At 36.5% G+C, this 72,089-nt stretch overlaps 1 pseudogene across 1 annotated transcript; it reads right to left on the minus strand.

Annotated features, from left to right (window-relative positions):
• Positions 1–37,369: 37,369 nt before the first annotated feature.
• LOC306665543 (transcriptional repressor protein YY1-like) lies at positions 37,370–39,553 on the minus strand (annotated as a pseudogene). The gene is made up of 2 exons (XR_013766703.1): positions 38,579–39,553; positions 37,370–37,777 (listed from the first exon to the last, which is right to left on the minus strand). The product of XR_013766703.1 is annotated as a transcriptional repressor protein YY1-like (transcript).
• Between the last annotated feature and the right edge of the window lie 32,536 nt (positions 39,554–72,089).

Genomic DNA, 72,089 nt, shown 5'->3' on the forward strand with positions numbered 1-72,089 from the left:
CTCCCCAGGCGGTCCTGCCCACTCCGACGGTGGGCTCCTCCCACAGGACCAGATTCTCCAGCATCTCCGAACAGGCCCCCCAGTGAGAGCCTTTCTGCACAGAACCAAGCTTCAAGTCCCTGAACCAGGGCAGCGAGTTCCTGCCCACAGGTTGCTTCAGGGACCAGGACAGGGCAGCCAGGGATTTCCCCAAGCAGCCCGCAGCTCAGCCCCCTCCGGCGGTAAGCGCCTTTCCAGGCTACTTTCTCAGAGCAGACCCCCGAGTGAGAGCCTTTCCACACAGAGCCAGCTCCAAGCCCTGGAACCAGTAGAGGACTAAGGGCAGCATTCCTTGGAAGCACTGCATTATCAAGTTACTCCAAGATTTCAGGCTACTGAAGGCAGGAAGGTGATACACTGGAAATCTACAGGGACACTATAAAACAGTAGAAGAATCCTGAAATATCACAAAGTCCCACTGACATCTGACCAATATGAGAAAACAAGGAAAGAAAATGTCCGAAACAAACCTAGATACTATATCAATAAAACCCAATAACAGCACAGCAGAAGAAATGTCAGAAAGGAAGTTCAGAATGTACATAATTAAAACAATCAGGGAACCAAACTAGGAGATGAAAGAGCAAATGCAGGCATTAAATGATCGCACCAATCAACAGTTAAAGGAGCAAATACGGGAAGCAAGAGATCATTTCAATAAAGAGTTAGAGATATTGAAAAAAAAAACCAAACAGAAATCCTTGAAATGAAGGAAACAATAAACCAAGTTAAAAACTCCATAGAAAGCTTAACCAATAAGATAGAACACCTGGAAGACAGAACCTCAGATATTGAAGACAAAATATATAATCTTGAAAACAAAGTTGAACATACAGAAAAGATGGTAACAAATCATGAACAGAATCTACAAGAACTATGGGATATCATGAAAAGGCCAAATTTAAGAATTATTGGGATTGAGGAAGGCTTAGAGAAACAAACCAAAGGAATGAACAATCTATTCAATGAAATAATATCAGAAAATTTCCCAAATCTGAAGAATGAAATGGAAAACCAAGTACAAGAGGCTTATAGGACTCCAAATATACAAAATTACAACAGACCCACACCAAGGCACATTATAATGAAAATACGTAACATACAAAATAAAGACAGAATTTTAAAGGCCGCGAGAGAAAAGAATCAAATTACATTCAGGGGGAAACCAATAAGAAGATCAGCAGATTTTTCAATCCAGACCCTAAAAGCTAGAACGGTCTGGAACAAAATTTACCAAGCCCTAAAAGAAAATGGATGCCAACCAAGAATCTTATACCCAGCAAAACTTACTTTCAGATTTGATGATGAAATAAGATCCTTCCACGATAAACAAAAGCTAAAGGAATTTACAAAAAGAAAGCCAGCATTGCAGAACATTCTCAGCAAACTATTCATGAGGAAGAGATGAAAAACAACGATGCAAATCAGCAACGGGAGGAACTAGCCTAAAGGAAGAGCCACATAAAGGGGAAACCAAATCATGTCAAAAAACAAAAATGAGTCAAATGACTGGGAATACAAATCATATCACAATAATGACCTTGAATGTTAATGGCCTGAACTCATCAATCAAAAGACATAGACTAGCAGAATGAATTAAAAAGAAAAATTCAACAATATGCTGCCGGCAAGAGACTCATCTCATAGAAAGAGATACCCATAGACTAAAGATGAAAGGATGGGAGAAAACATACCATGCACAGGTACACAGCAAAAAAGCTGGAGTATCCATCCTCATTTCAGATACTGTGGCCTTCAAGCCAAAACTAGTCAGAAGGGATAAAGAAGGACATTAAATACTGATTAAGGGAAGCATAAATCAGCAAGACATAACAATCATAAACATCTATGCCCTGAACATTGGCTCATCCATGTACGTCAAACAAATCCTTCTCAATTCCAGAAATCAAATAGACCACAACACAATAATACTAGGCAATTTTAACACACCTCTCTCACCACTGGATAGATTGTCCAAACAAAAAATGAATAAAGAAACCACAGATCTCAATAACACAATCAACAATTTAGACTTAACCGACGTATATAGAATATACCATCCAACAAAGAACGAATACACCTTCTTCTCAGCAGCACATGGATCCTTCTCTAAAATAGACCATGTCTTATGCCACAAAGCTACTATTAGCAATTACAAGAAGATAGAGATACTACCTTATACTCTATCAGATCATAATGGATTGAAATTAAAAATAAATGACAGAATAAAAACAGAAAGATCTCCAATACCTAGAGATTAAATAATACGCTATTATATGATGAATGGATAACAGGAGACATCAGGAGGGAAATAAAAAAATTCTTAGAAGTAAACGAGAACAAAGACACATCATATCAAAATCTCTGGGACACTATGAAAGCAGTACTTAGAGGAAGATTATTTCATGGGGTGCATTCAACAAAAGAAGTAGAAATCAACAAATAAACGACTTAACACTACAGCTCAAAGCTCTAGAAAAAGAAGAGCAGACCAACACCAAAAGTAGTAAAGACAGGAAACAGTTAAAATCAGAGCCGAAATCAACAAAATTGAAACAAAAGAAACAATCGGAAAAATTAACAAAATAAATAGTTGGTTCCTTGAAAAAATAATTAAAATTGATAGACCCTTAGCCACACTAACCAAGAGGTAGAGGGAGAAAACTCAAATTACTAAAATTCGGAATGAACAAGGAAATATCACAACAGACACGAGTGAAATACAAAACATAATTAGAAGCTATTTTGAAAATCTATACTCCAACAAAACAGAAAACCTCAAAGACATCAACAAGTTTCTAGAGACATATGAATTACCTAAACTGAACGAGGAGGACATACACAACTTAAATAAATCAATTTCAAGCAATGAAATAGAAGAGGTCATCAAAAGCCTACCAACAAAGAAAAGACCAGGACCAGATGGGTTCTCAGCCGAGTTCTACAAAACCTTTAATGAAGAGCTCATTCCCATACTTCTCAAAGTATTCCATAAAATAGAAGAGGAGGGAACCCTCCCAAACTCATTCTATGAATCCAATATCACCCTGATACCTAAACCAGACAGAGACACATCAAGGAAAGAAAATTTCAGACCAATATCCTTAATGAACATCGATGCAAAAATTCTCAACAAAATTTTAGCAAATCACCTACAAAAATATATTGAAAAGATAATGCACCACGATCAAGTGGGTTTTATCCCAGGGATGCAAGGTTCGTTCAACATCCGGAAATCAACAAATGTCATTCACCATATCAACAGACTAAAAGTTAAGAATCACATGATTATTTCAATAGATGCAGAAAAAGCATTTGATAAAATACAGCATCCCTTCATGCTCAAAACACTAGAGAAAATTGGAGTAGTGGGAACATTCCTTAACATTGTAAAGGCCATCTACGCTAAGCCCATGGCCAATATCATTCTAAATGGTGAAAAACTGAAAGCATTCCCCTAAAAACTGGAACATGGCAGGGATGCCCTCTTTCACCACTTCTATTCAATATCGTTCTTGAGACTCTAGCCAGAGCAATTAGACAAACCAAAGAAATTAAAGGGATATGAATGGGAAAAGAGGAACTCAAACTATCCCTGTTTGCTGATGACATGATTATATATTTAGAGGAACCTGGAAATTCCACCAGAAAACTCTTAGAACTCATAAGTGATTTCAGTAAAGTAGCAGGTTACAAGATCAATGCTCATAAATCCAATGCATTTTTATACATAAGTGATGAATCTTCAGAAAGAGAAATTAGGAAAACTACCCCATTCACAATAGCATCGAAAAAAATAAAATACTTGGGAATCAATCTCACAAAAGAGGTGAAAGACCTCTACAATGAGAACTACAGAACACTAAAGAAAGAAATTAAAGAAAACCTTAGAAGATGGAAAGATCTCCCATGTTCTTGGATAGGCAGAATTAATATTGTCAAAATGGCCATACTACCAAAAGTGCTATACAGATTCAATGCAATTCCAATTAAAATCCCAATGGGGTACCTTACAGAAATAGAGCAAGCAATTATGAAATTCATCTGGAAGAATAAGAAACCCAGAATAGCTAAAGCAATCCTCAGTAGAAAGAGCAAAGCAGGGGGTATCGCAATACCAGATCTTCAAGTATACTACAAAGCAATAGTAACAAAAACGGCATGGTATTGGTACCAAAATAGACAGGTAGATCAATGGTACAGAATAGAGGACATGGACACAAACCCAAATAAATACAATTTTCTATACTAGACAAAGGTGCCAAAAATATGCAATGGAGAAAAAATAGCCTCTTCAACAAATGGTGCTGGGAAAACTGGAAATCCATATGCAACAGAATGAAACTAAATCCCTATCTCTCACCCTGCACAAAACTCAACTCAAAATGGATCAAGGACCTCGGAATCAGACCAGAGACGCTACTTTTTTCTAGAAGAAAACGTTCAACTTGTTGGCTTAGGACAGACTTCCTTAACAGGACTCCCATAGCACAAGAAATAAAAGCAAGAATCAATAACTGGGATAGATTCAAACTAAATAGCTTTCTCTCAGCAAAGGAAACTATCAGTAATGTGAAAAGAGAGCCTACAGAGTGGGAGAATATCTTTGCCACTCATACTTCAGATAGAGCGCTAATTTCCAGAATCTATAAAGAACTCAAAAAACTCTACACCAAGAATACAAATAATCCAATCGACAAATGGGCTAAGGAAATGAACAGACACTTCACAGAAGAAGATGTACAAGCAATCATCAGATATATGAAAAAATGTTCAACATCTGTAGTAATAAGAGAAATGCAAATCAAAACTACCCTAAGATTTCATCTCACCCCAATTAGAATGGCGATTATCAAGAACACAAGGAACAATAGGTGTTGGCGAGGATGTGGGGAAAAGGTACACTCATACATTGCTGGTGGGGTTGCAAATTAGTGCAGCCACTCTGGAAAGCAGTATGGAAATTCCTCAGAAAGCTTGGAATGGAACTACCATTTGACCCAGCTATCCCACTCCTTGGCCTATACCCAAAGGACTTAAAATCAGCATACTACAGAGATACAGCCACATCAATGTTCATAGCTGCTCAATTCACTATAGCCAGATTGTGGAACTAACCTAGATGCCCTTCAATTGATGAATGGATAAAGAAACTGTGGCATATATATACAATGGAATATTACTCCACCATGAAGAATGATAAAATTATGGCATTTGCAGGCACATGGATGAAATTGGAGGATATCTTGCTAAGTGAGATAAGCCAATCTCAAAAAACTAAAGGATGAATGATCTCGCTGATAAGCGGATGAGGACATGTAAGGGGGTATAGGAGGGGTTAGTGTTAGGGTTAGGATTAGGTTTAGGGTTAGGGATAAGAAGGGTGGTAAGAATGGTGGAAGGAAGGACTGTATAGAGGGAGAAGAGGGGTGGGAGGGGTGGAGGGGTGTGGGGGAAGGGGAAAAAAATAACAGAATGAATCAAACAACATTGCCCTATGTAAAAATAACAGAATGAATCAAACAACATTGCCCTATGTAAATTTATGATTTTTAATTAAAATAAATTTTAAAAAAGATACTATCAGTGAGGTTAAAAGGCAACCCTTAGAATGGGAGGAAATATTTTCAAATCATATATCTCAAAAGGGATTAATATTCATAATATTAATATCCAGAATATTCAGAGAATATTACCGCTAAAACTCAATAACAACAAAATCAAATTTTGCTTCTGCGTCTTCCCAAACACCCATCAGTTGCCTGAAAGCAGATGGGAAAATACAAAATGCATGATTATAAAAAGTTGATTTGTGTTCTCTTCATCTTTTCTGCCTCTTCACAAACATCTCAATATCTCCACAGACCTTATGAGCCAGAGAAATCACTAGCAATGACTGTATTAGGGTTGATACCATGAAAAGAAATAAATTCCACCAAATTTCCATTAGACAATAATCAGTTTAACTGTGTAATGTCATTTAGCATAATATTTCTAGTACAATGGTCTGCTTAATCATTTAACCGAAGCATAATTTAGGTTGAGTTGCCCCCTAGAGGTGACCAGGAAAAAAAGAACTGTCAACAAATGATAAAAGTTTAAATGAAATGCTGGTAAATAGAAAATGCAGAAATAGATAAGAGAATCCTTACTCTTTGCATATACTCTTCCCATTTTCCCAAACCAAGAATGAAGATATAATTAAATCTACCCAAATTGCTAACATCGATTTCTTTTTTGCTCCTGTCCAAAAAAATTTTACTTCCTAGAAACTTAAACTACTTAGTAATTCAGCTAGAAACAAGATAATAAAGCATAAATAAAGACAACAGTATTGTTAAGAGCAATATATTTTCCAGGAAATAAATAACAATTTCTAAATGCACATTTGATTTAAATCCTGTTGTACATGTTTGATTTTTTGATGTTTTTGTTATAGTTTTTAAAGTTCTGTTTTTATTTCATCAAGAAATCTTTTGGGTATCACTTAACTATACACACTAATCTCATTTAAAAATAGCTTTTAATCAAGGAAAACAGGGATGATCCAGAAGAGGGGTCGATGCTCCGCTTTATGTAGCATGTATGATGCAGCTGGAATTTTCCGTTCCCATAAAAGAATCCAGCATTATCCTCACAGCCCCGTGAACATTCTAAGGAAAAGAAAAGGATGTTTAATGATCACTGAAGGCAGTGGACCTATGGTGACACTGACAATTTAGAGCAGAAAGTAGTCTGCAGAACAAAATGGGTTTAGCTCAATTTCAATCATGGAGATTTTCAATCAAACATTTTCATGAAAATAATGCCAGGTATGAGAGAGGAGATCCAAAATACAAACTGAAATAAATGATTTGGAGAAAGTGACATAAAACTGAGTTAAACTTGATGAACATTTCAAATCTGGAGAAAAAAAAAACCATAATAGGTCTCAGAATTAATGAGCTGGGAGAAGGGACAGGGCTGATAAATGACCATTTGGGGGATAATGGTTAATATATAAAAATGTGACAAACTAAGTGGGAAACATTCATGCCATATATACCATACTGGTTTACGTTCAAAAAGGGGAGCTCTAAAAGTAAGTATTTAGGAATAACATTTCCTCAAACATAAAAAAAAAAAAAAATTCTGCACATTGTTTCGTACTGGATTGTGTTTACATTAAGTATGTCAGACATCTCAATACATTTGTAAGATCACTTGACTACCTGCAGTCCACATCTGTCAGTTGGTGTCACAAGACAAAAGTATGTCATTTAGAGCAACTGGTAAGAGACTTGCATGCAAAACAACCATGGATATTTTTAGTACATTATGGAAATAATTGTTCAGTTAGATGACTTCAAATTACAAAGAACATAAATTAATACACTTTGTTCTACATTCTTAAAACCAGAGCAAAGTTTCTAAGATTCACATTTTTTCTAAGTTTTGAATAATTAATAACATAATTATGAATTATTTTAAAGGGTATCTGGAAAATCTATCCTAATCAAAGATTTCTTTCCAACTTTCTGCCATAATTCTTGAAAACTATGCATCAGAAAGGGGCCATTTTGAGTTCATAAAGAATTATGGGCTTTTAAGAAGCATATTATTCTGATGTTGTTCAAATTGAATGAGGATATAAGAAGAAAGTTTCTTTTTTTATTTTTGCATAATCAGGTAATACTGATCTCAATCTGAAAAAGTTTGAAAAATATGAATTAATTTCATTACTAAATGTTGATAACTAGATTGTGGAAACTAGATGCCCTTCAACAGATGAATGGATAAAGAAACTGTGATATATGTACACAATGGAATATTATTCAGTCATAAAGAAGAATAATATTACAGCATTTGCAAATAAATGGATGGAATTGGAGAATATCATGCTAAGTGGAATAAGCCAATCCCAAAAAACCAAAGGAATATTTTCCCTGATAAGTGAATGATGATATATAATAGGGGTGGGGAGGTGGGAGTGAGAGAAGAATGGAGAAACTTTAGATTACGTAGAGGGAAATGAGAGGGAGAGGGGTATGAAAAATGGTGGACTAAGACAGACATCATTACCCTATGTACATGTATGATTACATGAATGGTATGAATCTACATCATGCACAACCATAGAAATGAAATGATGTACCCCATTTGTATACAATGAATCAAAATGCAGTCTGTAAAAATAATAAATAAAGAAAAAAAGAAAAAAGTTCCAAATAAAATATCAAATTTAAAAAAAAAGAGTTAAGGGGCTTCACTGTGGTGTCAAAATCTTCATGACTGTTGAAAACAAAAGATAATTTTACACTCACGGTACAAGCCAGCTTACATTTGGCTAGGTGTCATATTATTTCCTACTTGACCCAGGCTGATGAAGCAGTTCCCATCTTACTGTTGTGAAGAAAAAAGCTTGAGATCCCCCACACTGGTGGTTCAAGTGCCCTGGTTTTGAAGCAATACATATTATGTCTGTTCACAACTCATCACATAGCCCTACACAATCATAAGGGAGGCAAGAAAAGCAATCTAGGGGTAGTAAAGGTAAATATTTGAGGGATAACACTTATGACTCCTAAGAAAGTACATTTTATTTGGAGTTTGGGTGTTTATTTTATTTTATTTTATTTTGTTTTGTTTTACTAGTATAAGCAGTTTTACAAAGAATAACTTTGTATATCATCCTGAAAGTTTATCTATCAAATAAATTTCTAGAAAAGGGATTGCTGGACCAAAGTTTGTATACATTTGTAATTTTGATAGATGCTGCTGGAATTGCTTTATATAGCCATTTCTCAATTTATTTAAAATTTGACTTGTAAAATTTCAAAGTATGCATGAAATTTTTATACCTCTATTGAATAAATTCAAATGGATTTATGAACTAAGTGAACAAATAACTGTATTATTTGGTCACTTATGGTAAATGTCACAGGAGTATTAGAATTGACACCATGAGGTAGCAGGTTCATAGTAGGGAGGGATTACATTCAGCTAATGCCATTTAGCAAGGATTCATGGAAGAAGTGGACCTCAATGAATCCATCGTTCTCTATGGTACCTCCCCTGGCATTCCTTCTCTCAGATCCCTGTAACTATAAAGAGCAAGAACTCTGAAATCAGATCATCCGAATTTAAATCACAGCTTCACCACTTATGAGGTTTACCTTCAGAAAGTTAAAGCCTTGGTTGCCACCATATTTTCTCATAAATCCTCAAAAGTTTTTTAGTAACCTTAAATCTTTGCTTTCTGTGCCATCTGTAATTGCAACTAATGTTGTTAATGATAGTAGCCAATCCCTGACTTTCTCAGCTACCTGAATTTTAACGAATAGCTGACTTCATGGCCACTCCCTGCTTGCTTATGATTAAAAGAGCAATCATTTCACGGACTTGGACCAATAAATAAATGACAAGTAGTCATTTTAAGTGAGACTTCAGTATAGCATAAAAAAAAACTGTAAAACTGACTTTCTATCTTTCTCCCAAAGATAAAGTATATAAATGTTAAGGTCTAGGACATCAGCCTCTAAACACCATTTTGTCCATATGCAGGGATATATGCTTGAGTTATCAATAACTACACTTGATATCAAAAAAGATGGTTGTTGCCAGGTGCTATGGTGCACACCTGTAATCCCAGCAAGTTGGGAAGCTGAGGTAGGAGGATCACAAATTCAAAGCCAGCCTCAGCAACTTAGTGAGGCCGTATGCAACCAAATAAAATATAAAATATAAATAAAATATTAAAATATAAATATTTAAATAATATAAAATATGAAAAATTCCATCTCTAAATGAAATATAAAAAACAGGGCCTGGGGATGTGGCTCAGTGGTTAAGCGCCCCTGAGTTAAATTCCTGGTACAAAAAAAAAAAAAAAAAAGATGGTTGTAAACCAGATTCTGTGGTGCATGCCTATAATCCCAGCAACTCAGGAGACTGAGGCAGAAGGATACATGTTTGAAACCAGACTCAGCAACTTAGTGAGGGCCTAAGCAACTTAACAAGACCCTGTCTCAAAATTTTAAAAAGAGACCTGGGGATGTGGCTCAGTGGTAAAGGGCTCCTGGGTTAAACACCCAGTAGCAAAACAAAATATGGATATATACAATATTGACCGTCTACTAAACTAGCAAGCTGATAGATGTCATATCAGCCAGGCAATTTATTTTATTTAAGAACAATACATGTCCTTCTATTTAAATGACTGCTGGGTTTGTTACCTCCTTTATTTTTTGTGTGTATATTTGCATATATGTATATTATATATATATATGTACAAGTGATGTCTTTTAAAATATGCATATAATTTCCCCATACTTTTATCAGTGCATTATATTTATACATACTGATGGAATTTGTTGTTACATGTTAGAAAATACACACATAATATAACCATGTGATTTGGCCAATATCATTCCCTGCACTTCCTCTTTCCTCCCCATCTTCCATCCCTTAGACCATTTCCTCTACTGATCTTCCTTTGATTTTCATGAGATTCAGCCCCACCTTTCTTTTCCTTTTGCTCTCTAGCTTCTGTATATGAGAGAAAACATACTACCCTTAACTTTCTTGTTTGACTTATTCACTTAATATAATTGTCTCTAGTTCCAATCATTTCACTTCAAATGACATGATTTCAGTTTTCTTTATGGCTGAATAAAACTCCACTGTGTATACATGCCATGTTTACTTTATCCATTCATCCACTGATGGGCAGTTAGGCTGGTTCCATAGTTGGGCTATTGTGAACTGTGCTGCTATAAACATGGGTATGGATGTATCTCAGTAACATGATGACTTTAATTGTTCAGGATAAATGCCAAGGAGTGGTATAGCTGGGTCATATGATGGCTCCATGCATAGACATTTGAGGAACTTCCATACTGATGTCCAAAGTGGTTGCACTAATTTACAATCCCACCAACAGTGTAAAAGTATTCCTATTCCCCCACATTCTCTCCAGCATTTATTATCATTTGTATTCTTTTTGTTGTTGTTGTTGTTGTAATTAGTTATACATGAAAGTAGAATGCATTTTGACACATCATACATAAATGGAGTATAACTTTCTCATTCTTCTGGTTATACATGATGTAGAATTAGACTGATAATGTAATCATATACTCACATAGGGTAATAATATCCAATCTATTCTAGTATCCTTTCTACCCCTGTACCCCCTCCCCTCCTTTCACACCCTTCTGACTAATCCAAAGTACTTCTATTCTTCCCCAGCACCCCTCCCATTTGTAAATTGCATCCACATATCAGAGGTCCCTGTGACAAAGATTTTTTTCCCATTCTGTAGGCTCTCTCTTCATGTTCTTGGTTGTTTCCTTGCTGTGAAGAAGCTTTTTAGTCTTAATTTGTTCCATTTATTGATTCTTGATTATACTTCTTGCTCGTTAGGAGTCCTGTTAAGGAAGTCAGATCCTAAGCCAACATGGTGGAGATTTGGGTCTACTTTTCATTCTAACAGCCGAAGTCTCTGGTCTGATTCCTAAGTCCTTGATCCACTTTGAGTTGAGTTTTAGTAGTGAGAGACAGAGATTTAATTTCATTTTGTTACATATGGATTTCCAGTTTTCCCAGCACCATTTGTTGAATAGACTACCTTTTTCCAATGTATGTTCTTGGCACCTTTGTCTAATATGAGATAACTGTGTTTACGTGGGTTTGTCTCTGTGTCTTCTATTCATTGGTCTACATGTCTGTTTTGGTGCCATACCATGCCATTTTTGTTACTATTGCTCTGTATTATAGTTTAAGTTCTGGTATTGTGATTCCTCCTGCTTCTCTTTTCTTGCTAGGAATTGCTTTGGCTATTCTGGGTCTCCTATTTCTCTAAATGAATTTCATGATTGCTTTTTCTAGTTCAATGAAGAATATCATTGGGATTTTTATAGGAATTGCCTTAAATCTGCATAATGCTTTTGGTAGTATGACCATTTTGACCATGTTGATTCTGCCTATCCAAGAACATGGGAGATCTTTCCATCTTCTAATGAATCCTTCAATTTCTTTCTTTTGTGTTCTGTGGTTTTCATTGTAGAGATCTTTCATCTCTTTTGTTAGATTGAGTCCCAAAATTTTTTTTGAGGCTATTGTGAATAGGGTAGTTTTCTAATTTCTCTTGCAATGGATTCATCACTGATGTATAGGAATCCATTTGATTTATGAATGTTAATTTTATATTCTGCTACTTTGCTGAATTCATTTATGAGTTCTAGAAGCTTTCCAGTGGAATTTTTTTGGGTCTTCCAAATATAGAATCATGTCATTGGCAAATAGTGATAGAGTTCTTCTTTTCCTATTCATATCTATTTAATTTCTTTCTTCTGTTTATTTGCTCTGGGTAGAGTTTCAAGGACAATGTTGAATAAAAGTAGTGAAAGAGGGCATCCTTGTTTTGTAGATGCTTTCAATTTTTTTTTTTTCCATTTAGAATGATGTTGGCCTAGGGTTTAGCATATATAGCTTCTACAATGTTGAGGTATGTTTCTACTATCCCTAATTTTCCTAGTGTTTTGAACACGAAGGTGTGCTGCATTTTCTCAAATCCTATTTCTGCATCTGTTGAGATAATCATGTAATTCTTGTCTTTAAATCTATTGATGTGATGAATTACATTTATTGATTTCCTTATGTTGAACCAAACTTGGATCCCTGGAATGAACTCCACTTGATCCTGGTGCACTATCTTTCTAATATGTTTTTGTAAGCTATTTGCCAAAATTTTACTCAGAATTTTTGTGTCTATGTTCATCAGGGATATTGGTCTGAAGTTTTCTTTCCTTGATGTGTCTTTGGTGTTGGTGTCAGGGTGATACTGGCTTCATAGAATGAGTTTGGAAGGGTCCCCTCCTTTTCTATTTCATGGAATTTGAGGAGTATTGGTGTTAATTCTTCCTTGAAGTTCTTGTAAAACTCGACTGAGAATCCGTCTGGTCCTGGGCTTTTCATTGGTAGGCTTCTAAAGGCATCTTCTATTTTTTTGGTTGAAATTGATCTGTTTGAATTTTGTATGTCCTCCTGCATCAGTTTGGGTAGGTCATATGTCTCTAGAAATTTGTCAATGTCTTCAAGTTTTTCTATTTTATTAGAGTTTAAATTTTCAACTAATTTCCAGTAGTTTCTGATTATCTTTAGTATTTCAGTAGCGTCTGTTGTGATGTTTCCTTTTCCAAAACGAATTTTAGTAATTTGAGTTTTCTCTCTCTCTTTATTAGCATGGCTAAGGATTTATCAATTTTATTTATTTTTTCAAAGAACAAACTTTTTGTTTTGTCAATTTTTGAATTGTTTGTTTTGTTTCGATTTCATTGATTTCATCTCTGATTTTAATTACTTCCTGTCTCCTAATAATTTTGTTGTTGATTTCTTCTTATTTTTCTATGACTTTGAGATGTAATGTTAGGTTATTTATTTGTTGGCTTTTTATTCTTTTAAGGAATGAACTCAATTCAATAACTTTCTTCTTAGCACTCCTTTCATAGTGCCCCAGAGATTCTGACATGTTATATCTCTATTCTCATTTACTTCTAAGTATTTTTTATTTCAACCCTGATTTCTTCTGCTATCCATTGGTCTTTCAATAGCATATTAGTCTACAGGTGTTAGAGTAGCTTCTACTTTTTATTCTATCATTGATTTCCAATTTCATTCCATTTTGATATGATAGAATTCAGGTTATTACCACTATTTTTTTATTTGTTAAATTTCTTTTTTTGGCATAAATATAATCTATTTTTAGAGAAGGATCCACCCACTGCAGAGAAAAAACTATTTCACTCAATGATGGATTAAATACTCTAAGTCTGTTTAGTCTAAATTGTCGATTTTGTTATTTAGTTTTATTCTTTGTTTAATTTTTTTTTTTTTAGTGATATAGGTGTGTTAAAGTCACCCATTAAAATTGTATTGTTGTTTATTTGATTCCTGAAATTGAAAAGGATTTTTTTATGTATGTAGGTGCTCCATTATTTGGGGCATAAATATTTATGATTATTATGTCTTTTTATTGTTATGTCTTGTTGATGTAAAATTGCTTTAAGAAGTATAAAATGCCCTTCTTTGTCCCTTCTTATTAACTTTGTCTTAAAGTCAACTTTATCTGTGATGAGAATAGAAACCCCTGCTTGTTTACATGACCCATGTGAGTGATATTTCTTTCCATCCTTTCACTTTCAGTCTGTGGATGTCTTTGCCTATGAGGTGAGTCTCTTGGAGACAGCATATTGTTACGTCTTTTTTTTTTTTTTTTTAATCCAATCTGCCAGTCTTTCTTTTGATTGATAAATTTAGGTCATTAGTGTTCAAGTTTATTATTGAGATATGATTTGTATTCCCATTCATTTGGGTTTATTTCTAGCTTTTAATTTGAATTAGTTTCTCCTTTGATTTTCTATTCCCTTAGTGTAGTTTCTCTCTGTTGGTTTACACTTTTTTTCCTTCTTTATTGAATATTTTGTTGAGAATGTTCTGTAGTGCAGTTTTCTAGTTGTGAATTCTTTTAACTTTTGTTTATCATGAAAGGATTTTATTTCATCTTCAAATCTGAAGCTTAATTTTGCTGGATATAGAATTGTTGATTGGCATCCATTTTCTTCCACAGTTGTTATATGTTATTCCAGGACTTCTTAGCTTTGAGGGTCTGGTTTGAGAAGTCAGCTGAGACCTGTATTGGTTTCCCTCTAAATGCATTCTGACATTTTTGGGGGGCAGCCTTTAATATCTATTCTTATTCTGTATGTTAGGTATTTTCATAATATTGTGACTTCATGTGGTTCTGTCCTACTTTCGTACATTCAGTATCCTGTAAGCCACTTGTATTTGATTTTCCATTTCTTTCTTGAGATTTGGGGAAATTTCTGATATTATTTCATTGAAGGATTGTGCATTCCTTTGGTTTGTATCTCCATGCCTTCCACTATCCAGATTAATCTTAAATTTGGTCTTTTCATATTATCCCAAAGTTCTTGGAAATACTGTTCATGGTTTCTTAACATCTTCTCTGCATGGCCAACTTTATTTTCAATATTATATATTTTATCTTTATTGCTTAAGATTCTGTCTTCTAAGTAGTCTGGTCTGTTGGTGATGCTTACCATTTAATTTTTTTCATTTTTTACCCATAGCTTTGTTGGGGTAAAACTGAGTATAATAAAATGCATGTATTTGAAGTATGGCGTTTGATTAGTTTTCACATGTATATAACCAACACAATCAATATAAAAAGAATTTCCATTACTTTTTTTAATTTGAAATCATGCAAACTGTTTCCTCCAAAGCACAAGAAATCAAAGCAAGAATCAATAAATGGGATGGACTCAATCTAAAAAGTCTTTTCTCAGCAAAGGATACAATCAATAATGTGAAAAGAGAGCCTAGAGAGTGGGAGAAAATCCTTTCCACACACACTTCAGACAGAGTACTCATCTCCAAAATTTATAAAGAACTTATAAAACTTTCCACCAAAAATACAAAGAATTCAATCAATAAATGGGCCAAGGAACTGGACACTTTACAGAAGAAGATATATAGGTGATTAATAAACATATGAAAATGTGTTCAACATCTCTAGTAATTAGAGAAATGCAAATTAAAACAATTCTAAGGTTTCATCTTACTCCAATTAGAATGGCTATTATCAAGAACACAAATAATAATAGATGTTGGTGCGGATGTGGGGAAAAAGGCACACTCATACATTGCTGGTGGAGTTGCAAATTGGTGCAGCCACTTTGGAAAGCAGTATGGAGATTCCTCAGAAAACTTGGACCCACCTTTTGACCCAGTTATCCCACTCCTCAGCTTATACCCAAAGGACTTAAAATTAGCATGCTACAGTAACGCAACCACATCAATGTTTATAGCAGCTCAACTCATAATAGCTAGATTGTGGAACCAACCTAGATGCCCTTCAACAGATGAATGGATAAAGAAACTGGTATATATACACAATGGAATATTATTCAGCCATAAAGAAGAATAATATAATGGCATTTGCAAATAAATGGATGGAATTGGAGAATATCATGCTAAGTGAAATAAGGCAATCCCAAAAAACCAAAGGCTGAATATTTTTCCTAATAATTGGAGAATGATATATAATGGGGGTGGAGGTGGTGGGGAGTGAGAGAAGAATGCAGGGACTTTAGATTATGTAGAAGGAAATGAGAGGGAGGGGGGTTATGAAAAATGGTGGAATGAGACAGACATCATTACCCTATGTACATGTATGATTACACAAATGGGATGAATCTACATTGTGCATGATAGAAATGAAATCATGTACCCCATTTGTGTACAATGAATCAAAATGCAGTCTGTAAAAAATCTTAAAAATAAATAAATAATGTTTAAAAAAACTGCTTTGAACTAAGTGGTAATAAAAGTTTAAAATATCAGGATTTCTGTGACAAAACAATACTCAGATGAATATTTATAACTTAAAAAACTCATATCAAAATAAAAACTAAAATAACAATCAATTTTTTTCAAATTATGTAGTAGAAAGAAAAATGAGTAGGAGCAGAAATATGTGAAATAAAGAACTAATACAGCTAATATTTGATGAAAAAATAAACAAACCTAATTGAGAAAAAAAGCAGGAACACAAAATTAATATTAATGGAAAGGAAGCTATCAAAATAGCCCTACAGATATATATTAAGGTAATATTACAACTGTATGCCAACCTATGTGATAACTTATATAACATGGTCTATATTAGAGAAGATCTGTGTGCTGCTGAGAAGAAATTATATTCTGTCATTGATGGATGAAATATTCTATATATGTCTGTTAAGTCAAAATTAACAATTGTGTCTTTACTTCTATAACTTCTTATTTAGTTTTTGCTTGGAGGATTTATACAGTGTTGACAGAGGCATATTAAAGCTACCCACTATCATTGTGTTATGGTCTATTTTAACTCTAAAAATAGAGAAGGGTTTTTTTGATGTACATAGATGCTCCATTTTTTGGAGCATAAATATTTATGATTGTTATGTCTTCTTGATGTATAATTCCTTTAAGCAATATGAAATGTCCTTCTTTGTCCGTTCTGATTAACTTTGACCTAAAGTTCACTATATCTGATATGAGAATAGAAAGCCCTGCTTGTTTATGATATCTATGTGAGTGATATGTTGTTCCCCATCCTTTTATGTTCAGTCTGTGGGTGTCTTTGCCTATGTGGTGAGACTCTTGGAGATAGCATATTGTTGAGTCTCATTTTTTAATCCAATCAACCATTATGTGTCTTTTTTTTTTTTTTTTTTTTTTTTTTTTTTGATACTTGGGATTGAACTCAGGGCACACTGAGCTACATCCCCAGCCCAATTTTGTATTTTATTTAGAGACAGAGTCTCACTGAGTTGCTTAGTGCTTTACTTAGTGCCCTTTCCTGGAGCTCACTTGAAACTCATGATCCTTTGATGAGTTTAAGCCATTAATGTTCAAGATTATTATTGACATATGATTTGTATTCCCATTCACTTGGGTTTATTTCTAGTTTTTAATTTGAATTGGTTTCTTCTTTGATTGACTATTTCATTAGTGTACTTCCTCCCTTTGCTGGTTTTCATGTTTGTTTGTTTTTTCATTTCATCTTCATGGAATATTTTGCCTGTAGTGCAGGCTTTCTAGTTGAAAATTCTTTTTAAATTCTGTTTATCATGGAAGGTTTGTATTTCATCTTCAAACCTGAAGCTTAATTTTGCCAGATATAGGATTCTTGGTTGGCATCCATTTTCTTTCAGAGCTTGGTATATATTATTCCAGAACCTCCTGGTTTTGAGGGTCTGGGTTGAGAAATCAGTTGAGATCCAAATTGGTTTCCCCCATATGTACTATGATATTTTTCTCTCACACTCTTTAAAATTCTATCCTTATTCTGTGTGTTAGGCATCTTCATTGCAGTGCACCTTGTGGGTCTTTTGTAATTTTGTACGTTAGGGATTCTGTAAGCCTCTTATAGTTGATTTTCCATTTCATTCTCTAGGTTTGGAAGATTTTCTGGTATTATTTTATTTAAAATATTGTGCATTCCTTTGGTTTTTGTCTCTGCAACTTCATCCACTCTGATAAATTTTAAATTTGGTCTTTTCATGTTATCCCATAATTGTTTGAAAGTTCTGTTCATGGTTTCTTAACATCTTCTCTCTGTGGGCAACTGTCTTTTCAAGATTATATATTTTGTCTTCATTGCCTGAGGTTCTGTCTTCCAAGTGCTCTAGTCTGTTGGTGATGCTTTCTATTGAATTTTTTATTTTGTTTATTGTTCCTTCATTTTCAGGATTTCTGTTTGGCTTCTTTTCAGAGTCTCTGCCTCTTTATTGAAGTGATCTTTCACTTCCTGTATTTTCTCTCTGATTTCATTTCTTCTACTGTCCTTTACTTCACAGATCATTTTGTAACTATGTACATTCTAAACTCCTTCTCTGACATTCCTTCCACTGTGATGATGATGAATTTGTTATTGGAGTATCTTGGTTTGTTTGGGGTGATTTGTTCCCTTGCTCTTTCATGATTTTTGTGTGTCTACCCATCAAACCAAATGGATCTGAGGCAGGAGAATTTCTACCTTGTGGACTTAGAGTGTGCCAGAAGGTTTCCAGTACCTCACTGTTCAGGGGAAGACAAATTATTAAAATAACAAATGCAAACAATATACAGCATTAAACCAAATAGTTCCTACTATGACATCTACAATGTTAATTCTCACAATAAACAGAAATGATATGATCAGTTATTGCCTACAATAAAAACAGCAAGTTTGCAAAAGGGTTTATAATTTCAAATGATGGATGGGGAGAGGGCAGAAGTAATATAATATGTGATGATTATGAAGGAGAGGAGAGAAGAAAAAGTAAAAAATTAAAGGAAGAGTGAAAGAGAAATAATAGAGATTGGCTGTCAGCAGAAATAAAGAGATAATCTAGGGGAACAGGTAGGAGAAAAAAGTATATCTAACATAAAAATTTTTTTAAATTAAAAATGAAAGTAAAAGAATACGAAACAAAACTAAAATATACTAATTGAACATCATAGTTCACAATAAAAACTAATCCAGAAAAATTAACTGACTTCAAAAATGCTAGAAATGAGAAAAAACAACTATGAATATGTATACATGTCCCTGTACCATTAAGGTCACAATTAAAAAGAGAAAAAGAATTTAAAAATGAAGATCTTCATGAAAAATTAAGGAATTATTTCCATTGGAGTTCAAAAGATTCTCAGTTTCTCTTCTCAGCAGTTTTAGGTGGAATCATTTAAAGCATGAAGTTCCACCCTCTGGTTTGATGGAGTGAGAAAGGTAAACTGTAGATGAAATTCCTGGAGGCAGAGTTTAGTCTTAGGTGAACTCCAGACTCTTCACCGAATGCCAATTGGTATGGAGATTTTAAATCCGTGCACTTCCAGCACAAGTACTTGCTACTCCCTGCTGGAAAACTATCCCAGGGATCTCCCCTGGGTTACAAATGTGTGTTGGGGGAGCCAATTCTTAGTCCCTTAATCACCTTCAGACCCCACATATCTGGTGTCAGGTTCAGTCTCCAAACATTCTCCAGCACCCTTTTCCTTTGAGTTCCAAACCAGATGTGTCTCTTCCCAGCTGGATCTGCAAGCAACCAGATTGGAGAGGGAAGGGTAGAGCTAGGTGAGTTTACACAACCAGATTCCCTTGCATAAACCTCTCTCCAAGATTGATTTTTCTCCTGATCACTTAAGCACACTTTATGTCATGCAGTGTGTTTTTACTGGGCCTGTATTTTGGTCCAAACTCAGGTTTTCCAGGAATCAGCCCCCTCCACTTCTGGTCCCCCTGCAATGGCTGTAAAATGTTTCTTTTTTTTTTTCCTGTGCACACCTAGAGAGATGGTGGCTTCTTTCTGCACACACTGATATTATGCAGTGCATCTTTCAGGTTTGCCAGACAATGTCCTTGACCTCTAATGTCTCCATATCCACACACACCTCAGGCCTCCCAAAAATGTGGGTTTCTTTAATATCCTTGTCCTTCTACCATGCTTACAGAGGGACTGCTCTAGCAGAGGCTGGGGATTTATTCCTTATTTTATTATATCCAACCTCCTGAGTCCCCAATCTGCCCTGAATGTCCATTCCATGTATTAACTCTTGGCATTGTGTCCTGAGCTTTCAGAGTCCTCTTGAGAAAGTCATTGCCTATGCCTGTATTCTGTAGTATTGATCCTTAGTTTTCTTTTAGAAGTTGCACAGTTTCTGGTCTAATTCCAAGGTCTTTGATCCATTTTAAGTTGCTTTTTGTGCATGGTAAAAGATAAGGGTCCAGTTTCATTATTCTACAGATAGATAACCAGTTTTTCCCTAGCACCATTTGTTAAAAATGCTCTTCTCCCCAATGTATGTTTTTGGCATCTTTGTCAAGTATTAGATGCCTGTATCTGTGTGGGTTTCTCTCTATGTCTTCTATTATATACCATTAGTCTATGTGTCTGTTTTTATGCCAGTAACATGCAGTTTTTGTTACAATAGCTCTGTAGTGTAATTTGAAGTCAGGTATTGTGGTGCCTCCAGTATTGCTTTCCTGGCTTAGAATTGCTTTGGCTATTCTGTGTCTTTTATTCTCCTAATGATTTTTTTTTTCTTTTATTTGTTCTAATTATTTATACATGACAGTAGAATGTACATTGACACATCATACATACATGGAGTATAATTTCTCATTCTTCTGGTTGTACATGATGCAGAATCACACCAGTCATGTATTCATATATGTACATAGGATAGTAATGTCTGATTCATTCTACTATCTTTCCTTCCTCTATACCCCTACCCTCTTTTGCTCCCCTCTACCTAATCTAAAGCAATTCTAGTCTTTCTTGCACTTCCATTGTGAATTAGCATCCACATATCAGAGAAAATATTCATCCTTTGGCTTTTTGAGATTAACTTAGTTCACTTGGAATTTTAGGACCGTTTTTTCTAGTTCTGTGAAGAACGTCATTGGTATTTTGATGGGGATTGCATTAAATCTCTATATTGCTTTTGGTAGCACAGCCATTTTAAAAATATTAATTATGCCTATTCATGAACATGGGAGGCCTTTTCATTTTCTAAAGTATTCTTCAATTTCTTTCTTCAGTGTTCTCTAGTTTTCATTGTAGAGGACTTTGACCTCCTTGGTTAGATTTATTCCTGGTTGTGTGTGTGTTTGCATGTGTGTGTGTGTGTGTGTGTGTGTGTGTGTGTGTGTGTGTTGAGGCTACTGCGAATGGAGTAGCTTTCCTGATTTCTTTCTCAATGAATTTGTTGTTGGTATATAGGAAAGCTATTGATTTTTGTACATTGATTTTGTAATCTGCTACTTTGTCATATTTGTTTATTAGCTCTTTTTGTGGAGTTCTTTGGATCTTCAAGGTATAGGATTAAACCATCTGCAAACAGTGATAATTTGACTTCTTCCTTTTCTATTTTTAACCCTTTTATCTCCTTCTCTGACTAATTACTCTGGCTAGAATTTCTAGCATTATATTAGACAGGAGTGGTGAGAGTAGACATCTTTGTGTTCTCCCAGATTTTAAAGGAAATACTTTCAGTTTTCCCCATTTACTATGAGGTTGGTTTTGAATATATGAGGTAGGTTCCTTCTCTCCCTAGTTTCTTTGGTGTTTGTGTGCTAAATTTTGTCAAAGGCCCTCTATGCATCTATTGGAGGTGACTAAGTAATTTTTGTCTTTACTTCCATTTGTATGATAAATTACATTCATTGATATGTGTATATTAAACCTTCCTTGCACCTCTGAAATAAAACCAACTTGGTCATGGTGTACAATCATCTTACTATCTATTGGAGGTGACTAAGTAATTTTTGTCTTTACTTCCATTTGTATGATAAATTACATTCATTGATATGTGTATATTAAACCTTCCTTGCACCTCTGAAATAAAACCAACTTGGTCATGGTGTACAATCATCTTACTATGTTGTTGAATGCAATTTGCTATTATTTTATTAAGTGTTTTTGCTTCTAAGTTCACCAGCAATATTGGTCTATATTCTTCTTTATTCAGTGTGTCCTTATCTACCTTTGGAATTAATGTTACACTGGCTTCATAGAATGAATTTGGAGTGTTCCATCCCTTTTCAATTCATGAAATAATTTGAGGGATAATGGAATAACTAGTTCTTCTTTAAAAGTTTGGTAGAATACAGCTGAGAATTCTTCTGTTACTGGAATTGTCTTTATTGGCAGGTTTTTTGTTACTGCTTCTATTTAATTGTTAGTTATTGGTCTGTTTAGGTTTTCTATGTCCTCTTGATTCCATTTTGGCAGATTGCATTTGTCTGGAAATGTATCCATTTCATCTAGGTTTTTAAATTTATTGGAATGTAAATATCAAAATAGTCCCTAATGATTCACTGAGTTTCTATGATGTCTACGGTGACTTCTCTTTTTGCATTTCTAATTCTATTAATTTGAATTTTCTCCCTTTTTCTTTTGGTTAGTTTGTCTAAGGGACTATCAATTTTGTTTATTTTTTCAAAGAAACAACTCTTTGTTTCATCAATCTTTTGTATTAATTTTTTATTCTCAATTTCATTAATTTGGGCTCTGATTTTAATATTTTTTCCTTCTACTGGTTTTTAATTTGGTTTATTCTTATTTTTAAGGGCCTTGAGATGCATCATTAGGTTGTTTACTTGCGATCTTTCTGAGTTTCTTATGTATGTACTCATAGCTATAAACATTCCTCTTAATGTATCAGAAGTTCTGATATATTGTATCATTATTCTCATTTAAGACATAGAGTGTTTTAATTTCTCCCTTTATTTCATTGTCTATCACCCATTCATCATTCAAAAGTGTATTGCTCAATCTCCATGTGCATATATATTTTCTGTAGGGCTTTATCATGTTGATTTCTAATTTCATACCATTGTGATCTGATAAGATGCAAGAAATTATATTACCATTTTGTATTGATTAGAGTTGTTTTGTGACCTAAAATATGGTTTTGTTTGGAGAAGTTTCCAAGAGTTAATGAGAAGAAAGTGGATTCAGCTCTTGCTAGATGAAATGTTCTATAGATATTTATTAAATCTACTTGATTTGTAACATTTTTCAGATCCAAAGAGTCTTTATCAAATTTATGTCTGGATGACCTATCTAATGGTGACAGAAGTGTGTTGAAGTCACCTAGGATCATAGTACTGGGGTCTATCTGAGGATTCGATTTGAGTAGAGTCTCTTTTACATAATTAGTGACACCCAAGTTTGGGGCATACATATTTATTATTGTGTTATCTTCTTGTTGGATTGTTCCCTTTAACAGTACGAAGTGACTTTCTTTGTCTCTTCTGATTAATTTTGGTTTGAAGTCTGCTTTGTCAGCTATCAGAGCAGCACTCCTGCTTGTTTTCAGGTTCCATTCACATGGTATATCAATTTCCATTCTTTCACTTTTAGCCTATGGCTGTCTTTGCCAATAAGTTTCATCTCTTGAAAACAACATAAAGTTGGGTCTTGTTTTTTAATCCATTCTGCCAGCCTACGTCTTCTAATCAAAGAGTTGAGACCATTTACATTCAATATCATTACAGAGAGATGTTTATTAATTCCTGCATTTTGATTTATTTATGGTGTTTGATTTTGTCCTATCACTTGCTTAGTTACTTTTCAAATGAGATTTGTTCATTTGTTAACTTCAGTTTGTTTTTATTTCTTCTGTGTGGGGTTTTATTTCTTCTGTGTGTTAAGTTCTGTAGTGCTGGATTAGTAATCTTGAATTCTTTTAGTTTCTGCTTATCTTGAAAGATTTGATTTCTTCTTCAAATTTAAAGGATAGTTTTGCTGTATATAGTCTTGGTTGACAAATATTTTCTTTCAGGAGTTAGAGCATCACTTCAAGCCCTTCTGGATTTTAGTTTGTGCTGAGAAATTGGAAGCGATTCTGATAGACTTGCCTCTAAATGTGATCTGATATTTTTCTCCTGAGGCTTTTAAAATTCTATCCATATTCTGTATGTTAAGATTTTAATTATAATTTGTTATGAAGAGGTTCTTTTAGGATCTTGTCTATTTGGAGTTCTGAATGTCCCCTTTATCTGGATATCCATTTCATTCTGAACATTTGGAAATTTTTCTGTTAATATTTTCCTGAAGATATTATCGATCCCCTTAGCCTGAATGTCACAACTCTCCTCAATTCCAATGATTCTTAAATTTGGTCTCTTAATGTTGTCCCATAGTTCTTGTATATTGCGGGGGGGGGGAGGGGGGTACCAGGGATTGAACTCAGGGGCACTTGACCACTGAGCCACATCCACACATCCCTGTTTTGTATTTTATTTAGAGTCAGATTCTCACTGAGTTGCTTAGTGCCTCACTTTTGCTGAGACTGGCTTTGAACTCACAATCCTCCTGCCTCAGCCTCCAGAGCTACTGGGATTACAGGTGTGCACCATGACACCCAACCAGTTCTTGTATATTCTGATCATAGTTACTTGTTTTCTTTTCGTTAATGCTGTCTGAATGTTAAAGACTGGCCACTTTGTCTTCCAGTTCTGAGATTGTCTTTAGCATGCTCTTCTCTATTAGAGAAACTTTCAACTGAATATTTAATTTAACTTATTATGTATTTTATTTGCAAGATTTCTATTTGGTTCTCTTTTTGTATTTCTATCTCTGTATTGAATTTCTCATTCATATCCTGTACAGACTTTCTTAATTCATTCAGTTGTTTTTCTGTGTTGTCTTGGAAATTATTGATCATTTTTACAATGATTCTTTTGATTTATTTGTCATCCACTTTGATTTTTTTTGGTAAGTTGCTGGTGAATTACAAACTTTAGGTGTTGTGTTACCTTGTTTTTTAAACTTCTTTTATTTCTGTGTTAGGTTCCATGTATCTCTTGGGAGGTATTTCTCTTCCACTTTTATGTATGAGCCTTTTTAAGGTAGTCTTCACTTGCCAAAGTATCCTAGAGTCATCTGGGTTGAGACCCCCTTGTAGATGTGGTATCTACACTCTTTGTGTTAATTCTGCTTTGGTGTAGCAGTGGATGCCCATAGGTGGGATTTGAGGCCCTCCCCTATCTGTTGACTACTTGGAGGACCATGAGGAGTCTGAGGCCATCATTTCCTGTTCCCATCATTTCTCGTCCCGCTGGCTGCAAGCAGCCTCCCTACCCAGTCTCAAAAAAAGAAAAAAAGAAAAAACAAGGGAAAAAAGTGCCTCAAATAAACCAAAATGTTTCAACAATAGAAGCCATAAACAACACACTAGAGGAAATGTCAGAGAAGGAGTTTAGAAAATAGTTAGATTGATCTTCAAAATAAAGGATGGTATTGGAGAGAAAACATAGGAAGTGAAAGATCACTTCAATAAAGAGGCAAAGATTATATAAAGGAATCAAGCAGAAATTCTTGAAATAAAGAAGACAATAAACCAAACTAAATATTCAATGAAATTAAAACAAAAGAAACAATTGAAAAAATTGATAAAACAAAAAATTGGTTCTTTGAAAAAATAAAATTGAAAAACCTTAGCACACTAACAGAGAGAGAAAAATGAAATTACTAAAATCCGTGATGAAAAAGGAAATATCATCACAGACACTACTAAAATAAGAAGATAATTAGAAACTATTTTGAAAATTTATACTCCAATAAAATAGAAAAATTTGAAGATATCAACAAATATTTAGAGACATACAAGCGACCCAAACTGATGCTGGAGGACATACACAATTTAAGCAGATCAATTTCAAGCAATGAAATGAAAGATACCATCTAAAGCCTATCAACCAAGAAAAGCCCAGGACCAGATGGATTCTCAGACAAGGTCTACAAGACCTTCAAAGAAGAATTAACACCAATACTCCTCAACGTATTCCATGAAATAGAAAAGGAGGGAACACTTCCAAACTCATTCTATGAAGCTAATATCACTCTGATATCAAAACCAGACAAAGACACATAAAGGAAAGAAAACTTCAGGCCAATATCCTGATGAACAAAGACACAAAAATTCTCAGTAAGATTGTGGCAAATAGCTTACAAAAACATATTTAAAAGATAGTGCACCACGATCAAGTGGAGTTCATTCCAGGAATCCAAGTTTGGTTCAACATACAGAAATCAATAAATGTAATACATCACATCAATAGACTTAAAGACAAGAATCATATGATTATCTCAATAGATGAAGAAAAAGCATTTGACAAAATACAGCACATCTTCATTTTCAAAACACTAGGAAAACTAGGAATAGTAGGAACACACCACAACTTTGTGAAAGCTTTCTATGCTAAGCCCAAGGTCAGCATCATTCTAAATGGAGAAAAATTAAAAGTATTCCCTCTAACAACTGAAACAAGAGAGGGATGCCCTCTTTCACCACTTCTGTTCAACATCATCCTTGAAACTCTTGTAGCCAGAGCGATTAGACAGACCAAAGAAATTAAATGAATATGAATAGGAAAAGAACTAAAATGATCACTATTTGCAGAGGACATGATTCTATGTTTCAAGGAGTCAAAAAATTCCACCAGAAAACTTCTAGAACTCATAAATGAATTCAGCAAAGTAGCAGGATATAAAATAACCATCCATAATCTAATGCATTTCTCTATATCAGTGATAAATCCTCTGAAAGATAAATTAGGAAAACTACCCCATTCACAATGGTCTCAAAAAAATAAATAAATAAAATACTTGGGAATCAATCTGACAAAAGATATGAAAGACCTTTACAATGAAACTACAGAACACTAAAGAAAGAAATTGAAGAAGACCTTAAAAGATGGAAAAATCTCCCATGCTTTTGGATAGGCAGAATTAATGTTGTCAAAATGACCATACTACAAAGATTGTTAAACAGATTCAATGCAATTCCTATTAAAATCCCAATGACATTCTTCAATGAACTAGAAAAAGCAATCATGAAATTCATTTGGAAAAATAGGAGACCCAGAATAGCCTAGCCAATCCTTAGCAAGAAGAGTGAAGCAGGAGGTATTACAATATCAGACATTCAACTATACTACAGAGCAATAGTGACAAAAATGGCATGGTATTGGCACCAAAATAGGCATGTAGACCAATGGTTCAAAATAGAAGACAAAGAGACAAACCCCCATGAATACATTTATCTCATATTAGACAAACGTGCCAAAAATATACATTGGATAAAAGATAGCCTATTCAACAAATGGTGCTAGGAAAACTGGAGATTCATATGTAGCAAAATGAAACGAAACTTCTCTCACCCTGCACAAAATCAACTCAAAGTGAATCAAAGTCTTAGGCACTAGAACAGAGACCCTGTACCTAATAAAAAAAAAAAAAGTATGCCCAAATATTTATTATGTCAGTTTAGGACCTGACTTCCTTAACAAGACTCCTAAAGCAAAAGAAGTAAAATTAAGAATCAATAAATGGGATGGATTCAAACTAAAAAGCTTCTCAGCAAAGGAAACAATCAACAACATGAAGAGAGAGCCTACAGAGTGGGAAAAAATCTTTACCTCATGCACCTCAGATAGAGCACTAATCTTCAGGATATATAAAGAACTCAAAAAACTTAACACCAAAAAAACAAATATCCCAATCAATAAATGGGCTAGGGAACTGTGCAGACACTTCACAGAAGAAGATATAGAAGAAATCAACAAAAATATGAAAAAAGTTTCAACATCTCTAGAAATTAGAGGAATTCAAATCAAAACTACCCTAAGATATTGTCTCACTCTAATTAGAATGACTGTTATCAAGAATACTAACAATAATAGGTGTTGACAAGGATGTGGGGGAAAATGTCCACTCATACATTGCTGGTGGGAGTGCATATTGGTGCAACCACCCTGAAAAGCAGTACAAAGATTCCTCAGAACACTGGGAATGGAACCACCATTTGACCCAGCTACCCCACTCCTTGGTTTATACCCAAAGGACTTAAAATCAGTATACTACAGTGACTCAGCCACATCAATGTTTATAGCAGCTCAATTCACAATAGCTTAACTATGGAACCAACCTAGATACCCTTGAACAGAAAAATGGATAAATAAAATATGGTACATATACACAATGGAATATTACCTTAAAGAAGAATGAAATTATGGCATTTGCAGGTAAATAGATAGAAGTAGAAAATAACAAGCTAAGTGAAATAAGCCAATCCCAATAAACCAGAGGCCAAAGGTTTTCTCTGAAAAGTGGATGCTGATCCATAGTGGAGGGTGGGTAGGGGAGAATGAAGGAATTTTGGACTATGTAAAGGGGAGTGATGGAAGGAGTGAGGCAGAGAGGGAAGGTAGAATGAGACAGATATTATTACCAAATATACATGTACGAAAAAGATTAAAAAAATTTTTTTTTTTTTAAAGAATGAATGGTCACAGTCTATGCCCAACTGAGCTATGTACTAAGAACAAGAGCCAGGGGTGGGGATTGTCAGTCCCTTCCTCTTTATATGCTGTTCTCTGAGCTATAGTTGGAGTTGCCTGATCCTGAAGTTGTTGAAATAATTCCCAGCTTCCCTTTTCACCAGTATGAAGTAAAATGGAGTGGAATGCACTGTCATTTGGAATTTCGTCCTCGCAGACCAGATTGGTGCACTCCCAGGATGCAACGGCTGCAGAGTTCTACGAAAGGAGTTCCAGTGGGTGGGGCTTAGATCTAATCAGGCTTCAGGGTCTTTGTTGAGCAGTGTCTGCTCTGGAGAAATTAGATCAGTACATCCCTAGGGCCTGGCAGTTGTCGACCTTCGTTTGGAGTTTGGAGCTCAGAAGCCTCCCAAGAATTCTACTAGTGGTGCAGGGAAGCCAGTTCTCCCAGACTCCACTGCCCAGGAACACAGCCTTCCCAGACTTAGTCCCCAACTGTATTCACACCCACCTGTTCAGATTCAGGACCCACTTCAACTGGTCACATGAGTCACCAGACTCAGAGGAGAAGCCAGTTGGGCTCCGCTGTACTTTTCCCTGTTTCACTGGCATTCTGCTAGGTGTACCCGAGGCCACACAGCAGGAACTTACTTGCCTAGCAGCTTGGCGGTATTTGCTCTGATCTCCCAGTTCCACAGCAGCTGCTGTAGCATGGTCACCTCAAAATGACTGCCTCAGCTCTCCAAGGTCAGTTGGAACAGAGAGCACTTTTCAAGCCCTGGTGCACAGTGAAGCCTCTAGATCAGCTAAACTCTGGCCTCTTCTCTGATCTCAGGCTTTTCCATCCCACATCTGTTTCTTTGTCCGCTCTCCCTCTCTCTGTGGTGAATCAGCCCTGCTACAGCTGCTGCTGCTGTAACTGGCTTGGCCTCAGTGCACTCTTTATTCTTTGTTTACTGTACCCAAATTTCTGAATCCCTAAGACACTCTGGCTGTCCAATATTGAGTTTTAGTGAAATTCATCTCACCCACCTCAATGAGGCACAGTAGTCCTGCTGCTTGAATCTTGAACCACAAAGCAACTAGCAGTATTCCCCTAAACCACCTTCTTAAATGTCCTAAATGTCTTTTCAATGCTTTTTTGTGATTCTAAAAAAAACTCACGGAAGTGACTTAAATACATTTTAATGATATACAGAAATATCTATTTATCAAGTTTTATAAACACAGAACACAAAATCACACATAAATACATTTATACATCATAACAATAACTTTGGTTTTGCCATTATTTCTTCTGGAATTATAAATAATATCAATATTCCAACTTGAGGTAATTTGGAAATTTTCCCCAGTAAAAATTATTATTCTTTTAGAATTCTGTTTTGTTTACTTTCATGTTTGTATCAATTAGAAAACAGAAAGCACACCAACAATTTGATCAGGACAATAAAATACAAAGAATTGTTAATTAATATGTATTAGTTATCTGTTGCTCTGCAACAAATCATTCCAAAATTTAGCAGCCTACAACAACGAACATTTTTTAATTTCATACTTCCTATCAGAATCTAAGAGCTATTTAGTTGGGTGGTTCTGCCTCAGAGTCTCTTCTGAGTTTCTTACTTTTGTTAAATTGGTTCAAGAAAATGCAAACCCACATAATCTAAAGAAGAGACAAGTGATCCGTGGTTTCTACCTAGTTCCACTATAGCCAGGCGAAACGCATAACAGCCATCTTAGGCCCTAGTTCCCCAAATGGACTTTCTTGCTGTAGACAGTCCTGAACTCAGGACTCCTCCTATCACTCAACTCCTATCACTTTTTCCTCAGAGAGCAACTCATCCAGGTGCTGTGCCTTTCTAGGCTCCAGTGGATTCTAAAAAGCACACTGATGTCCGCAAAAGAAAACAAGAATTTTGTGAAAGGGAGGACACCAACTGAAACTAATAGTATCTTTTAACTTCCAAAGTGACTATCATAAAGCAATATAGGAATTTATGAGCAGTGTCAAGGATTCAGTGCATGGGTGATCAACTATAATGGCTGTGTAGCAAGGCCCTGCTGGTTTACTGCTTGGATTAAAAAGTATTGTTTAACCAGAGGGTTAAAATCAGCAGTATACTTTTGTATTACCTGTGAGGAATACTAGCAGCCTGAATGAACATCTAAAGAAAGCACAGAGGGAAAGTTATCATTCCAGATTTTAAGGGTGGAGGATCTAGTTTTTAATTCCAGGTCTAATCCAGGGTCCCAGACCAAGTGGCAGGACTGAAGAGAAGATGACTTCAATTATATGAGAAACAAAAGGAGTTGAAAGGGATGAATTACACTTGGCAAGTCATTTCTGTTAGTGTTTTTTGGAAGAACCCATACTCTCGAGGAAGGACTTTGCCAAAGAAAAGACCATGCCAGAGAGTCATTCATGAGTTTCACTCTTGTTTTGTATTCATGGTACTAGTGATTTCAAATAAAACTTCTCCAATTATGTGCAGGTTCATATGGCAGAGAACCAAAGTAATACATTAAAGATCGACTCAGTCAACCTTTTGTGCCAATTACCAAAGACTACTTAAATTTTAAAAAGCATTGTTAACCCTCAGTAATGTTCTGGTAGTCCAGGCTTCTGTGAAGATATGAATTCTGACATCAGAGAGGTAAAGAGAATGAGTTTGTAAGAGAAAGGAAAAAAGTAAGTGTGAACTACATGCTAGACATTAATGAGGAAAGATAGAGAATGAGGATACAGCCACGAATCTGGGGAGTTAGCTAACATGGTCATTTTTGTTGTGTGTTCATGAAGCACAGAATAAGGATGAAAACAAGGTGTAAATATGTGTTCATTTTGAGGTGTCCTCAATGTGTTCAGGATGCATAAACCCCTCATTTAAGGAATATCCCACCCTAGGGGAAAAAAACTTCAAAGTGTCTGGGAAATGGAGTATTTTCACAGGATAAGGGGCATGTGTGCTTCTTCTTCTCTTTTTTCTTTTTTAAGATATAGGGGAATATAGTTGAAAGAAAAAAAGAAATATTTTTTCTTGATATTCTATATTTTGAGAAGGACAAATATTGGTAAATTGAGGATTAATCATTTTAATCATGATAAAAATCTGTTTAATTAAATCTTTCAAGTTACAATTGCTAATAGTAGTTAGCAACAAAGTAGTATCACAAACAAAAATTCAGTGTGTACCATTATTTACCTATTGGTATTCATTTGCCTATTGCATTTATTACATTAAACATTCAGGGGTAGTTAAACAGTTGCATAATTTATACTTATACTCTATAATTAGGAAAAGATATCCACATAGTACATATAGAGATATAATGGCCTTCAAGGCAAAAATACTATGGTAAGATTTAAAAAAGAACTCTCACCCCAACCTAGCACTACCATTTTACATATACATGAATCACTGAATTATAATTTAGTAGTTACATATTTAAATTTAACTTCAATAGCAATGCACATTGTATATTTAAGATCAGTAACAATAGCAAATATCTATTAAGTGTTCACTATGTGTTAACCTTTCACAAATTAATTCATTTAACTCCTCATAATAATCCTGATAGGTAGGGACAATTATCATTTACATTTTACAGATGAGAAAAATTAAAGCACAGAGAGGTCAAGTATATCACCTAAGGTGCACAGCTACAGAATGTTGAAGCTAGGGAGTGTTGAAAACTGCATGGAATCCAGGCAATCTAGTCCCAGACACTGCACTAGTAACCATAAATGTCTAAAATGCAAATCTTAAATGAAAATAATGATTTTCACTTACCCAAACACAACTGTGTACACTCCCAGGCATTGAGATTTTCACATTAGCATGTATGACCAAGTAACTAGGACGTAAGAATTAGTATACGTCTTAATTGAAGATACATTGAAGTTACAGTTTTTTTAATATACTTGTTATTCATTAACTCTTTTATTCCACATGATGACAATTCAGATAACTTTTATCCATAATGATGGCAAGAAGAGTTGCAAAGGAATAGAACTTTCTTATAATAAAACTTATTAAAACATGTTTTTAATTATACTGCAAATTAAACTACATCTTTTAAGGTCTAGCAATGATATACTGTACATCATTACATACAGTATGGGTGCTATTTCTCTCCATTGCTGACAATAAACACATCAGCATATCCAAATACACACACACACACACACACACACACACACACACACACAGATCTATGATCTTGCATAATATGATTATCTAAATATATTTCTCATGGAAAAAGTAGAATGTACATGGGAAGTCTTCTAGTGTGTTTGATGGGATTTAAATTCTGCCAATTGACAGACATTCACAGTTCAGTAGACTCGTGCACTCAGCCTGAGGATAGAATTTGGCTCTATGTATTTAAATAGCATCCTGAGGGATTATTGCCCTCATAAATGTACAGAATGAGAGCAATTTTAACTTCATAATTGTATCTAGCATGTGGTGATCCATTATCATCCTCCAAAAGCAGGCATCTGGTAACCTAATAGCTTTTAAGAGTTATGACAAAACTGATTACAAAATTGTGAACATTAATATAATAGCATTTATCATACATTCAAATAATTGCAATTACTAAGATTAATGCCACAGCTAATAGCAATTAGCAGTGAAATAAATACTAAAACAGAAAGCTTGGAGGAAATGTCACAGTTTGTCAGACCAATTAGTTGCCACGTCCTATTGATTCTTCCTTCACCATCTTTATCACACTCCTGCCTTCCTCTCAATCCCCTCTGCCATCTCTCTCATCTGGGGTTCAGGGCCTCAAAACTTCCCCTTTGGAAAAGTGCACTGGTCTCATACCTAACTCCTCCAGTATGCCACCTACATCACACCTCTCTCCTGCTGCACTCCATTCATGGATGATTCCCAGAAATCTTCCAGAACCACACTGCTCTAATTATATCACTCTCCTACACAAAACCTATTGCTTACAGAATGAACGTTGTGTTCCCCAGTCTATCATACAAGTACTCCACAGACTGGCCCTAACAGAAAGCCCAATCTTGCTTTTTCTACACTTGCTTTTCCCTGATCCTTCAATTAAAACAACTTCCTCTTCTCCATATGCACAATAAGTGTTCCTTTTCTAGATCTTTACTTAGAATATCTCATTACTTAGATACCTTTTCCTCTCCATGTGTTAAGCCTTTCCTGTGTATAAACCCATCTGAAGATTTGACATTCTTGTTTAGGACTTACTTTATCTCACCTTATAGTACTAATTTCTAATCTTGTAGCATTTTACGTCAACATTTCCTATGAAATTGTACCACTTTCTGTCTTGTATTACAGTTATTTAGATACACACACACACACACACACACACACACACACACAAAATCTATCCCAAAGAAAAGAGAAGAGATTTCACCTGATTCATACATTCACTTCACAGGTATTTCTTGAGAACCAACCATCTGTCAAACACAGTTACTGGTGCTGAGGACATATCACAAGACAGACATGATTCCTGGTTATTAGGGAGCTTAGTGATAAGCACTGTGGAAAAATAAAAATGGGATAATGAAAGAGTTGTCTTGGTAATTTTGTGTCTAATTTGAATAGAAGGACAGAAAGTGGATAACTGAAAAATGCAGTTTCCAAAGATTTGAGGTACAGAGAATCACAAGTGTGAAGTCTCTGAGACAGAATTAAGTTTGGCCTGTTTGAGAAATCAAGAGAGTCAATGTGGCTGGACCACAGTAAGGAACAATGGTGTGGATAAAGACAGAGGGGGACAGGGGCCAAGTTATGAAGGTCACGGAGATTTGGGATTCTATTCAAAGGGTAATCAGAAGCGGTGAAGGATTTAAGCTGAGGAGTGATAGGATCTGGTTTATATATTTTAATAAACACTTCCAATTCATCTGGAGTGCAAGACTGTACAGGCAAGAATGAAACAGGAAAATGCACTCTCTGCATTAAAGTTGCTAAATATAGAAGAGGAAAGAAATGGTCAGTTTCAAAAATGTACTTTAAAGACACAGCTGAGAACCTACCAACAATTAAATGCAGAGAGTGAGAGAAAGAGGAGATTCAAGGACACTTCCAAGGTTTTTGACCTGATCAATGTGACAGATTAAAAGTAACTTAATGAAGATTACACCGACTCTTCCTTCTTTCTCAATTTACTAGAAGTATCTTCCCAACAGCCATAAGATGATTACATCTCCTTTATTCTCTATCCTGCCTCCTCAGGGATAAGGAAGAAGTGATGGATTGTTTTCTGTTTCTCTCCTCTACTATATCTCCTATCTCTCCCTGGCTCTGTTCCTTCAGCATATGAATATGTTCAAGTTCTTCACCTTCTCCCAACTGACTCAGGTATTCATCTCACCTCCAATAGGGAAAGAAAAAATTCCTCTACCCTAGATTTAGTAGACTCAAGTCCTTGGTCTTCAGAAACTTGTGGAAATTGTATTTAAAGTTGTGTTATCATATATATGCACTTTATAGAAAAAAAAGACTCATGATTTTCCTCAGTCTCAAATAAGCTGTTAAACCAAAAATGGCAATGAGCTGCTACAGATCTCTCTAAAATGCAAATCTGTTGGTATCATTCCCCCAATTAAAATAATCCAGCCCTACCCCATTAGCTTTAAATTATAATCTAAACACTTGATCTGACACCTACCAGCTTTTCTCAAACATTTATGATATTCTTAAGTTTCATTTCTAGTAAATGGCAAAACCAGAATTCAAACATCTCTCCCAATTCAAAGCTCATGTCTGAAGTAAAGTAACTTATAAAAAGTTTGACTTATGTTTGTTTGAAATCATCCCCTTAATAGAGTCAATTCTTCAGAAATGAATGGAAGACATTTCATCAGCCTCATTAAGGATCAGGAATCAAAGCTCTGACTCTGAAGTCAGGCACTTTCTATCCCCAGGAAAGATAGGCAGGCTGATTTGTGTTTCTAAGTATAGGTCTTTTTAAATGGATTTTCAAGTGCTTTTGATGAACCCTCAAACTACATTACAGAAGATGGGTAATGAACATTGAGCACTTTGAGTTATTAAAAAAGAAAAATTCTTACATAGAACTAAATACACAGAGAGAAAGACAGACAGACAGACACACACACACACACACACACACACACACACACACGAGTATTTCCCAAAGGTTCATGGTTTGAAGGCTTGGTCTTCAGTGCAGCAATGTGCACAGGTGAGGATTTGGGGAAGTGATTGGATCATGAGGGTTCTGACCTCATTGGTAGATTAATCTATTGATAGCTATACTGGTATAAATTGTACGTAATGGGGCATGATTGGGGGGAGTAGGTCACTGGGGACATGCCCAGGAAGGAGTATAAGAATATTTCTTATCTCAGTTGCCTTCTCCTCCTCCTCCTCTTCTTCCTCATCCTCCTGCATTTATTTACTACTACTACTCCTCCTCCTTCTTTTCTCTAACTTTATATCTCTATCTCTTGGTTGCCATGATCTGAGCCCTTTCCTCCACCATGAAGCTCTCCTTCCTCAATATTCTGCCTCACCTCAGGTCCAAAGCACTAGAGCCTATCAACCAGACCAAAACCTCTGAAAACATGAGGCAAAATATCTTTCTTCCTCTGGGTTGTTTTTCTCAGATATTTGTCACAATGATGTAAAGCTGACTAACACAATGGGTGAATTATATCAATGTCCATTTTGTGGTTATGATATTATACTATAGCTGGACAAGAAGTTGCCTTTGGGGTCAACTGGGGAACAGGTACACAATATTTTCCTCTACCATATATTTCAACTGCATGTAAATCTACAATTCTCTCAAAATAGCAAGTTTAATCTAAACAATAAACAAATAAGAGCAGTTTTCCCAATACCAACATCCAGGGCAGATCCAAGGAAATAAGAATGAGAATAGTGTTTTCAAATTCTTCACAAAGCAAAGGCAGGAAGCTGTTGTACCATCACATCTCGGATGTACTGGGACCTCAGAGAGAAACTGCTCTGTGAGGTACCTAAAATGACTGAACATCAAGAGATGTAACCTGGGCATAGGCAACTGCAGCATGGAGATTTAATTGGTCTGCCTAGTTTGAGAAGATTCCACTTCAGATTAAAAGCTTATGTGAAGGCAAAGAGTATACAGGGATTCCCTCTATTCTTTGCAAAATTGCGGATTAGTGGGTTGGATAAAGTCCTCTAAAATTTCATTCCCATCCAGAATCTCAGAACATTAACTTATTCTCAGTTTTTGCAGATGCAACTAAAGATACTGAATGAAATCATCTTGAAGTTAGGGTGCTCCTTAAATCCAATGACTAGCACTCTTAGAAGAGGAAAGGGCACAGAGAAACACAAAAAGAAGAAAGTCACTATAGTGTGAAGACTTGTGTCTCCCCAAAAATTCATATGTTGAAACCTAACCCCAATGTAAAATTATTAAGAGATAAGGCCTTTAACTCTTTTTTTTTTTTTTTTTTTGGAAAAAAAAGTGACTAAAATGGGTTTAAATTGATTAACACTATTAAATCACATCTAATATTTGATACTACATGATTCAATACAGCTATACGATACAATTATACAAAATGTGTTAACATCAAAGAATACAACCAAAATTAAGATAGCAAACAAAACCTATATAACTTTTTTTTGTACAGGAAAATACTTTTGAAGTATGCATGTAACTGCCCATTCTTTTAAAGAAAATCTACTGCAAGCAAAGTTATCAACCTCCAGAAAAAATCACACATAGCATTACTAAGCATATCCCCAAAAAGTGTACAATATGCACACTTGGAAAATACAAAATGAAAAAAATTGTAAGCAACAGGTGAGCTTCGTATTTATAAGAATGTGAAAAGAAGTCCCATTTTTAGCACTGTTGTATAAAGAATTGTCTTTTGATGCGAAGTTCATGAATTGTCCTCCTGCTGGGACCACACTTTACAAAAACACCGTGTTTTTGAAACGAGATTACAGAGCAAGATAGAGCATCTTAGCAATGTCATCTTATTAAAGTTTTTTTTTTTTTTTAATTTTTACTACTTTATCAAAACATGTCCCTTAGGTGTGTAGGATTCATTTTTTAAAATTCTTCCTAGAAATAATATACAAAGGAGAGGCATATTTATTCCCAATCATACTCCTGGAAGATGCTTCCCACGGTCGAGAAGGGTCTTCTCTCTTCTTTTCACTGGTTGTTTTTGGCCTTAGCATGTGTTAAGATGTGAGATTTCAGGTTGGTTGACTGAGCAAACTTCTTATTACAACCATCTAAGGGGCACACATAGGCTCCGGTGTGGATTCGCACATGTGTGCGCAAATTGAAGTCCAGTGAAAAGCGTTTCCCGCAGCCTTCGAATGTGCACTGTCGAGGGAAGACCAGACATCAGCCCACTTGGCAAGCGTGACCAGACCCCGGGAGCCAGCGCTCGCCGCTTGGGTGCACCTCAGCCCATTTGTTCTACCACACACTTTCTTCCCTGTCCTGGGAGATGCAGTCTAGAATCTGTGGGCAGGGATCTCCAACTGTGCATGCTGACACCCTCTGAAGACTTGGGTCGGCCCTCATGGCTCGCCTACATACTACCGGAGGGAAACACTCCGTAAAATAGCAAGAACTGTCCAAAATCTCAGGCGGAGGCCCTAGTGTGTCTATAAACATTCTTAAAGAGCAAAATAAAAATGAATAAGAAGTCTTCTGGTGTCAACTGTCAAAAAAGAACCATGTCAGACCGACTGTGTTGCCAGTTGGCTCACTTACTTGTGGATTTCTAAAAACAAGATAAACTATCACCTCCACTTATTCTCATACAATAAAATGTCAGAACTTCTCTGCCAACTCATATTTCAATATGCTATCACCTAACAAAAATAAACTCCCCTCCCGTCATGGACAACTAGGAACTGAGTTGTGGGTTTGCTCTCACATAACCCTGTCACTCTCCTACCTAAACGGAAGTGCTCCACAGACAGCACCACGCCTGGTACCTGGCCTCATCTAGATCACACAGGGAGGCTGGGGCGAGGCGAGCCTTGCAAGTGACTCAGGAGGGGTGACAGGAAGACCCTCACTCTGGGCTGGCACCCCCCAAGTCATGGCCACATGGCCTAGCTTGTGGCACAAAGACCACAAGGCAGTGTGGAGGGGAGAGGGAGCTGGCTCTACCTGAAAGGGCTTCTCTCCAGTATGAACCAGTTGGTGTCGTTTTAGTTTTGAGCTCTCAACAAAAACTTTGCCACATTCTGCACAGACGTGGACTCTGGGGCTGTGGGTGTGCAGATGTTTTCTCATAGCAGAGTTATCCCTGAACATCTTTGTGCAGCCCTAGCAAATTCTGCCAGCTGTTTTGGATCTGAGAGGTCAATGCCAGGGATTCCTCCAGGAGGGAGTTTCTTTCCTGTCATATACTCTGAATAATCAGGAGGCGAGTTCTCTCCAATGATCTGTTCTTCAACCACCGTCTCATGGTCAATATCTTTTTTTTCATCTGAGGACCACATGGTGACCGAGAACTCGCCCTCCAGGGTCTTGATCTGCACCTGCTTCTGCTCCCACTTCTTGTTGCCCGGGTCGGCGCCGCCGCCCAGGTAACTCTTCTTGCCGCTCTTCTTGCCGCCGCCCTTCTTGACGCGGCCGCCGCCACGGTGACCAGCGTCTGCTCGATGTAGTCGTCGTCGCCGCCGGCCGGCGCGGGCACCGGGATGAGGATCTGGTCCTCGAAGCCGTCCTCGGCGCGCAGCCCGTCCGAGTCGTCGCCGCCCACCACCTCCTCGCGCGTCTGCACCAGGATCACCTCCTGGTGGTGGTGCACCTGGGTCGGGTCGTCGGTCACCAGCGGCTGCAGCGCAATCATGGGCGGGTGGTGGTGGTGGTGGTGGTGGTGGTGGTGGCCGGCGTGCCCGTGGCCGCCCCCGCCGCCGTGGTCGCCGCCGCCGCCGTCCTCCTCGTCGTCGTCGTCCTCCTCCTCCTCGCCCACCACCGTGGTCTCGATCGTCTCCACCGGGATGGTCTCCACCTCGATCTCGTGCAGCTCCACGATCTCGGCCGGCATCTCCGAGCCGTCCGTGGCGATGTAGAGGGTGTCGCCCGAGGCCATGGCTGAGGGCGCCGCCGCCGCCCCGGCGGCCTCGGCTCCTGGGCTGCGGGCGGGCGGGCGAGGAGGCGGCCGGCTGTGGGGAAGGAAGGCAGAGGGAGCGGCCTTTAACTCTTAAATGAGATTATTGCCCTTATATCAGAAGCCGAAGGAAACTTGTTTGCTCCTTCCACCATGTGCAGATGAAGTAAAAAGATTCCATCTATGAGGAACAGGCTTCTTACCAGACTCCAAATCTCCTGGCACTTTAATCTTGGATTCTCCAGCTTCCAGAATTGTGAGAAATACATTTCTTTTGTTTATAAATTGCCCAGTCTGAGGTATTTTGTAAAAACAGACTAGACAGCAGCTTTGTAAAGCCAGAAGCAAAGATTGGAGATGTGCTACCAAAAGCTGAGGAACACTAGGAGCCACTGGAAGCTGGAAGAAGCAAGGAAAGATTCTACCCTAGAATCTTTGGAAGGAACACAGCACTGCTAACAACTTCATTTAGACACTGGCCTCCAGAACTGTGAGACAATAAGTTGTGTTGTTTTAAGCCACCAAGCTTAAGATAATTTGGTGTAGTGGTCTCAGGAAACTAATAGAGCAACTATCCATAAATATGAAATTGTTACAGAATAAAAAGTTTAATAAAATCCTGAGGTCTGATAGGTTATCAGCATCAAGGGACCACCCCCACTAAGAAAACTTAGGAACAGAAGAGGCTTTAGAGTGTGGGGTGGAATCCAGAAGATAGTACACCATGATCAAGTGGGCTTCATCCCAGGGATGCAAGTTTAGTTCAACATACGCAAATCAATAAATGTGATTCATGACACAAATACAATTAAGGACAAGAATCATATTATCATCTTGATAAATACAGAAAAGGCCTTTAATAAAATCCAGCAATTGAGGTTTTCAAGATAGCAGAATCAGGGGAGGTCACTTTTCTGGCTGCTCCGTGGAGTGAAATCAAGAAAGCAGATGGCAGTTTCTCAGCAAGGTGGGTGAACGAAAAAGAATGCAGAAGGACTTTACTGGAATCTAAAACTGTACATTCAAAGCAGATCAGGGACTCAGGAGGTTTGATAAAATAAGAAAGAAATCCCCAGCAGCATAGTCACTGGCAGGGCCAGGCCAGAAGCACCATCCAGAGAGTTCCCTCCGTGAGCATAGTGGAAGGATAAGTGAATTAAAGGAACCGCATTTTTGGCAGGCCCAAGGTGTGTCTGGGTATGGAGAATTTAGAAATCAAAGACATTGTCCAGCAAACCTGAAAGACGTGCTGCACAATATCCATTATGCAGGGAAAGAAGCTGCCATCTCTCCAGGCAGTGTGAGGACAAAGGAAGGAACCAGTTTGCAGTCACTTCAAGGGGGCTAGCAGCTGAGGGGACCAATTCCTGGCAAACCTGAGTTTGGCCTGAAATACAGGTCCAGGAAACACGCACTGCATGACATAGAGTGTGCTTAAGTGACAAGGAGAAAATCAAACAGGGAGAGAGGTTTACAAAGAGGACAACTGGTCATGGAAACCTACCTGACTCTACCTCTCCCCCTCCAATCCAGCTGCTTGCAGGACTCACTAGGAGAGATACATCTAGCTGGGAACTTGGAAAGGCAGGACCAGGAGAAATTATTTGGAGACTGAACCCAAGACCAGGAAATGTGGGATCTGAAGGTGACTTATGGGACTAAGAACTGGGTCCCCAACACACAAGTGGAAATTAGGGGAGATCCCTGGGGTACAGTCTTTCAGCTTGAACCAGCAAGTACTGTGTGCTGGAGGTGCACTGATTTAAAATCTCCACACCAATTGGCATTCATTCATTTAAGAGCCTCAAGCTCACCTAAGCCTAAACCCTGCCTCCAGGAATTTTACCTACAGGATTGCCTCTCTCATTCCAGCCATCCAGAGGGTGGGGCACATTGCTGCAGACAACTACACCCAAAACTACTGAGGAGAGAGACTGAGAATCTTTTGAACTCCAATGGAAATAATTCCTTAATTTTTCATGAAGATCATCATTTTTTAATTCGTTTTCTCTTTTTAATTGTGACCTTAATGGTACAGGGACATGTGTACATATTCACAGTTGTTTTTTCTCATTTCTAGCATTTTTGAAGTCAGTTAATTTTTCTGGATTAGTTTTTATTGTGAACTATGATGTTCAATTAGTATATTTTAGTTTTGTTTTGTATTCTTTTATTTTTGTTTTTAATTTTTAAAATGTGTATGTTAGATATACTTTTTCTCCTACCTGTTCCCCTTGATTATCTCTTTATTTCTGCTGACAGCCAATCTCTATTGTTCTCTTTCACTCTTCCTTTAATTTTTTACTTTTTCTTCTCTCCTCTCCTTCATAATCATCACATATTATATTACTTCTGCCCTCTCCCCATCCATCATTTGAAATTATAAACCCTTTTGCAAACTTGCTGTTTTTATTGTAGGCAATAACTGATCATATCATTTCTGTTTATTGTGAGAATTAACATTGTAGATGTCATAGTAGGAACTATTTGGTTTAATGCTGTATATTGTTTGCATTTGTTGTTTTAATAATTTTTCTCCCCCTGAACAGTGAGGTACTGGAAACCTTCTGGCACACTCTAAGTCCACAGGGTGGACACTCTAAGTTCACAAGGTAGAAATTCTCCTGCCTCAGATCCATATGGTTAGATGGGTAGACACACACAAAAACATGAAAAAGCAAGGGAACAAATCACCCCAAACAAACCAAAATACTCCAATAACAGAATCCATCATCATCACAGTGGAAGAAATGTCAGAGAAGGAGTTTAGAATGTACATAGTTACAAAATGATCTGTGAAGTAAAGGACAGTAGAAGAAATGAAATCAGAGAGAAAACACAGGAAGTGAAAGATCACTTCAATAAAGAGGCAGAGACCCTGAAAAGAACCCAAGCAGAAATTCTAAAAATGAAGGAAACAATAAAGCAAATTAAAAATTCAATAGAAAGCATCACCAACAGACTAGAGCACTTGGAAGACAGAACCTCAGGCAATGAAGACAAAATATATAATCTTGAAAAGACAGTTGCCCACAGAGAGAAAATGTTAAGAAACCATGAACAGAACTTTCAAACAACTATTGGATAACATGAAAAGACCAAATTTAAAATTTATCAGAGTGGATGAAGTTGCAAAGACAAAAACCAAAGGAATGTACAATATTTTTAATAAAATAATACCAGAAAATCTCCCAAACCTAAAGAATGAAATGGAAAATCAACTATAAGAGGCTTACAGAATCCCTAACGTACAAAATTACAAAAGACCCACAAGGCACATTGCAATGAAGATGCCTAACACACAGAATAAGGATAGAATTTTAAAGAGTGTGAGAGAAAAATATCAGAGTACATATGGGGGAAACCAATTTGGATCTCAACTGATTTCTCAACCCAGACCCTCAAAACCAGGAGGTTCTGGAATAACATATACTAAGCTCTGAAAAAAAATGGATGCCAACCAAGAATCCTATATCTGGCAAAATTAAGCTTCAGGTTTGAAGATGAAATACAAACCTTCCATGATAAACAGAATTTAAAAGAATTTTCAACTAGAAAGCCTGCACTACAGAACATTCTCAACAAAATATTCCATGAAGAAGAAATGAAAAAAAAAACAAACAAACAAACATGAAAACCAGCAAAGGGAGGAAGTACACCAATGAAATAGTCAATCAAAGGAGAAACCAATTCAAATTAAAAACTAGAAATAAACCCAAGTGAATGGGAATACAAATCATATGTCAATAATAACCCTCAACGTTAATAACCTAAACTCATTAATCAAAGACACAGATTGGCAGATTGGATTTAAAAAAAAAAAAAAAACAACAATATGCTGTCTCCAAGAGATTTATCCCATGGTCAAAGGCATCCACAGACTGAAGGTGAGAAGATGGGAAGAAATCTATCACTCACATGAATCATGTAAACAAGCAGGGGTTTCTATCCTTATAATAGATAAAGTGGACTTGAAGCCAAAGTTAATCAGAAGGGACAAAGAAGGACATTTCATAATGCTTAAAGGAATTTTACATCAACAAGACATAACAATCATAAATATTTATGCCCCAAACAATGGAGCACCTATGTACATCAAACAAACCGTTATCATTTTCAAGAATCAAATTGACCACAACGTAATTATACTGGGTGACTTTAACACACATCTCTCACTGCTAGATAGATCCTGCAAACAAAAACTAAATAAAGAAGCTATAGAAGTAGAAAATAAAATTGATAATTTCAACTTAACAGACATATATAGAATATTTCATCCATCAATGAATGACTGAATACAGATTCTTCTCAGTAGCATACAGAACCTTCTCTAATATAGATGTGTCTTATTCAACTTTTTCCCTGCTGTGAATGATGTGACTGGCACAATTATAGAGGAGGAAAGATTTATTTGAAGGCTCACAGTTTCAGAGGCCTTAATCCACAGAAGGCCAACTCCATTCCTCAGGATTTGAGGAAGAATAGCATGGCGGAAGAGTGTGGCAGAGGAAGCAGCTCAAATCATCAGGAAGTGAAGAGAGAGAGATACAAAATATATTTCCCATAGAAAGGCCCCAATTCCTACCTTCTCTAGTCACACACCCTACCACTTCAGTTAATCCCATCAGGAATTAATTCACCAATTAGGGTAAGACTCTTACAACCCAGTCATTTCTCCTCTGAACCTTCTTGCATGGATTCACATGTGACCTTTTGGGAGACACCTCACATCCAGACCATAACACCATGTTATTTAAGATATCACATATGTTGGAATATAACTGCAATATTACCTTAATATATTTTTAGCATCTGTAAGGTTATTTTGATAGCTCCCTTTCCATTGATATTAATTTTTGTGTTCTTATTTTTTTCTTTATTAGATCTCTTTATTTATCAAAATTTAGGTATATTTCTTCTATATTTCATATAGTTCTACTCCTACACTTTTTTCCTTCCTACTACATAATTTGAAATAATTTGTTATTTTAGCTTTTTTTTTAATTTATTTTTATTGTAAACAAATGGGATACATGTTGTTTCTGTTTCTACATGGAGTAACAGCATACGATTTGCATATTCATACATTTACATAGTAATGATGTTTGATTCATTCCGTTATTTTTTCCTTCCCCCCCACCCCTCACACCCCTCTTTTCCCTCTATACAGTCCCTCCTTTCCCCATTCTTGCCCCCCTCCCATCCCCTATTATGTGTCATCATCCGCTTATCAGTGAGATCATTCGTCTTTTGGATTTTTGAGATTGGCTTATCTCACTTAACATGATATTCTCCAGTTTCATCCATTTGCCTGCAAATGCCATAATTTTATTATTCTTTATAGCTGAGTAATATTCCATTGTGTATATATATATATATATATATCACAGTTTGTTTATCCATTCATCAAATGAAGGGCATCTAGGTTGGTTTCACAGTCTAGCTATTGTGAATTGAGCAGCTATGAACATTGATGTGGCTGTATCTCTGTAGTATGCTGATTTTAAGTCCTTTGGGTATAGGCCAAGGAGTGGGATAGCTAGATCAAATGGTAGGTCCATTCCAAGTTTTCTAAGAATCTCCACACTGCTTTCCAGAGTGGCTGCACTAATTTGCAGTCCCACCAGCAATGTATGAGTGTACCTTTTTCCCCACATCCTCTCCAACACCTATTGTTGCTTGTGTTCTTGATAATTGCCATTCTAATTGGAGTGAGATGGAATCTTAGAGTAGTTTTGATTTGCATTTCTCTTATTACTAGAGATGTTGAACATTTTTTCATATGTTTGTTGATTGCTTGTAGATCTTCTTCTGTGAAGTGTCTGTTTATATCCTTAGCCCATTTCTTGATTGGGTTATTTGTATTCTTGGTGTAGAGTGTTTTGAGTTCTTTATATATTCTGGAAATTAGTGCTCTTTCTGAAGTATGAGTGGCAAAGATATTCTCCCACTCTGTAGGCTCTCTCTTCGCATTGCTGCTAGTTTCCTTTGCTGAGAGAAAGCTATTTAGTTTGAATCTATCCCAGTTATTGATTCTTGCTTTTCTTTCTTGTGCTATGGGAGTCCTGTTAAGGAAGTCTGATCCTAAGCCAACAAGTTGAAGGTTTGGACCTACTTTTTCTTCTAGAAAAAAGTAGGGTCTCTGGCCTGATTCCAAGGTCCTGGATCCATTTTGAGTTGAGTTTTGTGCAGGGTGAGAGATAGGGATTTAGTTTCATTCTGTTGCATATGGATTTCCAGTTTTCCCAGCACCATTTGTTGAAGAGGCTATCTTTTCTCCATTGCACAATTTTGGCACCTTTGTCTATATAGAAAATTGTATTTATTTGGGCTTGTGTCCATGTCCTCTATTCTGTACCATTGATCTACCTGTCTATTTTGGTACCAATACCATGCCGCTTTTGTTACTATTGCTTTGTAGTATACTTGAAGATCTGGTATTGCGATACCCCCTGCTTCACTCTTTCTACTGAGGATTGCTTTAGCTATTCTGGGTTTCTTATTCTTCCAGATTAATTTCATAATTGCTTGCTCTATTTCTGTAAGGTACCCCATTGGGATTTTAATTGGAATTGCATTGAATCTGTATAGTACTTTTGGTAGTATGGCCATTTTGACAATATTAATTCTGCCTATCCAAGAACATGGGAGATCTTTCCATCTTCTAAGGTTTTCTTTAATTTCTTTCTTTAGTGTTCTGTAGTTCTCGTTGTAGAGGTCTTTCACCTCTTTTGTGAGATTGATTCCCAAGTATTTTATTTTTTTCGATGCTATTGTGAATGGGGTAGTTTTCCTAATTTCTCTTTCTGAAGATTCATCACTTATGTATAAAAATGCGTTGGATTTATGAGCATTGATCTTGTAACCTGCTACTTTACTGAATTCACTTATGAGTTCTAAGAGTTTTCTGGTGGAATTTCCAGGTTCCTCTAAATATATAATCATGTCATCAGCGAACAGGGATAGTTTGAGTTCCTCTTTTCCAATTCGTATCCCTTTAATTTCTTTGGTTTGTCTAATTGCTCTGGCTAGAGTCCCAAGAACAATATTGAATAGAAGTGGTGAAAGAGGGCATCCCTGTCTTGTTCCAGTTTTTAGGGGGAATGCTTTCAGTTTTTCACCATTTAGAATGATATTGGCCATGGGCTTAGCGTAGATGGCCTTTACAATGTTAAGGAATGTTCCCACTACCCCAATTTTAGTATGGCCATTTTGACAATATTAATTCTGCCTATCCAAGAACATGGGAGATCTTTCCATCTTCTAAGGTATTCCTTAATTTCTTTCTTCAATGTTTTGTAGTCTTCATTGTAGAGATCTTTTACCTCTTTGGTTAGATTTATTCCCAAGTATTTTATTTTTTGGGGGGCTATTGCAAATGGGGTTGTTTTCCTCATTTCCCTTTCAGCTGTTTCGTCACTTGCGTATAAAAAATGCTTTAGATTTATGTGTGTTGATTTTATAGCCTGCTATTTTGCTGAATTTTTTGATGAGGTCTAGAAGTTTTCTGGAGGAGGTTTTTGGATCCTCTAAATATAGAATCATGTCATCTGCAAATAGTGACAGCTTAAGTTCCTCTTTTCCTATTCGTATCCCTTTAATTTCTTTAGTCTGCCTAATTGCTCTGGCTAGAGTTTCAAGGACAATGTTGAATAGAAGTGGTGAAAGAGGACATCCCTGTCTTGTTCCCATTTTTAAAGGGAATGGTTTCAGTTTTTCTCCATTAAGAATGATGTTGGCCATGGACTTAGCATAAATAGCCTTTACAATGTTCAGGTATGTTCCTATTATCCCTATTTTTTCTAGTATTTTGAGCATGAAGGGGTGTTGTATTTTGTCAAACACTTTTTCTGCGTCAATTGAAATAGCCATATGATTCTTATCCTTAAGTCTATTGACATGATGGATTACGTTTATTGATTTACGAATGTTGAACCATTCTTGCATTCCAGGGATGAACCCTACTTGATAGTGGTGCACGATTTTCTTAATATGTTTTTGGAATCGGTTTGCCAATATTTTGTTAAGGATCTTTGCATCTATATTCATCAAGGATATTGGTCTAAAATTTTCTTTCCTTGATATGTCTTTTCCTGGTTTGGGTATGAGGGTGATATTAGCTTCATAGAATGAGTTTGGTAGGGTATCCTCCTTTTCTATTTCCTGGAATACTTTGAGAAGTTTTGGAATGAGATCTTCTTTGAAGGCCTTGTAGAACTTGGCTGAGAATCTGTCTGATCCTGGGCTTTTCTTGGATGGTAGATTTTTAATGGCTTCTTCTATTTCATTGCTTGATATTGATATGTTTAAATCGTGTATGTCCTCCTGGTTCAGTTTGGGAGGAGCATTGTCTCTAGAAATTTGTCAATGTCTTCGGTAGTTTCTATTTTATTGGAATACAGATTTTCAAAGTAGCTTCTCATTATGTTCTGTATCTCAGTGGTGTCTGTCATGATATTTCCTTTTGCATCATGTATTTTAGTAATTTGAGTCTTCTCTCTCCTTCTCTTTGTTAGTGTGGCTAAGGGTTTGTGTATTTTGTTTACTTTCTCAAAGAACCAACTTTTTGTTTTGTCAATTTTTTTAATTGTGTCTTTTGTTTTAATTTCATTGATTTCAGCTCTGATTTTAACTATTTCCTGTCTTCTACTACTTTTGCTGTTCTTCTGTTCTTTTTCTAGGGCTTTGAGCTGTAATGTTAGGTCATTTAATTGTTGACTTTTCATTCTTTTCTGGAATGCACTCCATGCAATGAATTTTCCTCTTAGTACCGTTTTCATAGTGTCCCAGAAATTTTGATATATTGTATCGTCATTCTCATTGACCTCTAAGAATTTTTTAATCTCCTCCCTGATGTTTTTTGTTATCCATGTTTCATTCAATAGCATATTATTTAGTCTCCAGGTGTTGGAGTAATTTCTCTTTTTTATTTTGTCATTGATTTCTACTCTCAGTCCATTATGATCTGATAGAACACAGGGCAGTATCTCTATTTTTTTGCATTTCCTAAGGGCTGCTTTGTGGCATAACATATGGTCTATTTTCAAGAAGGTTCCATGTGCTGCTGAGAAGAAAGTGAATCCGCTCATTGATGGATGGAATATTCTATATATGTCTATTAAGTCTAGTTTATTGATTGTGTTATTGAGTTCTATGGTTTCTTTGGTTGGATTTTGTTTGGAAGATCAATCTAGTGGTGACAGCGGTGCGTTTAAAGTCACCCAGAATTATTATGTTGTGGTCTATGTGATTCCTGAAATTGAGAAGGATTTGTTTGATGTACAGGGATGCACCATTGTTTGGGACATAAATATTTACTATCGTATGTCCTCCTGATTTATGATTCCCTTAAGCAGTATGAAATGTCCTTCTTTATCCCTTCTGACTAACTTTGGCTTGAAATCCACTTTATCTGATAAAAGGATGGAAACACCTGCTTTTTTACTGAGTCCATGTGCATGGTAGGTTTTTTTCCCATCCTTTCTCCTTTAGTCTGTGGATGTCTTTTTCTATGAGATGAGTCTCTTGCAGGCAGCATATTGTTGGGTCTTTCTTTTTAATCCATTCTGCCAGTCTATGTCTTTTGATTGAGGAGTTTAGGCCATTAACATTCAGGGTTATTATTGAGAAATGATTTGTATTCCCAGTCATTTGGCTTATTTTTGGTTTTTAAGTTGGCTTGGTTTCTCCTTTGAGTGGTTTTTCTCTAAGGTAGTTCCTCCCTTTGCTGACCTACATTGTTGTTTTTCATTTCTTCCTCATGGAATATTTTGTTGAGAACATTCTGTAGTGCAGGCTTTCTATTTGTAAATTCTTTTAACTTTTGTTTATCATGGAAGGATTTTATTTCATCTTCAAATCTGAAGGTTAGTTTTGCTGGGTATAGGATTCTTGGTTGGCAACCATGTTCTTTCAGAGCTTGAAATATGTTGTTCCAGCCCTTCTAGCTTTTAGAGTCTGGGTTGAGAAGTCAGCTGCTATCTGTATTGGTCTCCCCCTATATGTAATCTGATGCTATTCTCTCACAGCCTTTAAAAGCCTATCTTTATTTTGAATGTTAGGCATTTCCATTATAACGTGCCTTGGTATGGATCTGTTGTGATTCTGTGCATTTGGTGTTCTATAAGCCTCTTCTATTTGATTTTCCATTTCATTCTTCAGGTTTGGGAAATTTTCTGATATTATTTCATTGAATAGGTTGTTCATTCCTTTGGTTTGTATCTCTGTGCCTTCCTCAATTCCAATAATTCTTAAATTTGGTCTTTTCATAATGTCCCATAGTTCTTGGAGATTTTGTTCATGATTTCTTACCATCTTCTCTGTTTGGGCAACTTTATTTTCAAGATTAAATATTTTGTCTTCATTGTCTGAGGTTCTGTCTGTTATTTTAGCTTTTTTTGACACAAGTACTTTGTTATAAATGTTCATCTGAGTATTGTTTCAGCCCATAAATTCTGATATTTTAAGACTGTATTATCACTTAATTCAAAGCACTTTTTATTTACTTTGTGCTTTCTTCCTTGACTGCTGAGATATTTAAAAGTGTGCCATTTAATTTTGAAATAGTTGTCATGGAGGGGTGGAGTTCTATATATCTTAAGGAGATTGGATTCTAAGCAATAAATCATATAGGAAACACAGTCTGCCTGATTTCAAATTTTAAAAAAGTAATGGAAATGCTTTTTATACTGATCATATTGGTTATATACATGTCAAAACTGATCAAACTTCATACTTCAAATATTTGCGTTTTGTTGTACTTCGATTTTACCTTGGTAAAGCTATGGGGAAAAAATCCAGCAATCATTCATGGTACAAACACTCATGAATCTAGGAATAGAAGGAACTTATCTCAACATTATAAGGCTATATATGACAAATTCAAAGCCAACATCATACTGACTAGTGGAAAACTAATAGCATTCCCTCTGAAATCAGGAACAAGACAAAGATGTCCACTCTCCCTACTCTTATTCAGTATAGTTCTTGAAACTCTAGTCAGAGCAATCAGGAAAGAGAAGGAAATTAAAGGGAAACAATGAGGAAATGAAGAAAGCAAACTATCTCTGTTTGCTGATTACATGATCCTATATCTAGAAGACCCAAAAAATTCTAGAAGACTTCTAGAGCTCATAAATGAATGCAGCAAATAGCAGTATACAAGATGAGCACTCAAATCAATAGCTTTCCTATTTTCCAACAGTGATTCTGCTGAGAAAGAAATCAGGAAAACCATCCTTTCCATAATAACCCTCCAAAAATAAAGAATATCTTGGAATTGATTTAACTAAGGAGGTGAAAGACCTCTATAATCAAAACAAAAGAACACTGAAGAAAGAAATTGAAGAAGACTTTAGAAGAAAGAAAGACCTCCTATATTCTTGAACAAGCATAATGAATATTGTCAACATAACCATATCACCAAAAACAATACACAGATTCAAAATAATCCCTATACTAATGACATTCTTCACAGAACTAGAAAAAAATTCCTTTGGAAAAACAAGAGAACCAGAATGGCCAAAGCAATTCTGAACAAAGGTGACTCAGGAGGCATCACAATTTCTGATCTCAAATTATACGATAGAGCTGTAGTAACAAAAATAGCATGCTATTGGCATCAAAATAGAGACATGAAGACCAATGGAATAGAATGGAAGACACAGAGACAAACCCCCATACTTACAACTATCTGATACCTGACAGAGGTGCCAAAAATATATGTTGGAGAAAAATTAACTTTTTTAACAAATGGTACTGGAAAAACTGAATATCTATAGGTAAAATGAAATTAGATTCCTTTCTCTCACTCTGTACAAAAGTCAAATCTAAATGTAATAGGGACTTAGGAATTAGAAACCTTGCAATTGAAAGAAGAAAACTTAGGGTCAACACTTCATCAACTGTTACAGGCACCAACTTCTTCAATAAGACCCCTAAAACTCAAGAAATAAAACCAAGAATTAATAAGTGGGGTACTATCAAATTAAAATCTTCTGCACAGCAAAGGAAATGATTAAGAGCATGAAGAGAAAGCCTACAGAATGCAAAAAAAACTTTTGCCAGATGCTCTTCTGTCAGGGGATTAACATCCAGAATATATAAAAAACTCAAAAAACTCCATGCCAAAAAACAAATAACCCAATCAATAAACAGGCAAAATAACTAAACAGACATTTCTCAAAATCACAAATGGTCAACAAACATTTAAAATGTGTGTTCCCCATCTCTAGCAATCAGGGAAATGCAAATCAAAAATAAAATAAGGTTCATCTCACTCCAGACAGTATGGCAATTATTCAGTTAGAATGGCACTCATCAAAAATACAAATAAATGCTGATATACACGTACATTGATATATTGCTGGTGGTACTGCAAATTAATATGACCACTGTGGAAAACAGTATAGTGATTCCTCAAAAAACTTGGAATAGAACCACCATTTAAGCCAGCTATCCCACTCCTTGGTATTTACCCCCAAAGAACTAAAATTAGCACACTATAGCAATACAGCCACTTCAATGTTTGTATCAGCACAATTCACAATAGCCAAATTATGGAATCTGCCCAGATGCCTGTCAGTAGATGAATGGATCAAGAAAATGTGGCATATATGCACAGTGGAATTTTATTCAGCCATAAAGAAGAATGAAATGACATTTGCCAGTAAACAGATGGAAATGGAGAACATCATGCTAAGTGAAATAAGCCAGATGCAGAAAATCAAGGGTCTAAAATTTTCTCTCATATGTGGAACCTAAGGCAAAAAAAGATAAAGACGGTTGGGGGATCAGATATTATAAACATACAGAGAATATCAGTCAAGTAGAAGGTAGAGAACGAAAGGAGGGAGGGAGGATGGGAAAGGGGAGAAAATAGGGAAAAAATTTGACAAAATCATATTATATGCATAATAAATGTGCCCATGGGAATTCCACCTTTTTTATGACCATGTAAAAAGTACCAGTTAAATATAAATAAAGAAGCAGTGGCACAGGCCTATAATTCTAGCAACTGAGGAGGCTGAGGCAGGAGGATCTCAGGTTCAAAGCCAGCATCAGCAAAAAGCAAGGCACTAAGCAACTCAATGAGACCCTGTCTCTAAATAAAATACAACAAAACATAATTAGAAGCTATTTTGAAAATCTATACTCCAACAAAACAGAAAACCTCAAAGACATCAACAAGTTTCTAGAGACATATGAATTACCTAAACTGAACGAGGAGGACAAACACAACTTAAATAAATCAATTTCAAGCAATGAAATAGAAGAGGTCATCAAAAGCCTACCAACAAAGAAAGGTCCGGGACCAGATGGGTTCTCAGACGAGTTCTACAAAACCTTTAAAGAAGAGCTCATTCCAATACTTCTCAAAGTATTCCATAAAATAGAAGAGGAGGGAACCCTCCCAAACTCATTCTATGAAGTCAATATCACCCTGATACCTAAACCAGACAGAGACACAGCGAGGAAAGAAAATGTCAGACCAATATCCGTAATGAACATCGACGCAAAAATTCTCAACAAAATTTTAGCAAATCGCATACAAAAATATATTAAAAAGATAGTGCGCCATGGTCAAGTGGGTTTTATCCCAGGGATGCAAGGTTGGTTCAACATCTGGAAATCAATAAATGTCATTCACCATATCAACAGACTAAAAGTTAAGAATCATATGATTATTTCAATAGATGCAGAAAAAGCATCTGATAAAATACAGCATCCCTTCATGCTCAAACACTAGAGAAAACTGGGGTAGTGGGAACATTCCTTAACATTGTAGAGGCCATCTGTGCTAAGCCCATGGCCAATATCATTCTAAATGGTGAAAAACTGAAAGCATTCCCCCTAAAAACTGGAACAAGACAGGGATGCCCTCTTTCATCACTTCTATTCAATATCGTTCTTGAGACTCTGGCCAGAGCAATTAGACAAACCAAAGAAATTAAGGGATACGAATTGGAAAAGAGGAACTCAAACTATCCCTGTTCGCTGATGACATGATTATATATTTAGAGGAACCTGGAAATTCCACCAGAAAACTCTTAGAACTCATAAGTGAATTCAGTAAAGTAGCAGGTTACAAGATCAATGCTCATAAATCCAACGCATTTTTATACATAAGTGATGAATCTTCAGAAAGAGAAATTAGGAAAACTACCCCATTCACAATAGCATCGAAAAAAATAAAATACTTGGGAATCAATCTCACAAAAGAGGTGAAAGACCTCTACAACGAGAACTACAGAACACTAAAGAAAGAAATTAAAGAAAACCTTAGAAGATGGAAAGATCTCCCATGTTCTTGGATAGGCAGAATTAATATTGTCAAAATGGCCATACTACCTAAAGTGCTATACAGATTCAATGCAATTCCAATTAAAATCCCAATGGGGTACCTTACAGAAATAGAGCAAGCAATTATGAAATTAATCTGGAAGAATAAGAAACCCAGAATAGCTAAAGCAATCCTCAGTAGAAAGAGTGAAGCAGGGGGTATCGCAATACCAGATCTTCAAGTATACTACAAAGCAATAGTAACAAAAACGGCATGGTATTGTACCAAAATAGACAGGTAGATCAATGGTACAGAATAGAGGACATGGACACAAACCCAAATAAATACAATTTTCTATACTAGACAAAGGTGCCAAAAATGTGCAATGGAGAAAAGATAGCCTCTTCAACAAATGGTGCTGGGAAAACTGGAAATCCATATGCAACAGAATGAAACTAAATCCTATCTCTCACCCTGCACAAAACTCAACTCAAAATGGATCCAGGACCTTGGAATCAGACCAGAGACCCTGCGGATTATAGAAGAAAAAGTAGGTCCAAATCTTCACCTTGTTGGCTTAGGATCAGACTTCCTTAACAGGACTCCCATAGCACAAGAAATAAAAGCAAGAATCAATAACTGGGATAGATTCAAACTAAAAAGCTTTCTCTCAGCAAAGGAAACTATCAGTAATGTGAAGAGAGAGCCTACAGAGTGGGAGAATATCTTTGCCACTCATACTTCAGATAGAGCGCTAATTTCCAGAATCTATAAAGAACTCAAAACACTCTACACCAAGAATACAAATAATCCAATCAACAAATGGGCTAAGGAAATGAACAGACACTTCACAGAAGAAGATGTACAAGCAATCAGCAGATATATGAAAAAATGTTCAACATCTCTAGTAATAGGAGAAATGGAAATCAAAAATACCCTAAGATTTCATCTCACCCCAATTAGAATGGTGATTATCAGGAACACAAGCAACAATAGGTGTTGGAGAGGATGTGGGGAAAAAGGTACACTCATACATTGCTGGTGGGGTTGCAAATTAGTGCAGCCACTCTGGAAAGCAGTATGGAGATTCCTCAGAAAGCTTGGAATGGAACCACCATTTGACCCAGCTATCCCACTCCTTGGTCTATACCCAAAGGACTTAAAATCAGCACACTACAGAGATACAGCCACATCAATGTTCATAGCTGCTCAATTCACTATAGCCAGATTGTGGAACCAACCTAGATGCCCTTCAATTGATGAATGGATAAAGAAACTGTGGTGTATATATATATATATATACAATGGAATATTACTCCACCATGAAGAATGATAAAATTATGGCATTTGCAGGCAAATGGATGAACTTGGAGGATATCATGCTAAGTGAGATAAGCCAATCTCAAAAAACTAAAGGACGAATGATCTCGCTATAAGCGGATGAGGATATATAAGGGGGGGTATGAGGGGTTAGCGTTAGGGTTAGGGTTAGGTTTAGGGTTAGGGATAAGGAGGGTGGTAAGAATGGAGGAAGGAAGGACTATATAGAGGGAAAAGAAGGGTGGGAGGGGTGGGGGGAATGGAAAAATAACAGAATGAATCAAATAATATTGCCGTATGTAAATTTATGATTTTTAATTAAAATAAATAAATAATTTAAAAAATAAAAATAAAATAAAATAAAATACAAAATAGGGCTGGTGATGTGACTCAGTGGTTGAGTGGCCCTGAGTTCAATCCCCAGTACTGCCCAAATAAATAAATAAATGAATAAATAAATAAATAAGGAGCCAGATACAGTGGCGCACACCGGTAGTCTCAGAAGCTCAGAAGACTGAGACAGGAGGAGTCCAAATTCAAAGCCAGCCTCAGCAACTTTGGGAGGCCCTGAGCAACTCAGTGAGACACTATCTCTAAATAAAATACCAAAAAAAAAGGGCTAGGGAATTGGTTCAGTGGTTGAGTGTCCCTGAATTCAATCTCCAGTACCAAAAATAAATAAAAATAAAAATAATAAATAAGGAGTGAAAGGGAGATCCATAGAGTAGAGCAAGGAGAATGGTGGGGGAAAAGAAGGGGGCAATGGGAATTGAAATAAAATTCCATGCACATACAGTTTTGTCAAAATGAATGCGATTACTATGTATAACTATAATGCTCTAATATTAAAAAAAAAAAAAAAAGGTATGGGGTGGAGAAAAAAGATTAGAGACACAACCTGACCTGCCTATACTGGTGGGCCCTACAAAGAAGGTCTGGAGTGTCACTTCCACTGGAAGCACTGGAACTGGATTGTTTAGGCCAGTGGACTAGAATCCAGGGGTATTTAAAAGCCAAGGAAGTAGACAAAGCTTTGGTAGTCGGAGATGCTAGCATTACATGATACCCATCCCAGGTCAGGCTCTGTACAGTTTATCTGTGATATTTAAATACTCTGGAGGGCCTGTAAGTATAAGCTTGGCGTGCAACTAACTGGAGCTAAGATCTTCCAAGTTTAGAAACAGTCAGGTTGAGCAGGGATTCAGGAGAGATCTCCAGACAAATCAAACAGAAAGAAAATTGACAAAATCAGATTTTGATCTGATCTTGGGATCTGGATCAAAGGGCTGTGGAAAAGGCAGGCAGGAGCACAGAGGAGTATAGAAGCATTGGATCTCTGGAACTATACATTTCTTTAACAAATACTTATTGAGTACCTTTTCATGTGTTTGGAGTGCCAAGCTAAATAAGATACAGGTCTTGCCACAACAGATTTCAGACATCCAGGGTTCAACCTCAAGTTTCAGGGTTGTGAGAAAAATATGAGTTTCAAGCTTTCTGTAGTTTGGTCACTTGGATGCAGCCCTCTAACCTTTTTAACACACTTTTTCTTCACTTAGACAATTTTCTCATCTTGTTCATATTTTCTTAATATTACTCTGCATATACACACCAAAATAAACTGCACGTAAATGTTTATAGCAGTTTTAATCATGACTTCCAAAACTTAAAAGCAACCATGATGCCCTTCAACAAATGAATGAATAAAAAATTGTGGTGATTCACATAATGGAATATTACTGAGCAATACAATGAAATGAGTTATAAAATCATAAAAAGGCATGGAAGAAATTTAAATGCATGTTGCTAAGTGAAAAAAAATGCAGTCTGAAAAGGATACATATTGCATGACTTCTACTAGATAGAATGCTGGGTAAGAACTTCAGAGCTTGAGTACTAGACTGCTTGTTGACCAATACTTTGAAACCTACTATGATGCATAATTATAATATACCAATAAATTTTTTTTTTAATTTATAAAAGGAGAGTAAGTCCTCTGACTTTAATCTAACATGTAGATAGCATGGAGACTGTAACTCCAATCCTCACGTGTAGACAAGAACTTAACAACTGAAAGTTGACTGAATTTTGACACTCTGGAATTCATACTGAAAATTAATAACTCTGCTGGATCCACCAAAAAATTAAGATCACTGGGCAAACTACACCTTGAGGACTGAAGGTGTTTTCCTAACAGAGGGAGGAGAAAAGCCCAGAGCACTACATTCTTCTTAACAATTGCCTGTTCTAAAGAAAAACTAACAAAAGTCATTTATTTTACTAAACACCAGCAATGAAAAACTGAAATTTGAAATTTTAAAAAATTATTTATATTTGTTCCAAAAAAAATACTCAAGTATAAATCTAACAAAATATGTATAATATCCACATGAGGAGAATAAAAAATTCTGATGAATGAAGTCAAAGAACATCTAAATAAATGGAGATCTGTCCAATTTTCATGCCTAGGAACACTCAGTGTTGTTAAGGTCTCACCTCTTATCATTTAGACAGTAAAAAGATCAGTGATGGTAAGAAATTTTGGGGGAAGGGATGAATAGGTGAAGCACAGTTTTTCAGGCATTGAAACTACTCTGAATGATATTATAATGGTGTATACATAATACTAGTCATTTGTCAAAACTCACAGAACCATAAAATAATGCTATGGATTGAAGTCATACATGAGGTCTATCCTAAGTTTTCTATTACTATAACAAAATACCACAGACAAGATAACTTATAAAGAAAAGAAGTTTATTTGGCTCATGGTTCTAGAGACAGGAAAGATAGATCAAGAGCATGACACCAGCATCTGCTTAACATTTTATGAGGACCTTGCTCCTGAATCATAACATGGCAAAGAGCATCATATGGTAAAACTGAGCAAGATGCTACCTTAAATCTCTCTTTCTGTTTCATAAAGCCACTAATAACATCTTGGGGTCCCACCCTCATGACCTCATCTAATTCTAATTACCACCTCCAAGTACCACTAATATATTAATTTAGAAGTTAAATTTCCAGTACACAAATCTTTGGGGAACGCATTCAAACCACAGCAAAGGCCTAACTCTCAGTGTGACTATTTGAAAGTAAAATCTTGAAGGAGGTAAAATCTTGAAGGAGGTCATAAAGGTAGGCTTCGATACAATAGGATTAAAGACCTTATTGTTCTTATAGGAAAAGACACTAGAGCACACTCACTTTCACTCTCTTCCCTACACTCACTCCCTCACCTCCCGCTCCACGCCTCAATCCTCAGGTATGGAAAACTACCCTGCCAAACCTTGATCTGGGACTTCTGGCCTCCAGAGCTGTGAACAAGTAAATTTTCATTATTTAAGTCATCCAATCTTTGGCATTTTGTTATGGCAGCCTGAACAGATTAATACAAAGAGTGAATCCTAATATAAATTATGAATTTTGGTTAATAATGCATCAATATTGGCTTGCCAATTGCAACAAATGTAGCACATCAATGGAAGATGTTAATGTAGTAGTAACTGGGGCAGAGGAGGAGGGGGGTGGAGAAACATGGGAACTGTGCATGTTCTGCTCAATTTTTCCATGAACCCAAAACTGCTATGAAAAAATGCTCTATTAAATTTAAAAATACTTTAATAGAGAATTTTTGTGATTGTTTTACAATATAGTATATTGTTTTGCAAAAGGTTATGATCTGAGCACACTATAGTTGCAAATGTCATAAATTGGTAGTTATGTATGTTCTTCAAAAGTTTTCATCTTTTTGGTCTTTGAAACAAACATAATTTTGCTGACAAAGAGGAAATTGGTAATTTTTTTTTATGTTTTAAAATATTAGTATCAATCAGAGTTCACCCAGAGAAAGAACCATCCCCCCCTTCCCCCACCACCACTTAAACAAAGAATTATCCAATCCAAAACTCTGTGGGTTTCTAAACCTCTGATATTACATTCTGGACCAGATAATTCTGTGTCAAGGGAAAGAAGTTGCCTGTACAATGTAGGATTTTAGCCAGACAACTAATCTCTGCCCACTAGATGTCAGTAGTAACACTTTTACCTACTCCCCATACACCTCTCCATCCTGCACCTCATCGTGATAACCAAAACTGTCTCCAAAATTGCCAAACAGTCCTGGAGATCAAAGTCATCCTCCATCGAGAACCACTTATGCGAAGTGATTTGATATAGGGATTGTGTAAGCAGTCTCTGTAAGGCTGATGTCTCCAAATCTGATCCTGGAGCTGAAGGTCCCCAGAGGAAGTAGTCAGAAAGGTAAAAGGAATGTACACTGGAGGGAGCTAGAGCAAACTGGAACTCACAAGCATAAGTAGGTTCCCCAGAAGGACCAGCTGAAACCTGCGTCTCTTCTTGCTGCCTCTGGTACTGGTAGCATGCGCGTCCTACAGAATTAGAACTTTTAGTCAGAGCTAAACACATACCTGACTCAGGAGTCTGAGAAACTAGAGTAGAATGGGAAAAGGTGAAGCAGTTGCAGGCTAGTGTGATACCTCACATCAACAATGTGAATTAGCAAATAGTAAATAAGCAGTAATGTGTGTGAGTTACCAAATGTTTGCTGCTTCACTTCCACCCAACCGGTCTTGCACAAAAATCTCTCTTGTGGCCTCTCCTAACCAGAAATAGACAGGAAAGGAAATGCTGGGAAATGTAGTTCAACCTAGTCAACACATTACAAAACCACCACAAATCACTCCAGTCTCACTCTAATGTTACTAAATGAAATTGTTCAAAACCAATCAGGAAAGTTAATCTAGATTTCACTTTTTATTTTCAAAGGATCTTCAAATAAAAATATAGAATTCTCATGAATCTGTAGGAACTTCAATAAACTAGTTTCCCCAAAAACATTGATTCTATTCAGTTTATAATTAAACTCTGCTTCATATGTTGCCCACACTGTTTGTGTATGTGTGTGTGTGTGTGTGTGTGTAAACACATACATATGAGTCATATCTCAGTAATATTAACAATTTGTAGTTACAGGGACCTGATGTTAATGACAAGGAGAACCAACATCAAAACACCAATTCATGTGACTCTCTAATCTGTTTCCACCCTACTCTCACCTCTGCCAAGAATCTGACATTATCTCTGCCAGGCAGGGAAACCTAGGATGTTTCCTATTTGCATAATGCGTTTCCTATTGATTTTTTTACACCCAACTAATCAGTTTCGAATCCATCTGCCAGGGTCTGAAGGTGCCCTTACTGGGGCTAGTTAATGGCCCTTCCTTGTGAATGATCCTGTCCATTAGGAAAGATGAGGTTTGTTCTCTCCCTGTTATGTAAAAATCTATGTAATTTAGGATGTTTTAAAAGTATGACAATGAGGCATCAAGAAGTCTCAATGCCTTATTTAGAATGTTAAAAGATAGCCATTGTGGTGGCATGCTCCTGTAATTCCTACAACTAGGGAGGCTGAGGCAGGAGGATTGCAAGTTCAAGACCAGCCTCAGTAACTTAGCAAGGCCCAGTCTCAAAATAAAAAATAAAAAGTTCTGGGAATGTAGCTTAGTGGTTAAGGGACCCTGGGTTCAATTCCTGGTAGGAGAGGGAGGAAAATATATATATGTATGTATTTCCGGAATAAGAACAAGTAAAAACTTGTTGAAACTTTCTCTCCTCATGCATTTTAACTAGTTTGTTCTTGTTATGGGAAAGTATGATAAGGTACATGTACACAAGTTATCTGTGGAGATTTTCTGTGGATTCAAAAAAGGAAAATGCTGCAAAATATTAATAAATTGTGAATCTAGGTGTTAGGTACATGGATATTTATAATATTTTTCAACTTTTTTATATGACTGATATTTTTCAAAATAAAACAGTGAAAGAAATGTCAATTAAGGTGTATCTTAAGGTCACTTAAAGCTCAGGTTAATGTTTACAGTTTCCCATATCTATAATACTGTACTTTGATAATCAGTATTATAAGGACCTTCAGAAGGACTGGGGATTTAATTCAGTGTACAGCACTTACCTAGTGTGAGTGAGCCTGGGTTCAAGCCCTAGTACCAAAAAAAGAAGAAGCAAAACTGTAATGACCTTAAATACTGTAATATATTTAGATGTGCTTTTTGAATTAGACTTATAATATTTAATTACTTTTTAAAGGAAACAAAGTTTATGAACAAGTCTATTGTAAAATTCTTATGACACAAAGAATTAGGAACCTAAAATCTATTGACAGAGAGCAGAATAAATTATTGTACATCTATTCAATGAAATAGTGTGCATTAGTTAAGAATGAGGAGGCACTTTATGTGCTGATATGGTAAGACGGCCAAGATATATCAATATATATATAATTTTTATGTGTGCATATAATAGTTCAAGAAGAATATCCTAAACATGAGTAAACTGGGAAGACTGAGGAAATGAGAGAGAGGAATGGGAAGGAGAAGTTTAGATTTTTTTTTTTTTAATTTTGGAATTTTGTCCTATGTCAGCATATCATCTATTTTAAAAATAAATAAAACAGACTTTTTTAAATAAACAAATAGTAAAATAAGAGAGTCAAGGAACATAACTTACTCTATATTCAGGGAAATTACAAGGTTATCTTGAAACTAATTCCCCATGTTTAAGTATCAGAGCACCACGAAATTAGCAAAACCCATCCATTCTTCTTGCATAAACAAATGACAAGTGGATCACTCTGCAAAAAAGATTCTGGAAAGAATAATACAGAATCTAGTGAATGATCCTCAAACATTCTTGCCCTTTTCTCAAAAAATGGAGAGGGTTTGTTATCAGATATTGAGGGTTGACTGTGGAGCGTTGTGATCATTTCTTGGTCGTGATGGTTTCTCCGTCCTCCGGGTGTAATGTCTAATATTATGACCTGACCGTTACCTCAGTGCGGAAACAGAAGCACAGCAGGACAGGGATGGTAATCACAGCAGGTTTTATTGCAAGGTGAGGGAAAGGCAGAAAGTGAGATACACCCTGGAGAGAGGAGTGAGCAGATCCCCTAGGGACTGAACTGCACTGAAATGACAGGCTTTGGGCTTTTGTTCGGATCCGGATGCTTGCAGCAGCCAGTGGCAGGCAACCACGCCTCTTTGGACCCGCGGCCTTGTGCAGTAGCGGCCTGCTTGGCAGAAATCATCTGCCTGCACTGCATAAATACCAAGGGTCTGCGTCTGCTTGCTTGGGTCGTTTTGCCCTCTCTGGACTAGCACTGCGGTCAGAAAGTCATGAAACCGTCGATTAGACCATCTGAGCAGACAGCGGGCACAAGTAACCTTGGGATCATAGTGTGGGCCCGTTATCTGTGAAAGAACGCTAGGCCTCTTTCTGTAACGTGGATGAGGTGACCTAAGATTAATTTTTTCCCATAACGCCAACCACACAAAGGTTGGGGGAATTTATGTCCTTGTGACATTACATGATAGGTTTTGATTAACTGTCAATCAGGAGCCCTTTACAGCTGCTCCTGTCTCCTGTCTCCTGCTCCAACTCCTGCTCATCTCTTGCTCATCTACCTTCGCTAACAAGTTCTTAGGTAGATTTCCTCTGGGAACACAAGGAAAACTGACAGGTGATCTGACTTTTGCATACTATCCCACAATCCAGGGTTGGCCCTGCCCAGAGAACATGGTCTCAGAAAGCAATTACAGTTCCACCTAGTCCCCTTGTCTTGTCAACCTCAAATTAGACATTTTAGTCTGCTTTCTTTCACATCCTAGCAATTTTTTAAATAATTCCCCCACTTTGTTTTTGTCAGACACAGTCTCTCATTAACAAGGAAATAAGGAATTGGTTGAGTTCAAATTCAAATACTTGTTTTAATCTTCTTCTGGTTAAAATATTGAGTACTACAACTCTGATGTGTTCAAACTCATTTACTGGCAAAGTAATGATCCTTGATTCTATCTAAAATTTCTGTCCTTACAAGGTCCTGTTTTTATCCAGCTGTATAACAGCAAGCAGCCTCTGGGTTAGTTTCCAGTGATTCCCATCTCCTGGTATTCACAGTGTATTGGAATCCCCATCCCCTTCAGTACAGATGAACTTAATGACTTTTTTTTCTTTTTTCTTTTCTTTATTTTTTGAGTGTATATGTCATTTTTCTTTCTATATATTTTATTGGCACACTATAGTTCTACATAATGGTTGGATGTGTTGTTACGTATTTATACATGCACACAATATAACAATACAATTTGGCCAGTATCATTTCCCGGTATTTCCCTTTTCCCTCCCTTTACTGCCTCCTCTGGGTTCTTTTCCTCTACTCTACTGATCTACCTTCAATTTTCATGAGATCCACCCTCCATCTTTTTTTTTTTTCCTTTTTCTCTCTAGCTTCCACATATGAAAGATATCATGACTTTGGCTTTCTGATTTTGGCCTATTTCACTTAATACAATATTCTTGAGTCCCAACCACTTGCCTGCAAGTTACATAATTCTATTCTTCTTTATGGCTGAATAAAACTTCATTGTGTATATTTACCACATTTTCTTTATTCACTCATCCATTGATGGACACGTAGGTTCCATAGTGTCGTTTTTGTGAATTGTGCTGCTATAAACATAGGTCTGCATGCATCACTATAGTTTGATGGCTTTAATTCTTTAGGATAAATAACAGAGTGGTATATTTAGGTCACATGGTGGTTCCTTTCCTTGTCTTTTGAAGAACCTCCATACTGATTTCCACAGTGGCTATACTAATTTACAATCCCAACAGTGTAATTGTTCCTTTTTCTCCACATCCTCTTCAGCATTTATTATTGTCTATATTCTTGATGATTGCCATTCTGATAGGAATGAAACAAAATCTCAGTGTAGTTTTGATTTGCATTTTCCTAATTGCTAATGATATTGAACATTTTTTTTCTTATAGTTGTTGGACATTTGTATTTCTTCTTTTGAGAAGTGTCTGTTTCATTCGTTTGCCAGTTTATTAATTGGGTTATTGGGGTTTTGAGTATAAAGTTTTTTGAGTTCTTTATGTATTGTGGATATTAATCCTCTGTCAGAACAGTAGCTGGCAAAGAATTTCTCCCATTCCGCAGATTCTCTCCTCACATTCTAGTTTCCTTTGCTGTTCAGGAGTTTTTTAATTAGAAGCCATCCCATTAATGCCTCATTTCTAAAAAATAAAAGATGGCAGAGGTAGTGGGATGTCACTTTGGAAAATAGCTTGTAAAAAGACTGTGGCCTCCATCTTAATCACTTTCCCTTGCTCCTCTTAGACTACTGGGTCTGGGGGAAGCCAACTGTAGTTTTGCCAGGCTGCCCTGTGAAAATGGCCATGTGGGTGAGTTTGGAAGCAGATGAGTCAGCCCAAATACAGCCTGGAGATCATGCAACCCCAGCCAAGAGCTTGACTGCCACCTTGTGAGAGACATAAAGCCAAAGACACTCTACTAAACCACTCTGGATTCCTGACCCTGAAAAAGTATAAAATAATAAATTATTGTTATTTTAATCCATTGAATTTTGGAGTAATTTTTTAGATAGCAATAAATAACTAATACAAACTGCAACATTAAGAACCACAATTTTAAATGAACTAATACAATACCTAAATACAGTAAATTCTTGTCCAAAGAACTGAAACTGTGAAGAATAGATGTCTAATAACCTTGACTGTGTGATAAATGATTATATAACTTATTATGATAATTCCACAATAAATAAAATGATAATTGCATTTAAAATTAATGAAGATCTTAGAATGACTCATCAAGAAATAGTGTTTAACAGAGTAATTTTTGCATATTTGTATATTCTGTCCATGAAATCCTTTTATACTATCAATGCACTAAGAATTTCTATATTTGTATAACTAGAACCATCAATCCTCAGTTCTGTCAGATAATACAGTTTACTGAACTTGAAAGTAAATTTGTAGGTCTAAATTTTGTTGCAGAGATAATTCCTCTAGAATCAAAGCCTGAAACGGCACTTTCTTTAAAGAATGGGGCATGAGTGCCCTCTTGTGATAGACTGGGCATTTAAGTTCATGTGTAAATATTTTTCAGTTGCATAGGAAATAATTTGAACCAAATCATTTTACAAACATAAAATGCCCTCTACTACGAGGTCAATTTGCATAAGTACTATTACAGGAAGGAAGAATAATTACCTGAAGAACTTGGTTAATGTTAATAGACAATATGGATAATTCACACTAAAATACTATTCCTTTGATTGCACTCGTCGCTCAAATAAAAGCAAAGTGGAGGCTAATAAAACTGTTCCTCACATAGCTGTCTGACAAGGCTTTCCATTCCTGCTTTGAAATACAGACTCCTAGAACAAGAGGAAGTCTCAGAACCAAGCAAGTAGCCCGAGGTGTGTGTGCTTCCACTCCCTGGTTCCCACTAGGTGAGATATTAATTTTCCAAGGGCAAATCATTTGATCCCGAACTACTTATATCAAGTGTGCTTGTATTAAATGTATAATTTAATTAAAAATTATGCAAAATTATTTATTAAAAGAAAAAGTGCTGTTAGGTAAAAGATAACTAAGTTAGATGCTTTGAAATAACTTCAGAAAAGATCATTGGGAGGAAAAAACTCTTATGAAACTACATGGACAAGAAAACTGAAAAATAGAGAATAGAAGTCATAGAATTCTAAATTTTCAAACTCAAAAGTTTCACAACATCAACAGATGACTTAATTCTTGATAAAAGCTTTTGTCCCACATCAAAAGCTTTGTAAAATATTTTTATGTATTTTATGCTAAAATGAAGTCTTTTAGGTACGTATTCTCTTTTGAAAGATTTTCTACTTTAAGCAGATTTTTTGATTCACTGATCCCAAAGGGGTTTTTTCCCTAGCTGCTCATATTTTAAAAATATTTAGATAAAAACTTGTACGGAATGTGTCTACAGTCAGATTAAAATGAATTTGGGTCTTTGTGACCTGAAATACAGGAAGTCTGTCTATGGTTGAAAGTCAACATCTGGAAATATTTGTATGAACTTTTGACCCCTAAAAGTATACTGTTCTTATATTGCTGACCTCAATATTTGTATAAAAGGTTTTATGCAGACAACTACTGTCTGGAATCCTCACCAAAGGAGGGCATTACACAACCATTTTAAATAAATCCAAATCACTTATCTGCAAGTCTGAGCAGTTCTTTCATGTCAACAAGAACAACTATAGCATCAAATAAGAAGGATGTCTACCTGACTTTTTAAATAACTTTTTAAATTACTTTTTATTATCCTTAGCCAATTGTGAATATAATGAGCCCAAATGAATGTAAATGGCCTTATTTCTCTAAATTATAATATTTATTTTAAAATTTTGAGCACCTAGAATGGGCTTCTGTTTTTCCATTGAATTTGCACAGAAGCCTCAGTAACAGTCACATCGATTAGCAGATTTTCATATGTGGTTGTCTTTTTTTTGACTCCGTGAGAGAGTGTAATTGCTAAAGCACCAAAATATATGTATCTACACATCACAGTCAAGAATTATTTAGCCTCTACTATGTGCCAAGCTCTGTCCTTAGCCAAACCAATAATAAAACAGATAAAAGTACCTGGTTTTATGGAGTTTGTATTTTGTTTAGGGAAACAAAAACAACAACAAATAAAAAAGGAAAGAGGTGGATGGAGAGCACTGGACAAGAGTTCTGGTTTCAAATAAGGTAGCCTGGGAAAACTACACTGAGGAGGTAATATTTAGATCAGGAGCTATAGTAAGGGAAGTGTACCTGGAAGAATAATCCATGCCAGGTAAGGACAGAGCATTGACAAGGCCTAATCATAAAGTGGTTTCATGTATAAGTCATAATAATATAATTTATGACCAAAGCAGTGCATATGTATTAGGCAGCCTGTTGCATGAGCTCTAACAGCAACAGTAAAAGTATCTGAAATGTAATACTGCTCCCTTCTGCACGTTGCCTTAAAGAAAAATACACATCTACCCTAACGTCATTAAATGATGCATTTTTTTCATAAACCATGACAGCGTTCTGTAGTGAAAAGGACAGTGGACTCCATGTGTGAAACTCCAGTTGCAGCTTCTATTTGGCCCTAAATACCGTAACAGTAGTAACAACAAACTGTCCAACAATCATGAAAATAGAGAAACACTGGAGCCTAAATTAAAATCTTCGTTCACTGTCATCTAAGTCATTTAAAAAATGAGTAGCAATAGCCAGGCATGGTGGCATATACCTATAACCCCAGGCACTTGGGAGATGGAGACAGGAGGACGGCAAATTTGAGGCCAGCCTCAGAAACTTAAACTCTGTCTCAAAATAAAAAATGAAAAGAACTGGGGATATAGCTCAGTAATAAAGCACCCCTGGTTCAATCCCTAGTACCAGGGGGTCAAAATGAGTAGTCATAGTTTGCCAGCTCAAATTCATGGAGTAACAAATAAACAACCTGTAAACCTCACTTGCTGAATTTTTTCTGTCCTAGGAAGTTTGCCGTCTAAGGTATTACTCCTTTGCATAAGAATACTAAGGTTTACCAGGCATAGTTATTAAAACCACAACTCTAAATGAATGAATCAAACATAAAATAAATTATTTAAAAATACAGTAAGCTCTTATTAAGAAAGAAGGGTTCATAGGCCCTTTGTGAAATACATGCAAATACTAACATTGTCTTAAATAAAGCTAAGCAATTATTAAAGATTACAACTGCAATAAATTATTAGATAGTTCTGAGTTTTTGATCTAATGATGATGCAAAAGTTTTCCAGGAATATCCACTGAAATAAAATGTCCTAAGATAAAAAGGTAAGATAGTAAGTAGATGACAGAAAACATAGAATAACAGGGAAAAGGTAAAAAGTTATTTTACAAGCCAAACTAGAGCTAGTACTAAAACATTTGAATAAAGGGTATTTTATCTTTTTATATTGTAAGAGAGAAATTCAGTCTTGTTCACATTTAAGTTAGCTTGATAAAGTAGCTACAAACACTATAAATCACTATTTGCTATAGTGTTATTTTAGGATCCCAGGTTATGTTAGATCATTAAATTGGAAGAGGAAGATCAGATAGTCACTCAAAAGAATGTTTTTCTAGATTGTGTTAATCATTTAAAATTTTCTCCTGAAATAATGGGTAAAGTGAAGTGAGATTAAAATAATTTTATAGTTTTAATTTCCCAACTGTATGTAGTAAGGTCAATAGGTATATCATTAAGCAGACTTGTCTCTGCTTTCATCCATTTTATAAACACTAAGCCTCTGCCCTCCTCTTGGGACTGGAAGAGTTTAGTCAGATAGCTCACCATTGTTCTTTCTGCTCAAGGTCCACTCTCCCTTCTGGTCAAGCTCTCTTCTTCCAGATATCTGTTTTGGCTATTGACTATTTATTTTGGACTGCGCATATGAGCCCTTGCTTCTCAAACTGCCATTACAAAAGAGAAAATTTTCCAAACTTGGTCTGGAACAGAATTTTCTACTTGATGTAATTAACAACTGCTTTCTGGGGAAAAAAATAATGAGCATTCCTGATAAAATGCTTAAGCAATGTTCACATAAACTTTAATTGAATGAAGACTTTTTCTAGAAAAGTCAGGTTAGGTAAGAAGGGATATGAATCCAACCAGGAAGTTATCACAGTTTCTATGGAGGCATAAAGAAGAACCAAACTGAACGGAGGAATGAAGAAGCAAGGAACTAGAGACCATGCATGTGGGAAACAAGAGAAAGAGGGTGGCAGCTTAAGTTCAAGCATGATAGATACTTGATAATATGTGGAAAGAAAAGAGAATTATATAACTAGATGTTGGTTTTTTGTTTCTGAATAAAAGCATTTGCCTCCTATTATAAAGAAGATAATGTGTTCTGATTTGGTTTCACTTTTGTAGGCTAGAAATTTAGGAATTCCTAAGCACTAGGAATTTGGGGTAGAAAAAAAAGCTTATTTTCATTAACTAGAATTAGAGAAGCAGTATAGTACAGAGCAGGCTCTCCTAAATTCAGTTCCCTGCTACATCAACCAAGGATCTTGATTTTTAAAAAAAGAAGAAGAAGAAGAAAGAAGGAAAAGAGAAAAAATCCAGGTTTCTGTGCCAAACCTACCAACTAAGAATCTCAAGAAAAGGGCTTGAAAATTTGCGTTTTTAACAAGTATTTTATGAGCAAGTAAGAGCAAGTACAGTGGTAAGAAGCACAGGCCCTAGAATCAGAAAGAACTAGGTTCAGAGTTAGGTTACAGTGGCCCAAGGGGAAGTCTCTGCCTGTGCTAGGTGAAGGGGAGCAAGTCTCTATGTACACTGACTCAAGCAAGCAAGTCCTAGTCTATGTTGTCTCAAGGTCAAGGCAGAGAAGAAGACTCTCAATAGATCCAGATGTGCTCCTGGCTAGAATCTGTGCAGAGAACCCTAAGCCAGTTTGCAGCCTAACTCCTGGCAGCAGTTGGAGTCCATGCCTGACAAATGGCCATACCATGACGTCAGGATCCACAGAGCTCAGGGTCTTCTGGCTGTCCATTGGCTTCGTCTGTGTCAGCTCTCCATTTTCACTGGAGTCACTCTATTTCTGAATCTAGCACATTTCTGCCCTCCTTTCATTGGAGCCACTTTTTCTCTGAATGCCAGCTGGCAGAAGCATGGCATGCAGCAACACAGCTGTTGAATGCAAGCGTTGATCCTCCTAGTCACCTGCTTCCAGCTCTTGCCGTTGTCACGGGATTGCCCTGTGGAGAGTTTTTTTGTTTTTGTTTTTGTTTTTTTGTTTTTGTTTTATTTTGTTTTTCCTGACCTCGTACCTTGGGAGGACTTGCTGCTGTCTGCTGTGTCCCACATACAAATGATCCTCCAGGAGCTCAGTATGGGACACAGGGTCATACTGGGAGGTTATGCTGGGAGTGGGTGTCCTCATGTGCAGGAAGCTGAATGGCAGTCATAGCAGCTCTTCCACTTCTATCCACAGTCAGCCCTTCTGCTCTCTGGGTTATCTGGTGCTAGAGCATCTGGCACGTAGTCATTGCCTCATTGTATTTTCAATTTGCTAGGGAATCCCAGGTATTCTATGGGTCATAATCCATGTCAACATGATTGTCTAATTGCAGGATCTAGGAGTTTGCAAAGAGGCTCACTAGAATGACTGGGTGAATATTCTTCACCCTGGCTCATTCCTGGGTGCCCCGTGATTTGCTCTACTATGAACCTCTGCGTGTGGTCCACACTCAGCTCCATGCTTCAGCAGGAATGTGGGGGGGAATGTTGTACTTTGCATGCATGATATGCTCCTTCAGCTGTTTAGTGGTGGTTCCCCTAAATTGATATCTCTTTGTGACCATAAAATACAGAATGATGCCCAGGCTCCAGACATCTACCAGGGGCCCTCATGTTCTTGCCAATGGATGACTTCAGGGACAAAGTATGGAAGACTGCCTCAGAACTTGTTCACCTTCTGCCCAGCTATGAACCTGGTGCTCAAGCCAAAGTTGATGAGTTTGATGTTGCCTCTGGAATCCACCAGGATGTTCTTCACCTTCAGGTCTTGGTGCACAATGCCTTTCTCATGGCAGTAGCATCTGCCGGAACAGTCTCTAGCCTCCACCTCCTACATGCCACCAGCCTCCTGAATGTGGTGCTGGAGCTATCCCCACCTGCATGCTCCATGACCTGAAACAGTTTGGATCACATTTTGGCTTCTATAGCCATTATCATATCTGGTTCAGATAGGACGGGCCACTCCACTCTACCTTTGGTAGGACTTTCACCACCACCTCTGTCCCAGTTAGGAGAAGGCAGACTAGTTTTACCTGGGCAAAGCCACTCTGCCCGATGTCCCTCAGGACCTGATAATGGTACACAAAGGTGGTCTTACAGCAGGAGGTGGGTCCCTGCAGCACTACACTGCTCTAACTACTCTTACTACATGTCCTAAACAGGAACCAAAAATGCTAAGTAAAAAAAAAGAAAAACAAACAGTGGGGATGGGAAGGACAGTAGAATGAGATAGACAGTATTACCCTATATACATGTATGGTTGCACTACTGGTGTGACTCAGCAACAGGTACAGCCAGAGGATTGAGAAGTTATGCTCTATTTGTGTACAATGTCAAAATGCATTCTACTGTCATGCATAACCAATTAGAACAAATAAAACAATTAATTAAAAAAAAGAAATTTAAAAAAGGAATAACAAAATTTTAAAAATTAAAAAAAAAAAAAAAGACACAACCACCAATCACCAAATCACCAAACTCTCTATCTGGAAGTCTGACAGGTTATCACCAAACATTCTCTACTTATGGACAAAAAGCAAATCACAGCCAATCTCTTGCACAACCAGTGTTTGAAATTCCCTCATGTGCTAGGTATATAGCTCAGTTAGTAGAGTGCTTGCCTACCATGCGTGAGGCCCATGGTTTGATTCCCCAAGCACCACAGAAAGAAAGAAAGAAAGAGAGAGAGAGAGAGAGAGAGAGAGAGAGAGAGAGAGGAAGGAAGGAAGGAAGGAAGGAAGGAAGGAAGGAAGGAAGGAAGGAAGGAAGGAAGGAAGGAAGGAAGGAAGGAAAGAAAGAAAGAAAGAAAGAAAGAAAGAAAGAAAGAAAGAAAGAAAGAAAGAAAGAAAGAAAGAAAGAAAGGAAAGAAAGAAAGAAAGAAATTCCCTCACAATGGTTCCTTGTGAGGTCAGAGAAAGAAATGGCCCAGTCATTCCTAAGCATAACTCCCAGTGGTCATCTCACTTTTTGGCCTCCAGGACCTTCTCAACCTTCATAAGTGTAAGAAAGGACTTTGGAAGATTGTGGCTTCAATGGGTTATGAAGACCAATATTTACTTGTTTTGAAATTTGTAGAAACAAAAAAAGAAAAAAAGAGGAAGGGAGAGAGGAAGGGAGAAAAAACTGTTTCAAACCCTTCCACATCGCTACATGGTCTCATATGAATTATTCTATCTCCCTCAGCAGTTGTGTGGACAAGAGGCAACAGTACATGTAAAGTGCCTCATACACATTTAGTTTCTTAATTTTGAAAGAAGACCTGTTATAGG

The sequence above is a fragment of the Sciurus vulgaris genome (genome assembly GCF_902686455.1).
Source record: "Sciurus vulgaris genome assembly, chromosome: 7".
In the NCBI taxonomy this organism is placed as follows: Eukaryota; Metazoa; Chordata; class Mammalia; order Rodentia; family Sciuridae; genus Sciurus; species Sciurus vulgaris.